Source organism: Budorcas taxicolor, chromosome 3 (genome assembly GCF_023091745.1).
Source record: "Budorcas taxicolor isolate Tak-1 chromosome 3, Takin1.1, whole genome shotgun sequence".
In the NCBI taxonomy this organism is placed as follows: domain Eukaryota; kingdom Metazoa; phylum Chordata; class Mammalia; order Artiodactyla; family Bovidae; genus Budorcas; species Budorcas taxicolor.
In genome coordinates this window covers 69,735,695-69,807,783 of record NC_068912.1, presented here as the reverse complement: position 1 = coordinate 69,807,783, position 72,089 = coordinate 69,735,695, and the positions used below count along the sequence as shown (strand labels likewise).

At 38.2% G+C, this 72,089-nt stretch overlaps 1 protein-coding gene across 1 annotated transcript; it reads left to right on the top strand.

Moving 5' to 3' along the window:
* Positions 1 to 43,913: 43,913 nt before the first annotated feature.
* Positions 43,914 to 68,891, top strand: LHX8 (LIM homeobox 8). The gene is made up of 9 exons (XM_052637620.1): positions 43,914 to 43,994; positions 45,960 to 46,046; positions 46,410 to 46,571; positions 50,401 to 50,522; positions 52,574 to 52,794; positions 53,310 to 53,413; positions 57,982 to 58,077; positions 64,291 to 64,474; positions 68,815 to 68,891. Exons 1-9 carry the CDS (start codon positions 43,914 to 43,916, stop codon positions 68,889 to 68,891), a joined length of 1,134 nt encoding a protein of 377 aa, XP_052493580.1.
* Positions 68,892 to 72,089: the final 3,198 nt, after the last annotated feature.

Here is a 72,089-nt window from a genome sequence, read left to right as displayed (position 1 = left end):
AGTATTTTAAACTTTCTAAGTGGAAGAAGACCTTAAAATGGTTAGCATAATTGTTATGCCCGTCGCGAAATCTGCCAATGACCACCAGGGAGCCAATATCCGATGCAAAAGCAAGAGAGTTTTTATTACCAAGCTCGAGCTGGGGCTCCCACTGTTACCAACGCAGTGGCTAAGGAGAGGAGCCCCGAGTTTTGGGTTACACTGCTTATATAGGGAATATTCAGGTGAAAGGGTAACAAAGGGGGTGTTCAGGCTGAAGGACTACTGATTGGTTACCCTCTTCTATAGGGTTGTGTGTGGATTTCTGATTGGTTTTTTTCCTTCCACGGTAGATCATTACTTCCAAGGTAAATCACAAAAGTAAATCATTACTTCCAAGGTAAATCACAAAGGTAAATCATTACTTTCAAGGTAAATCACAAAGGTAAATCATTACTTCCAAGGTAAATCACAAAGGTAAATCATTACTTCCAAGGTAAATCACAAATTCTTGAACTTAAAGTCAGGATGTTTAACCTAAGGGCTGATTGGCTCATGCACAGTGGGGCAAGTTTAGGCAATATCCAAAGTCTAAGTCTGTTTGCCTGGTACCTTTGCAAAATGGAGTTCTTTTACAAGATGGAGTAGCTCAGGCTCTTCATAAGCTAATCATCTATTTTCATAAAAACTAGAGAGATTATATAGTCCAGTATCCTTGCTAAATTTAAAATTCTAATTAATAATAATAATGATAGTAGCAATGATGGTGGTTATGGTAGTATCAGCAATTAACATTCATGGAACATTTATAATGTGTCAAGCCCCATGCTAACTGCCATATGCATATTATCTCCTTTAATCCTTATAACAACCCTGGTGGTTATCCTCACTTTACAGCCGAACATACAGGTACATTTCTGATTAGTAGCAGGCCAGTTTCTCCCGGAACATTTTTAGTGTGAAAGCTTATTACCTACTAAGGCAGCCTTTTCTATTTTAAAACAGTTGTGGTTGAAAACTATTTCCTCATATGGAGCCCAAGTTGCTTTCATGAAAACCCCAGTCACTCATCTTACTTCCCTTATGGAAATAAACGAGTCCAATATTTCTTCCAAATCATATTTCTTTGGTCCTTTTTTTCTTTTTTAACTGCCATCATAATGTCATTTGGGTTAACAAACCTGGTTGGATGTCACTGCAGCTAGACCTAGCACCAAAGCTTGACCAACCAACTTTAGTCCTCATTTGAAAACTCAGTCTTGAGTTCAATTCTGAGACAAAACTAGCCCTTAATCAGGAGAGCTATAGAGAGTCCTGCAACCCATACCCTTTATCACAGATAATTAAATATAACACTGGCATTTTTCCAAATTATGGCCCTTGTCCCTGTAACAAATATGTCTTAATTTTGTTCTACTCTGAGTGATTTCTAATACAAAATGCAAAGCATTAGGAAACTCTACTGGGCAGATAATTCGAGGTATCACTCTATACCCTTCAAATATTAATAGTATCTTGCTGGCAATGCTCATTGTATTTTAAAAGAATTAGACTGCTTACTATTCTGACCACTTTATATTAACTCAGTTCTGACAATAACCCTATAAGATGGGTATTGTTATTATCACCACTTTATAATGAGGAAAATGAGGCACAGAGAGAAGTTAGCTAACTAGTCTGAAGCCTTGTAGTCTTGCAGGAGCTAAAATGCAAATCCAGGAAATCTGACTTCAGTATTTTTAATCATTACATTATGCTGCCTTCTAGTAGATACTAAACTCTTCCTGAGCTGGGATCTGGGAATTGTTTCTGATAGTTTGGCATGTTTCAGAAATTTCCCAGAGAAAAAAGAGCTCTCTAGAGCAGCAAAATGCTTTTCCTGGGTCTTACCACTTCCTCTTTTGTGAACACATCTTTCTATTTATAAGGATGCCCATTGGGTGGGCTGGGAGCAAGGAGACTGTGAGTCAGCACTCAGGAAACAGAAATGCAGGCTGCCCATCAACAGACTCAGTCAGAACCAGGCCTTCATGAGAAGTCAAGAAAGAAGGATGTCACTGCTTCGTGTGGTACGGAAGATACAGTTTATAACGTATATTATTGAAGCCACCACTGCCACATGCAGCTGTTCTCTCAAATGAAAACTCATTGGTCGAGTATATCTGTGTTTGTTTCAATTGGTGTCTTTTCAGATCTATCTGATGTCAGTTATAGTCAGGAGATTAGGTCTGATTTCCAAACTTATTGTCCTGTACCTGAAAACAAAAAAGTCCGTTTTGCTTGTGATGGAACTCACTTGAGTTTTATAGCTGTGTTCCAAGTCCACAACTAGAGTTATATAAATGAGAGACATTTAACCTTATGGCCTTTCTTATCTAATCTGTGAGGGTACTATATAAGCAGATACACTCTGCTTTTCATGTTCAATACAATTATGGAAATTGAAGGAAAGAAGAATGACTCTTTACAAGGATTTTTCTGTTCCTTGCCAAAAAAAAAAAGTAAGTAAAAAAAATTCAGGCTACTTTTAAGATACCTCACTTTCTAGTCAAGTGCAATTTTATATCACACTCAATTGTACAAATGTAGTACCAACCTATCTGAATAGTTAGAACTCAAAGAAAGAACTTTATATATTTTGACCAACTTAATTATAACCGAATGAGTAGTTCAGTCATCTTAAGAGAGTATTTATAGTAAGCTATCCCACATACAGTCAATTTTAACATAAACCATTCTCTCAACTTAACTAAGCAGTAGAGATACTTATTTTGGAATGGAATGAATCTTCCAGATCTTGGCTCTGTCTTTCTTTCTTGGCTCTGTCCTAACTATCTGCAGCCTGCTGTTGGTTACTTTCTCCCCCTTCACATCTTTTCCTCCGCTCCCACTCAGCCCCATCCCTAAAATACGAATCTTTCTATATATCAGACTTCATTTGGCAAGCTAGATTAGTGATTCAGGCATTTTTTTTTTCTTTTTTGTTAAAAAGGATCATTTATCAGTTATTTTTCTGTCCCTAAATCCCTATTCTATGATAGAGAAAGATGAAGAAACTTTATTCTCCCATTATCTTTTTAAAGCAAAATATCTCCCACTATCTTTTTAAAGCAAAAGACATCTAATTACCATGTACACATGTGCACGTGCACACGCACACACACACACTTTCCCCCTAACACACACACACACCTTAAATCCCACAGTATTCTCAAGTTTTCCAATGGTTAATAATTTCCTGTTTTGAACAATGCAAATATTACCTTTACTTATGGAAAATACATGAACCATTTATCCACATGTACCTTTGCTACTGTTAAAAAGAAGACAGATTATACTGAGAATTCAAGAGGTTTCTTCACCCTTGTCATGCGATAATTTTGTGCAGTCCAAAAAGAGCAGTGTTTTCTCCATACACATCTGTGGTGTAGCTCTGGACACTTCTGTTCTTGTAATATTTTTCCATTCAATATATCATCCTCCCAAATAGTTTCTCATAGCCTATTAGCACCTCTCCACAAACTTTAGCAGTCCAGAGCCCACAGAATAATCCTCAGCATCACAGGAGTAGGTTTCTTCTCTAATTCATTGACGTTTTACCTTCTAGAAAACACAGAACATAACAAATTCTCTGGCCTGTGGGACAGAATGAAGTTCATGAAAAGCTGTCAAGATAAATCTACCAGCTTCTATGGGAGAAAGCATGCAGGAGCAGAAACTAGCAATATTCACCTTCTCAGTTTTTCCATTCATAGGTATATGCAACCTTATTTGGAAATGGAGCCTGCTCTATTCAGTCACCCTGAAACTTTTTTGTCTCTTTTTCAAAGTAAAAAAAAGTGCTGGAGGTACTGAGAAAACCATCTGCTATGGCTACATACCAATCTTCTTGAGACAAAGCCAGGGTTCTGCTGATAGCAGTACAGGTTGGGTACAAAAGTACCCAGCCAAGGGAGCAAGTGAGGCTAAACCCCAGCTTTATTTAGCTGGACAAATCCTGTATCCTCGCAGCTGTGACTGCGGAAAGGACCTTTTACTAATTTGTGCAAAAGCACTAATGGGCTAGAAGTGACTCTAAGAGACAAGGGTCCTCTCTGACCCTACCACCACTGTGTTCTCAGCATTCTGAGTCACCTGGCACCCAATAGAAACTTAAAAAAAATTCAGAGAATGAAGGCAAAAGGAAACAAAGAGTCTTTATGTGACATGTCTGTAAGTGCAAAAAGTCAAGCAGAGACCCTATTAATAGTTAAGTACTCCTTTTGTGACATAAGAATGGGAAGTCAAAGAGCAAAGAAACTAGGCATCATGTGCTGTCATTGTGTTTTTATTAACATATCAACAAATCATGACAAACAAATTGTGTTGAGGTAGACTACAACCTAATGTTTATCATTGTGATAAACATGTTTATCAGTGTAGCCAAATGTTTTTTTAAGCCAAGAGTATGTATGCATTCCTTATTAAAAAATGAAGGAAGATATGTTAATGTAGCAAAATATCATATAAACATGTAAGAAGTCCACAATGCATTTCATCAAAGGTACAACTAACTAACTGCTTTCCACCTGTATCTCACCACCAAAAATATTAGTATGATTTTTAAGTTAGAGAGGGAAACAAAACTTCTGCAAACCTACACCTACTGTATTATGTTCCCCTGACTGTTATCCCAATTTGCCACAAATTTGCTAACTTAAAACAACAGAAATTTATTCTCTTTGAGTTCTGGAGGTCAGAAGTCCAAAATCAAGGTTTCATAAAGCCCCACTATCTCTGCAGACAGAATTCATTCTTTGCCTCTTCCAGCTTGTTTTGTTGATCCTGTATGCCAGTTCTTCTGCTGTATCTCACTGTGCACACTGTTCATTGAATCCAGGGTGGGCAAGGCATGAGCTAAGAGGCTGGAAGAAGACTCAAGGAGTCGTAGGAACTGCAGACCTGTTTATTCTCTCCTGGCTGACACAGCAGCCATAGCAGCAGACATACTATATTCTCTCCTCTTGTGCCTGACCCAATGGATACAGCCGTGACACAGCGGTAATGCCACTAGACTTTTAGGTGGAGCTCTTACATGCATAAAGCACAAAGTAGCAAGTACCAAGCCAGTACTTCCTGAAGCCCATGTGCCCTGCTATAAATGATCTCAACTGTTACATAGTAATTACTTAAAAAAACACCAGATGAGAGAGCCTGAACAGGCCATCTTGGCTAATTTGCTCTCTCCCTACACTGCTTCTAGTGGCTATCAGCGTCCCTTGGCTTGTGGCCACATCGCTCTCTATTCTGCCTTCATACTGCCTTGTTCTCTGTGTATCTTCTCTTCTTCTGTCTGTTTAATCTCCCTCTGCCTCTCTCTTCTAAGAATATGTGATTGCATTTAGGGCCCACTAGATAATTCAGGATAAGTTCTTCCTCTCAGATCATTAATTTAATTATACCTTTTTATATTTAAATATTTATATTTAATAGCTTTTACTATATAAGGTAACGTTCAAGGATCTAGGAGTGATGGAGGGAATATATCTTTGGGGGTGCCATTTTTGCCTACCATACCCACATTATATTTTACCGTTATTATATTATCAATAAATATTTATATTCTTAGTTTTCATATTTCTATAAATAGATTATAGTAGTTCTTAGGAACTCTCTTGAAACAGCAAAAATTCCTTACTTAGGCTACCAGAATTTTTCATGTAAAATCTAGTAGTCCTACTTCTATTTCAATGCTTACATTTCATGCTTCACTCATAGAAAGTGAATCTCTTATACACATTCTGAACTAGATAATTGTTTACACTTCTGAAATATCCTTTACAGACATTATGATAACTATGCTGGTACATAGTTATTGTTGGGTGGATGTTGCCAAAATACCAGGCAAACATACAATCTGACAAGTCAGCCTTTATTACTGTCAAATTCAGCTCACATCTCAGAAAACTTTAATGAGCTAAGCCAATTAGTACTTTGCATACTGCTAAAATTATTTGCTAAAATTAGAATTTTAACAAATAATGATGATGGTGATATCTATTCACTATATTAATAACTACAGTGGAATTCTTTAGAATATTCAAAGTGAGAATTAGGGATAAAATAAAAGGAAAGAAAGGTGTTGGCTATCCATACAGATGTAAAAAGAGCTAATACTATAATACCCGTATCTTTTTGGTGTTCTCAGTGCACCTAGAGTTGAATAGGCTCCTAAATACTAATTTAGGTTAGCTAAATTCACCAGAGGCTGATTCATGGAGCAACAAATTCATTTATAATGAGGAATATTTTTTCCAGTAACCATGGACACGGGTCTATCTATTATTACTATTATTCAGGGAAGTAGACCTTCCAAATCAAAACATCTGGAAGACTGACTTACTAATCATAAAATAGTTTTATAAGTAAGAATCTGAGCAAACTGAGTTTGGAAGAGTATTTTATCTAAACCATGGACAACCTCAGGCACACATTAACAGTTTCTACAGATACCTAACTTCATATAAAACTTAATGATTTTTGTCTTACATTTTGAAAGTAGTCTTGTTTCTAAGTTTTAGGGGCACCTTACTTTGCTCCAACAAACTAACTACACCTTGATTAGTTGGGTGGCAATCGAGTAACTCAGTTGGTGCTTTCTAATGCAAGTGTTTTGGCAACTTTAACAGTAATTCTTGAATGACCAGAGCAAGTAAGTACATTCCACTTAAGGTTGACTTGAAAGCTAAAATCACCCCAGCTTATCTCAATAAACAGCTTCAATTTAAAGTAAGCCTCTTAACTTTGACTTTGATTCTGTCAGTTACTAAAAGTTTAATAAAACCAAGCTAGGTCTATACTGAAGATAAACAGCTTCAGTAAATTCAAGAAAATGTGTAGACAATGCAAATATGTAGATGACGAATAAGAGCTCTTTATTCTGAGCCAGATCTAAATCTAACAATTTCCAAATGCAAGAAAGAGATGCTTTGGTTTCCGGTTGTTTTTTTGTTTGGTTGTTTGTTGTTGTTGTTGTTGTTGTTATTTTCAAAAAGGCATTAGTACAAAATTCCATTGTTGAACTTATAAGAATAAAGAGGCTATCCTTGTTATGTGATATTATTTCAATTCACAGAATTGATCTTGTCCAACTTTCCTCTCCAACTGGGCATAATGTACTTGTCCTTTTCATGATTTAAAAAAAAAAAAAAAATGCTTTTAGGGCACTAGGGTAGTACTAGTGCAATGAAAAACAGACATCGTACAATAATATAGGGATGGTCCACTAATTTATCCACAAGAAATTTTGAAATGTTGAAATAAACTTTTAAAAAGTGCAAAATATTGTTGTTGTTGTTGTTGTTGTTTAGTCACTAAGTCACGTCTGATTCTTTTGCAACCCTACAGACTGTAGCTCACCAGGCTCCCCTGTCCATTGGATTTCACAGGCAAGAATACTGGAGTGGATTGCCATTTCCTTCTCCACAAAGTACCATCATCCACTAGTAAAGTAACCCTGAAATTTTAAGAAAGGAACAAATCTAGGAGCTAGCAAAAAGACACATATGCTAAGTTGAGCCTTATTCATTCATGATTTATTCAACAAATGTTTATTATGTGCTAGACAACTTGCTAAGCAGTAGGTATGTAATGAGTAAAAATATACAGTCCCTGCCTTCATGAGGTTTGTACTTCTAGTAAAGTATTAAATTCAAATTCTATCAGATCAATGTATATCTGTATTTTCTAGTCACATTTTGAGACTGCTTTTACAATGGCACAGTGAGGAAAATGAAGTCCTAAAGAAGTAGACAGTGACAATAAATGCTGCCTGTGAATAACCTAGATCTTGGTATATATGACATCAAAAAGCAAGATGAAGGAAGACACTCGAAGGCTGTCGTGGAGAAGCAGAAAAAACTATTTGCTATTCTAAAGACAGAAATACATAGATTATAACATGTTACATTTTGACTCAATATTTTAAAAATAAAATTTTAAAAATTACATTGCCCAACAGAGATATACAAGTATAAGAAATATATCTATCAATCAAAAAGCTATAGGAAGAAATTATTGTATTAAGGGAAAACTCTCTCACTGATTGCCGAAGTATCTTCCAGTTTTAGTCTACCAGGATATCATGAATCAGTTTTGGTTTTGTGGATAAAGCAACAAAGGAAAACTGTTACTTAAAAACATAACAATAACTCTTTGAAAATACCTGCACTTTCCAGATTGATTATCTACATTATAAACCAATTTTATCTATCAGAAAATATCTCAACTCTACTTCACTTTATGTAGTTTCATATTATGTACATTAACTCAGTGTTACTGCTTTTCAAAATAGTTTTAAGTTACTTTTCAGCTCAGCTTTCTGCATAACTTAATCTTCAACAGAGAATTTTTTTAACTCAATGGCAGAAGATTTTTCTTAATATATCATTTCACTAAAATACTGAAATCCAACTTAGTTTCTTAATCTCTTCAGTTATTAACCTATTCTTCACCATTGATGATTTTTAATTATAAATCAAATTTTTCTTCCAAACAGAACATATAAACCTTGTTTTGCATAGCTATACAATCCTCAAGTCCTAAGGTTATATTTCAATAAAACTATTTACATCCTATGTCCATTTTGGTTCAATATCTGTCAGATTTTTATTATAGTCAGTATATTTCTAATGGTCATTTATATCATTCTACATTTCAGCAAAGGTGATACATATATTACTGAATAGGGCTGACCAGAATGACTAAAATGATACTACAGAAGTAACAGTATGTAACTTCTGAGGCTAGTCATAAAAGGCACTGCAGGATTTCACTTTCAGTTCTTGGGTCACATGATGGGGGGGTGAGCCAGCCATCATGTCCTGAGAACACTCAATCATCCCTGTGGAGAGGGGGGAACTGAGGCGTCCAACCAACAACAGGGATAAACTTGTCAGTCTCTTGAGCAAGACATCTAGGAAGTAAATACTCCAGCCCTAGTAAAGAACTGTGAGAGACAAAAAAAAAAAGTTCATTGTTATTTTAAGCAATTGAGTTTGGGGATGATTTATTTCATAGCAATAGATAACTCCTTCCCCGGTGGCTCAGATGGCACAGAATCTGCCTGCAAATGCAGGAGACCTGGGATCTCTGGGTTGCGAAGATCCCCTGGAGGAGGGCATGGCAACCCATTCCAGTATTCTTACCTTGAGAGTCCCCATGGACAGAGGAGTCTGGTGTGCTAGAGTTCATGGGGTCACAAAGAGTTAGACACAACTGAGCAACTAAGCATAGCACAGGAAAGGCTTAAGGTGGCTGCTGCTGAGTCGCTTCAGCCGTGTCCGACTCTGCGCGACCCCAGAGACGGCAGCCCACCAGGCTCCCCCGTCCCTGGGATTCTCCAGGCAAGAACACTGGAGTGGGTTGCCATTCCCTTCTCCAATGCATGAAAGTGAAAAGTGAAAGTGAAGTCGCTCAGTCATGTCTGACCCTCAGCGACCCCATGGACTGCAGCCTTCCAGGCTCCTCCGTTCATGGGATTTTCCAGGCAAGAGTACTGGAGTGGGGTGCCATTGCCTTCTCCCTAACTTAGGCACAATCCTTTGAATGCAAAGCAATAAAAGACAAACTCTTATTTAATGAACAGTAAGAAAACAATAGTAAGATTTGATGAAACTTAAAAGATTGCTACATAACAAATTTCTAAAATATTTTGTTAATATAAAAATTATAAATATAACCAGCAAATTTCTACTCCTTTTTTTTTTCCTAAATAATAGAATTAACAGACCCATGACAAATGGCTTTGACAACAAAAAACATACCTACTCCACAGATTGCAGTGGCTACAATAACTGTACTAACTCCTGGAATAGTTGAGGAATTCATGAGTTGCCCTTTTTTCTTTTCTTTCCTAGGAGTGGGTCATACTTTTGCCAAGTAGCAGCAGTCCTGAAGTATAAATGTGACTTCAATAGCAGAAAGTCAGCATGGTAAACTTGAGCACACCAACCTCCAGTTTCTTTTAATTTATCCCACACCATTCTCCAACCTATTTCAAGATCAAGTCAGTCACAATAATACGATCAAGAAATCCTAGAAAAACTTTACATAAAAAATGAAGCATAAGAAGCTTATATTTTTTAAAATTATGAAATGTTATGAATTTAAAAGCTTAGAATAAAGCAGTCACTAGAACTGTTATAATAATTGTGGCCACTATTTACTGAACGCCTTTATGTATCAGTTGTCATTCTAGGCACTATAGCTACATTATCAGCAAGAATTCTGTGAGTAAGATATAATTACAACCTACTTATATATGAGTAAATTGTTTAAATGATTTGCCCAAGATCATCCTGGTTGTAAGTGGTAGTGTTGGGATTTTAGCCCAGGTTTGCCTGATGCCAAGAGAGTTCCCTTTCCACTTGTATTATACAATACCTTCTTAAGTGGGATAAATAAGTCTCTCAAATATTTACCCATTTCATACAAACTACTATTTTAGACATATGAATCAATCTGACATTCTAAATTATTTTACTGGTATCTTCCTGGTAGCTCAACTGGTGAAGAATCTGTCTGCAATGCAGGAGACCCCAGTTCAATTCCTGGGTTGGGAAGATCCACTAGAAAAAGGACAGGCTGCCCACTCCAGTATGCTTGGGTTTCCCTGGTGGCTCAGTTGGTAAAGAATCTGCCTGCAGTGTGGGAGACCTGGGTTCCATCCCTGGGTTGGGAAGATCCCCTGGATAAGGGAAAGGCTACCCACTCCAGTATTTTGGCCTAGAGAGTTCCACGGACTATACAGTCAACGGGGTCACAAAGAGTTGGACACAACTGAGTGACTTTCACTTTCACTTGAGCATATATAAACTGTTTTCATCATTCTGAGTTCTCTAGATTTCGGACAGATTACCAAAATATACATTATCTAAATGTCTTCTATTTGTTACCTCTTGGTCATCATCAATGTTGTCTGTATTATAATAACAGCTCCTCAAAGACAGAAGGTTCAACTGCAATTTATTGACTGAATGCATAAATTCTATCTTCAGCCTGTAAGTAAATATTATCAACTTAGAGTACCCTAATAAATAATAGTGATTGTAACAATTACTCTACTTAAAAGTATCAAAAGATCTAATGAAGTTTGGTGAGCTCCTAAAGGATCCATTTCATATCCAAAGATTTCTGAACACTTAACTTCAAGTGTGTTACAAATATTTTTGAGTTGCATATAACAGGGATTTATCTACTTAATTCTATCTTCATTCAGTATCTTTTTATTTAAACTATAGGTCTCATTTGATGTACAAGTACACTTAAAGTCCTTGGTCCATAATGTTTTTTTCTTATATTTAAACTATATCTTTTTCTTAAATTTCTTTACATTAATTATTTACATATTTTATTAACTGACTCTCAGAAATCGTGAGTTCATAAGATAAAGCTGCTAGAAATTACACTTAAAGCTACTAAAGCAGTGGTGAAGGAGTAACAACAAAGGCAAATTTTCAGGACATAGAATCTATTTGACCAAAATACTAGAGAAAATCTATTCCTAGTTGTCCAATTAATTAAATTTAAAGACTAATACTTGATATGTCAAGGGCAGGAAGAAAAAGAAAGAAAACTATCCTAGAGGGATTGAGTCCACTTCTTTTTCTAACCCCTTTTATTTCTTGGAATCCATTTCATCCTTAATTTTGTTTGAGTTTATCTCAGTTTTCTTCATTCAGTGTGTTTCCAAGCCTTTTCTTGATAATAATTTTATTCCCCTGTCTGCCTTCTCTTGGCAACAGCTGACCAGGATGCAAGTCCAAAACATAGTAAATGGACAAATCACTACCAGATGAGTCTGCAAGTTTTACACAGAGTGTTTCCTCCAGACTCAGAACACTTTGAGGCCCAATAAAATTACTGGTATGATTCAGGCTTACAGTGAGATTCTTCTTTTTCTTTTTTGGTGAAAATCCTCTGATTCTGCTAGACAATAAAGCACTAATGACTAATCCCATTAATCTTCAAAATCAGAAAATAGTAAGTTGTAATGGGACAGAAATATTATAATAATGACTAAAAAAATTATTAAATAAACAAATAATGACTAGAAAGAGAATTATTAAACAAAGGATACCAGCTTTTGAATTATTTTCCCAGTGTTGTTTTTATTTTTAAATTATTATAAAAATTATGCACCGTAATTTTATGAAAACATTAGAAACCAAACTCTTCAAAGAAAAAAAATTACATAATCTCACCACTATTTGACTAAATCCTTTTTTCCAGTTTGTTAGTTTTATTTTTAAACATTTGTGATCATAGAGTATTGGTATATAATATTCTAATCAACAAATAATAAAATTTTACTTTTTAAAGCTTCATTACTGGGTTTATGGGTAAGTTTTTAAGAGTATATATACAATAATTTTTCTAACCTCTAATGAATTAAAAAAATAAGTAAAAATAGAAGACTCAATCTATGACTGTATCTACGATAAAAACACACCTACCCATCTGAATCACAAAGAAAATAATTTTAGCAACTCTTTCAGATATTTATAATGTGCAATTTTTCATCTTTTAGGAGTCTTTAAGAATCTACTTTTCTCAGTCCCCAACCATAAATATCAAATTTTAAAACTTTATTTCATCCTACACTCCATGTCACTGGTTCTGAAAAATAGCTAGAAAACTATCTCCTAAAGATACGTGGTGTAATTTAGGGGGAATATTTTTGACATATTGAAGGGTAAAAATGTGTAAAAAGTCTGTCAACTTAAAACTGAACAGCTGTAAAATGCTTTGTAAAAGAATGTAAAAAGCATTCATATATTAATTTGTGGGTGTTTAAAACAATGCATATTTGCTCTGTACTTTAAAGATTTTACTTATTCTCCAGCTAAATGATGCTTGCAAAGGTTTAGCCTTTGGCAAATCTCAAGAAACCAAATTCTTCTATATTTCCCGTCTCACCAAGGAATCCTCATTAAATTTTGGTGTAGTGGCCAGATCTCACAATCAAAAGTCCTAGTTTTAATATTTTGTTCTTTATTAACTATACGAATTTAAGAAAGTTACTAAGCAAAAGCCTGTTTCCATATCTTGAAAAATGCAAATTTGAAAATGGCCATTTGATGATGGCCTATTTAAGAAGGAGTATTTTTAGGATCAAAATCAATGTGAGATGATACATAGGTAAAATGCTGTTTCAAACTATAGAGCACTCTGGAAGACTGCTCTCTCTGGCTTAGCAGTATTTATGCTGCAACCTCTCTTCCTTTCAACCTCCCTTTGATAGGAATCAATCCAAAACATCATCTTTCTAATTCTTAGGAATCAATTCAACTATGAGATACTAAGAGACCCAGATCACTACCTGAAAAATGTAAGAGCATTTCTCAGAGCTTTCTCAGAACCTGTTCCTACCATGTTGTCTAATTTATTAGTAAATTTCCCTACTGGAATTAAGGTCTTGGCACAGTAACTGTAAAGCCCTACTTACAAAAGGTTTTGGAAAACTGACCACTTCCACATTTTCCCTAAAACTGCAACTCGGACAAGACAGATGTAAATTAGAAGCAAATAAAACTTTTTCCTACAGCAGGAGGAACACAGGCAGGGAAGTTATTGATATTAAAACAAACAGAATAGGTACGTAATATGAAACAGTAAAGTTAATCCTTTTATCAGTAAAAGAAAAGTCTAGAATTTCCATGCTACCCCCATTCTACTCCTATCTCCCCCATCCCTCATAATAATTACTGTTCAGTTGCAAGACTGACTTCTAGAAGTTGTTATTCGTTTCCAGGTAAACGTCTAAAGGAGTCTTAGGGTTCATTAAGGTTACCATTTTTTAAATGTTTTACTAACAAATGAACAAGGAAGGCAAGGACTATGCTGAAGACTGTGCAACCCTTTAGGCACAATCTACTGTATCCATCAGAAATTGGGTACACTGTAGGAAATGAGCAATTTTTCCCTAAAGTGACAAAATTTTTGAAACTTTGTCCAATGTACTAGAATCAAGAGAATTTAACTATATTGCTTTATGGAAGTAATGTAAGGAGAAAAACAAACAAACAATGCAAGCTTTTAAAATTAGGTAAGAAATTGGCTGAAGCATCATTCTTTTCTGTAATTATTATTACCAGTTTTAAACTGTAAATTTTCAAGGAATGCTTTGTCCTCAGAAAAACAAAATGAACAAAAAATTACTATTGCATGACTGAGATGCCCTCCCTTGAACATTCCCAATTTGCAAAGTTCTCTTCCCAGCTTCTCCCTGTATTCTTCCCTGACCTGAAGCCACTGCCCAAGTAAGGATTAGCAAGGGTGATACTGAATGAATTCCAGGCAAATTCTACAGCTAGCCTCACTTTTTCTCTAGCACAGAGTACTACAGTAAATGGCTATAATAAATAAAGGAGCATCGTCCACAGATTCTGAGTGTTTAAGGCTGATGACCCTCCAAAATGAAACTGCAGTGAGCTGAAGATGGAAGTAAAAGAAACTTCAAAGGGTCACGTCTAGACCACACTTTCCTGTCTCAGGGAATTGCTTGCAACTTTCACTTAGATGCAGATGAGAGAGAAGGAAAGTCTGTCAAATCTTGTTGACCAAAGGTAATGCTACAGGGTAATTTCTTCTGATAATGTCACCCAAAAAGGAAATCCTACAGACTAAACCGATTAAGACCTCAAGGGAAATATCATATGAACAAAATTGGTTTTTTGTTTTTTGCTTTTGGTGAGTTACGGATGGGACTTTTTACATTGATTCAGGTCTTTCTTTTTTTTGCAGAAAGAAAGAAAATGGAACTAAATTTGAGAAACAAAAATGCTGTGATTCCTGTGACATGTAATAACAGGTATTTCTAAGTTCCCCCATTAGATATTTGTGAGGTCTCAAAAATCTTGGTTCCCCTCTATCAGAAACCATGTTTCAAGATCTGTTATTCCTTTAAAAAGAAATAAAGCTGATTTAGGTAACATGGGTAGTTTAAATCTTTTTTATGCTTCTGAAATGAGATAGGAAGGCTTGTGGTTAGCTAAAGTGAATCTATGTGAATATATATTTTAAATGAACACATGTTTATACCATACATTTATTCATCTATGAACAGAGTGACTAAGAAAGAAATAGTAGGGACATAGTATTTTCAAATTAAGATATTTTATGTGAGTAGATGCCTCTTGCTTATTAAAGTACTACATATTTTTATTTGAAATGGATTTTTAAAATGAAGCAAAATTATTTTATGTACTCCTTTTGCCCAAATTTCCCTTTTAAATCTTTTCAAAAAGACAAGTATTTGAGTTCTTAAATATGACCACTGACACATTCTGAAAATCATGTGTTTATTAATGTGCTTGATATTCCAAGATTATACTTCTGATAATTCTATCACCATAGAAATGTGAACAAGCTGTGAAAGGTTGATCTTGTCAGCCATCCCTGGCATGATAGATGGGTAGAAGAATTATTCTTTATTAAGAACATCTAAATTTTTCAGACTCTGTAACTAGCTGCAACCTATGGAAGCTATTAGGTAGGTCTATCTTCCTACCTATTTACCAGGGAAGGTCCAACATTATCCTGTATTGTTTGAAATAGAGTTTGCTATACTTTTAACACCACAGTAGACATCATTAATATCTCCATGTGTTATGGAGTTAAGACACTGAAACAGCCACCTTCTACACTTTCCCCCACAAGACTGCACTTTTATGCAAAATAAGACTCATCTCTGACAGTCATGACTATTTTAAAAAGTTATCCATGATATGGTGGAATTTTGATTTAGTGAGAAGGACGAAACCATACTGACAGGCACATTTGCTAGCCTTCTTTCTGCTGTTGTTGTTCCATTTTTTAAATTTATTTTTAATTGAAGGATAATTGCTTTATAGTATTATGTTGGTTTCTGCCAAACATCAACTTGAATCACTGACAGGATCATACTATATCATAAAATCTTCCCATTTGAAAACTTCTTCAGAAAAACAACTTTAATAACTATATAATATTCCATTATAGAAATAAATACCATATCTTAATTATCCATATATTCTGAATATTTCTTGCTTGACTCAAATAGCAATTATTAATAAACAGCAAAAAAAAAAAAGCTATACTGCTTTTGTACAAATCTGAGTCAATATTTAGGATTATTTCCTCAGAATAGACTTTTAGATATGACATAGACATAGCTGAGGCAAAGGATATGAGCTTTTTTAAGGTCCCTCCTCCCTAACTTAAAAATAAGATATTTCTCACTGGTTAGTAGTAGTAAATAAAAAAACAGTAGGGAAAAAACACCCATAATTTTTCTCCTTCTGCAATGATATTGTGTCAAATTTCCTTCCAGTCTTTTTTCTTTCATTATAACATAAATCATTTTGTATATTTACTTTTGCATCCAATTTCTCTCATCTAACATATCAGAAGTTTTTTATAAGACAATAAACTCATTTTTATTTATTGTTAATGACTACATTTCACTAATAAAATAAATTTTCAATGAATGTGACAAAGTATTGATAACTTGTTCAGTAAAGAGCTCATTGTGGTGAGCTTCATTCATTTGAATGAAGCAAAATTTACTTAACCATGTCCCTGAGAATTTAGTTTGTTTACAATTTTTCCTTTATATACAAAAGGCTGAGCTAAACATCCTAGAGTATAAGCCTTAGTGAAAATTTTTATATTATATCCTTTACACAGACTACAAAAAGGGAAAATACTTCATTATAAACATTTTATAAAGCTTGTTTGCTACATATTGTTAAAAGTAGAATCAAGTTTTACTTCTAGCAAGAGTACAATGACCTTCACATTTACTAGCATGACATATCTTTAGGATTTGCTAATCCCAGAGCCTTTGACTGTGTGGATCACAATAAACTGTGGAAAATTCTGAAAGAGATGGGAATAACAGACCACCTGACCTGCTTCTTGAGAAACCTATATGCAGGTCAGGAAGCAACAGTCAGAACTGGACATGGAACAACAGACTGGTTCCAAATAGGAAAAGGAGCACGTCAAGGCTGTATATTGTCACCCTGCTTATTTAACTTCTATGCAGAGTACATCATGAGAAACGCTGGGCTGGAAGAAGCACAAACTGGGATCAAGATTGCCGGGAGAAATATAAATCACCTCAGATATGCAGATGACACCACCCTTATGGCAGAAAGTGAAGAGGAACTAAAAAGCCTCTTGACGAAAGTGAAAGAGGAGAGTGAAAAAGTTGGCTTAAAGCTCAACATTCAGAAAACGAAGATCATGGTATCTGGTCCCATAAATTCATGGGAAATAGATGGGGAAACAGTGGAAACAGTGTCAGACTTTATTTTTTGGGGCTCCAAAATCACTGCAGATGGTGACTACAGCCATGAAATTAAAAGATGCTTACTCCTTGGAAGAAAAGTTATGACCAACCTAGACAGCATATTCAAAAGCAGAGACATTACTTTGCCAACAAAGGTCTGTCTAGTCAAGGCTATGGTTTTTCCAGTGGTCATGTATGGATGTGAGAGTTGAACTGTGAAGAAATTTGAGCACTGAAGAATTGATGCTTTTGAACTGTGGTGTTGGAGAAGACTCTTGAGAGTCCCTTGGACTGCAAGGAGATCCAACCAGCCCATTCTGAAGGAGATCAGCCCTGGGATTTCTTTGGAAGGAATGATGCTAAAGCTGAAACTCCAATACTCTGGCCACCTCATGCAAAGAGTTGGCTCATTGGAAAAGACTCTGATGCTGGGAGGGATTGGGGGCAGGTAGAGAAGAGGACGACAGAGGATGAGATGGCTGGATGGCATCACCTACTCGATGGACGTGAGTCTGAGTGAACTCCAGGAGTTGGTGATGGACAGGGAGGCCTGGCATGCTGCAATTCATGGGGTCACAAAGAGTTGGACACGACTGAGCGACTGAACTGAACTGAACTGAACTGAACTGAATCTTATTTGAGCAATAAATAATCTCATTACTCTGTTATTCATAATTTTCAGAGAAGTTTGAGGTTGAGGTTTTTTTTCATATGTTTCTTAACCATTTGTATTTCCTCTATTATGAAACAGTCATGTTTCTTGTTCATTTAAATTTTATGAGCTCTTTCAGTTCAGTTCAGTTCAGTAGCTCAGTTGTGTCCTATTCTTTGTGACCCCATGAACTGCAGCATGCCAGGCCTCCCTGTCCATCAGCAACTCCTGGAGTTCACCCAGACCCATGTCCATTGAGTCAGTGATGCCATCCAACCATCTCATCCCCTATCATCCCCTTCTCTTCCTGCCCTCAATCTTTCCCAGCATCAGGGTTTTTTCAAATAACTCAGCTCTTCGCATCAGGTGGCCAAAGTATGGGAGTTTCAGCTTCAACATCAGTCCTACCAATGAACACCCAGGACTGATCTTTAGGATGGACTGGTTGGATCTCCTTGCAGTCTGAGGAACTCTCAAGAGTCTTCTCCAACACCACAATGAGCTTTTACTGAACAAATTATCAATACTTTGTCACATTCATGGCAAATTTATTTAAACCTGTTAGAAAATTTATTGTTTAAAGAATACCTGAGACATTTTAACATATCATAGTCATAAAAAATTCACTGAACTATTTTAAATATTACTAAAATAATATTATATAAATTATTCATGAGTGTTCTCCCTTAAGAAATACTAACTTCCACTCACATGATTACCAACTGTAAATTTCAGAGTTTAAATTTAAAAGGTTTTTCTGAAAGTAGATTAAGTGCATTACCTATCTTTTGTTGCTTTAAAGACTAAGTATAACTATAAAATATAAAATAATAATGGTAATATACCTGGGGTTTCCATTTAAGAAAACCTGTGAAGGTACAGAGATACTGCTAGACTGGACACTAATATGAGAATTTCTTTTATGGCCTATTAAGAATAAAAGTATTTACAGAAGATAAGAAACAATGTATAGTATCAACTACAGGTCTCTATAGCATCCGTAATTATAGAAGAGCAAAAATAAGCAAACAAGTTTTCAAAAAATTATTTTTAATGGATAAAAATCTAAACAAATTTGGCAAAACTCTTCTATCCATTACATTAACAGTAGGAAGTAAATTTCACAAAAATGCTCAAGATTATAAAAGAAAGTTATTTTAATCAAAGATATGGATACTAGGTCAATATCTTACAATGATTAAACAAAAGTGTCAAATAACAGATTGTCTTTCTGGTTCCACAAAGTCTATTTTAATAATTTCATTTAATTATATTATATATTTTGACAATTATTTTGTAAATTATAAAAAGCTAACCAAATTGTTATTATTTATGCCCTCTCATTTTGATGCATTGGGGAGTTGAGCAAATTTTGAATAAAAATATATTTAAAATTTTATTTGGGAAAAGAATTTGATCATTCAAAATGTATTTCTTTCAATTTATTGGTAACCAAGCTGGCTAATGAAAAACAATTTCCACATAAGAAGCACCCTGCCTGTGTGCTAAGTGATTTCAGTCATCTCTGACTCTGTGCGAACCTATGGACTATAACCTGCCAGTCTCCTCTGTCCATGGGATTCTCCAGGCAAGAATTCTGGAGTGGGCTGCCATTCTCTCCTCCAGGGGATCTTCCAGACTCAGGAGATCTTCCCAACTCATATTTTTAGATCTCCTGCCTTGGCTGGCAGGTTCTTTACCACTAGCGCCACCTAGGAAGCACTAAGAAGCACCTCTACCCATAAATGTTCCTCTCATAAAAGTTTAACCGAGCATACATATTAGAATGCATTAGGTAAAATCTTGCCAAAACAATCCAGATTATTTCCAGAAATAAAGCAATTACAAATAATTTAGATCATTCTTTCTGGTTGAAAAAATGTGCTACAAATTAACTTAAATATTCTCTCTTAGTAATAAATTAGCAAAATTTCAGCACTCATTTATTGTAACTTCAACATATGGTGCTCCCTAATTTCTTTCATAAAAGACTGGAAAACTTCCATTGTTCCACAAAAATATGTTCACATATTAAATTTTACTGGGTGAAATCAGAGTCATTTTTCTCATTAATAGTGAAATCAACAATATACATTTTAAAAATCTACACTATTTCCATGAGATCTAACGAAGCGAAAAACAATCTTTTACCATTTTAAAATGAAACCCAGTCTGCCTATGAGATATTGTATTTTTTTATTTATATGGTTAATATTTTAACTTTATAGTGAGTATATATATCATACTTACAGTTAGAAAACAATAAAATAATTTTAACTAGTCTCAAAATATTTTTTCTGATTTATCTTCATTTTAAAAAGTCTGCTTAACATAGCACTACATACTTATATCTATTGTGCAAAATGGTTAATAGTCCTAAAAAAATGAAGTCATATCTACATATCTATTATAATTAGTCAAACAGTTCATAAACAACTATTCTGGCTCAAAGTTACACATTTTTATTACTATAATCAACCTTGAGTGAGGGCTCACTTCCAAAATTCTTATCAAAAATGGAGTGAAAATGTACTTGGAGCTAAGAGTCTATTAAAATCCACCTTATTTACACTGACTCCAAAGTAAGTCAAATACAAAACAAATCTACTCTGATTCACATACATCAAAGAATTTTGTGTACAAAGGACATCATGAAAATGCTGGAAACATGCCTTAGACAAAACAGATGGAATGCAGCTAAGAAAATAAAAAGTAAAGGTCCAACTCCAAATGCACTGTTACTTTGTCTAAACATAACTCATTATTTCAAATTATAAAATATAAAAATATATCCAGTGCTGGCATACCTTATGAAATGCAAAAGAAAACAAAATTGCAATGTCTTTGTAGCTTGATTGAAAATATCAATTAATTCAAACTGCCTATGTCAAGTTTCTCTCTTTTTTTTTTTTTTGGTTTAATATTGGCTTTGAACATTTTGGAACAGATTCATTTCTTTTTTTTTTTTCAATTTCATTTTGGTAACTATTTCAATGGTCTATACAGAAATCTATTCAAATAAATATATCATAATTCTTTAGAAGTACTTGTTTTAATATTATTTTTCCCAGAAAATATTTTACTTTGCTAGATCAGTAGTTAATCTTTGTGGCCTTAATATGTTTATCTTCCCTTCACCATAATAGTAGCTTAACATGGAAAATCAAGATATTAGTAAACCAACAAAAAAATACTGAAACTCCCTGCTATTCAACCTTGAGTGAAGGCTTACTTCCCAAATTCTTTATCAAAAATGGAGTAAAAATGTACTTGGAACCAAGAGTCTATTAAAATCTACCTTATTTATACCATAATTCTGATGATTTACTTTTATACATTCATAGATAATAAATTCAAAATATTACTGATCAATCTTCTAAAAGTACTATAATAACATTTTCTACAATGCAATTGGTGTGAATTTTTTTCCAAGTGGAAAAAGAATCAACTCATCATTTGTGTAATTTAAATGAAATTTTGGTTATTCCTATTATTTTAGTCATTCATAGATAACTACTTAGCATTTCTCTTTAATAATTTAAGATAAGATGTTTTACCAACATTAGCATTTTAAATATTTTCCTGTTCAAGTAAGAAAGAAATGCTCTAAAATTTGAGATGTTTTACTTATAATTTAAACTTGCTGAGACTTTGGCTTTGGTGTTCTCTTGAGAAACCAAAACAAAAAACAAATCAGTCATGTTGAGCAACAGATACAAAAGCTAGGCAGCCAAAATAGGTTAAACTTCAGTGTGACATTATCTTTAGTTTATTCTCCCTTCCCCCCAGATGCTTAGCTATACCTTCTAGAGACAAAACGCTGATTAAACTATAATATCCTCTGTAGACCTAACAGTAGTACTGGTAGGAAGACAAATAATGGTACTTTATCGATCAAATGTCATGGAACTTAAAAGATATGATATAGCTATTGTGAACGTTTTAAGTGAGTCAAATATAGTATTTACTTGCAAAGTGCCCAATTTGTAATAAAGCACTTTCCTATACTTAAAGTTTTACTGGATGCTAAGTTGCTTCAGCCGTGTCTGACTTTGTGATCCACCAGGCTTCTCTATCCATGGGATTCTCCAAGCAAGAATACTAGAGTGGGTTGCCATGCCCTCCTCCCAGGGATCTTCCTGACCCAGGGATCAAATCCACATATCTGATGTCTCTTGCATTGGCAGGTATGCTTTTTACCACTAGGGTCACCTGGGAATTTTTACTAGGAAGGAAAAGAAAAGCTACTAGAACCCTAACCTAAATGGGTCAGCAGTGAACATGCTTAAAACTGCACGTTCTGTATTCTAATAGCTTACTTTAAAAACCACCAATATTCTGGAAAGTTTTTATAAATACTAACACATATGCCTTTGGTCAATCACCTATTGCCACCACAACTGCTGACCATTAGACAGCCTAAGAGTTAGCCAATTGGTAGACATATGAGCAAATTGTAAAAAGAACCCAAACCAAAATACAAAGTACACCACTATTCCAGAAGAGGCTTCCACCCTAAATGTGTGCTCTGGAACTCAGTCCCCATGTTACAGAACTGCATGCTTTCCCACTTAATCTCACCATTAAAGACTGCAAGACCAGAGTCTAAGTGAAAGAGAGGCAAATGCTGAAGACAGAGACATTTATTATAAAGTTTTTGAAACCCCCCCCCACACACACACAATTGGTGGTTCAGATGGTAGAGCGCGTGTCTGCAATGCGGGAGACCCGGGTTTGATCCCTGAGTTGGGAAGATCCCCTGAAGAAAGAAATGGCAGTACACTCCAGTAGTCTTGCCTGGAAAACCCCATGAACAGAGGAGCCTGGTAGGCTACAGTCCATGGGGTCACTAAGAGTTGGACACCAGTGAACAACTTCACTTTCACTTTCCCCACAATTAAAACAGTGAGAAGGATCTAGATGAATGGAACACACTCATCTCGAAATTTTCAACCAGCAGAGTTTAAGCCTGACTCATTCTGAATATCTGGCTAACAAATATCAGTAATATAATATTTACCCCCTGAATTTCATCATTTTTAAAAGCTTTAAAGTTGTAGTTTTTAATTGCCTCTTGGTTCTATTTAAGGCAGATGGACATTTTAAGAGATGTGTACAAAAACAAGAGACTACTATGCTTTACTTTGAAATACAAACATACATAGTTTTTCTCTCTTTACAACATCAAAATTTAAATAACCTCAAAATTTATTTTATTATATTCTTTATTTATTAGGAAACAAGGAAAAGTAACCTATGAAGAATATCTGCCCCATATAAATCCACAAATTGGAAAGCAAAAAAACAAATGAACAGTAACTCAGTGTAAAGAAAAAAGGCAATACCCCAAATAAAATTCTCAAAAGCATTCAGGAGAGAAAAAAAAAAAAAACACCTAAATCCTTTATCAGATACTCTGAATTAATGACTGAGTTACATATCCAACAACTCAAAAATATTTTGTAAAGTAAAAATGGTGGAATTGGTGATTTGATGGTTACTCAGAAGTACACCAGAGAAGGCAATGGCACCCTACTCCAGTACTCTTGCCTGGAAAATCCCATGGACAGAGGAGCCTGGTAGGCTGCAGTCCATGGGGTCACTAAGAGTCGGACACGAATGAGCGACTTCACTTTCACTTTTCACTTTCATGCATTGGAGAAGGAAATGGCAACCCAGTCCAGTCCAGTGTTCTTGCCTGGAGAATCCCAGGGACGGGGGAGCCTGGTGGGCTGCCGTCTATGGGGTCACACAGAGTCGGACATGACTGAAGTGACTTAGCAGAAGTACAAAACACTTTCCTAAAAATGGAAGCTTCAGCTGAACCATGATAAACAAGCTAGTTTGATTTTCTCTGATCTAAACTGCCAGATTAGCTAGTAGCTATAAATAATTGACAGTTGTGGAAAACCTCTTTGAAATACGGTTTTGTAAGTAGCATGTTTGTGCTGAAAGTGAGATAGGTAGTAAATACTTAAGATTAGGCATTCTGGGACTTAAAACTAACTCTGAAGCCAGAAAATTCTAAACAGTGTTTATTTGCTTTCAAGATTTTTAAAAAAAAATTCTTCCTGCCACACAGATCATCAGGTTGTTTTTTTTTTTTAATTGTTGTTTGTTGGTTGTTGTTTTTCTTTTAATTAAAACTAGAGCCATCAGCTTCATAGGGTCATGGCCTGTAGGAGGGAAGCAATGTTTCTAGGTTTGTAACTTTCTAGTTCAAGCGCTGTCTGTTTCATCTGCCATTCCACAATGACTTCCCAAAGTGTCTTCTCTTAGTAGGAAGTCTTTTTGGATCTCGCCTTATAAACAAACACTTTAAAAAGCCCAGAGAAGTTCTAAACCACTAGGTTGCACACTACCTACCAAAATCAAGTCATCTGAGTTTAGATATGAATTACAATAGAAACCATTTTCAGATTTCCTCATTACATTCCTAAGTGTTAATAAGCCTTTATCATTTTTTGTTTGCATTTAGAATATGCTCCCACAGTTTATGCTTTAGAAACTCATAAGATTACCTAAGAGTTGTTTATTGCTTTACACTTTAATAGACATCTCTGATACACTATCTCATCTGATCATCACAATGACTCTCTAAGATAGTCCAAGAAGTCATTAGTATCTTAATTTTCTAAATAAAAAATGAAGCATAGAAATGTCCACAAGGCTAGGAAGTAGCACAGCTGCGTCTTCAACTCTAACTTCAGATTTTTTTTAAAGACCTGGTGCAGGTATCTCAAACTAGCAATCTTTGTAAGTGTCTTCACACTCAAAGTTTTATAACACCAAAATTAATCTGAATATGTATAAGCAAGGTATGACAAAGGCCTATATTTTCAGTTATGAATAGTCTGTCATATGGAATGAAAACTATAAACAGTTTCAACCATTACAGATTTGTGTTAAAAATTAGTAACTATGTTTCAGAGGAGAGCCTAAGGCTTCAATTAGACTATAGATGTAATAATTTTAAAAATAGATCTTAAATATATAACAAAAAGGTAGATAATGAGATGCTTTATTCCTGATATGTAAGCTATATTCTTTATTAGAGCTAGTTTAAAGCCACTTCAAATTTTTTATTCAGCACTATGTATATACCACTGTGTAAATACACGTGCTTTTCTTATACCAAAATCAGGGAAAAAGCCACAAAATAGAATTTATCTATATGGAACATATTCAGTTTTCTAGACATTACCACAGGACTGGAAAAGGTCAGTTTTTATTCCAAGTCCAAAGAAAGGCAATGCCAAGGAATGTTCAAACTATTGGACAATTGCACTCATCTCAGTTCAGTTCAGTCCAGTCACACAGTCGTGTCCGACTCTTTGTGACCCCATGAACTGCAGCATGCCAGGCCTCCCTGTCCATCACCAACTACCAGAGTCCACCCAAGCACATGTCCATTGAGTCGGTGATGCATCTAACCATCTCATCCTCTGTCGTCCCCTTCTCCTACTGCCCTCAATCTTTCCCAGCATCAGGGTCTTTTCGAATGAGCCAGCTCTTTGCATCAGGTGGCCAAAGTGCTGGAGTTTCAGCTTCAACATCAGTCCTTCCAATGAATACCCAGAACTGATCTCCTTTAGGATGGACTGGTTGGATTCCTTGCAGTCCAAGGAGAGTCTTGTCCAACACCACAGTTCAAAAGCATCAATTCTTCGGCACTCAGCTTTCTTTATAGTCGAACTCTTACATCCATAGTGACCACTGAAAAAACCATAGCGTTTACTAGATGGATCTTGGTTGACCAAGTAATGTCTCTGCTTTTTAATATGCTAAGTTGGTCATAACTTAGACATAACTGCACAATTGCACTCATCTCACATGCTAGTAAAGTAATGCTCAAAATTCTCCAAGTCAGGCTTAGGCAATACATGAACCGTGAAGTTCCAGATGTTCAAGCTGGTTTTAGAAAAGGCAGAGGAACCAGAGATCAAATTGCCAACATCCACTGCATCATGGAAAAAGCAAGAGAGTTCCAGAAAAAACATCTCTTTCTGCTTTATTGACTTTGCCAAAACCTTTGACTATGTGCATCACAACAAACTGTGGAAAATTCTAAAAGAGATGGGAATACCAGACCACCTGACTTGCCTGTTGAGAAACCTGTATGCAGATCAGGAAGCAACAGTTAGAACTGGACATGGAAAAACAGACTGGTTCCAAATAGGAAAAGGAGTATGTCAAGGCTGTATATTGTCACCCTGCTTATTTAACTTATATGCAGAGTACATCATGAGAAATGTTGGGCTGGATGGAGCATAAGGTGGAATCAAAATTGCCGGGAAAGATATTAACAACCTCAGAAATGCAGATGACACTACGCTTACGGCAGAAAGCGAAGAAGAGCTAAACAGTCTCTTAATGAAAGTGAAAAAATTGGCTTAAAACTCCACATTCAGAAAACTAAGACACCACCCTTATGGCAGAAAGTGAAGAAGAACTAAAGAACCTCTTGATGAAAGTGAAAGAGGAGAGTGAAAAAGTTGGCTTAAAACTCAACATTCAGAAAACTAAGATCATGGCATCCAGTCCCATCACTTCATGGCAAATAGATAGGGAAACAGTGGAAACGATGGCTGACTTTATTTTGGGGGGCTCCAAAATCACTGCAGATAGTGACCAAAGCCATGAAATTAAAAGATGCTTACTCCTTGGAAGGAAAGTTATGACCAACCTAGACAGCATATTAAGAAGCAGAAACATTGCTTTGCCAATGAAGGTCCGGCTAGTCAAGGCTATGGTTTTCCAGCAGTCATGTATGGATGTGAGAGTTGGACTATAAAGAAAGCTGAGCACTGAAAACTTAATGCTTTTGAACTGTGGTGTCGGACAAAACTTTTGAGAGTCCCTTGGACTGCAAGGAGATCCAACAAGTCCATCCTAAAGGAGATCAGTCCTGAGTGTTCATTGAAAGGACTGATGTTGAAGTTGAAACTCCAATACTTTGGCTACCTGATGTGAAGAACTAACTCACTGGAAAAGACCCTGATGCTGAGAAAGATTGAAGGTGGGAGGAGAAGGGGACGACAGAGGATGAGATGGTTGGAGGGCATCACCAACTCAGTAGACATGAGTTTGGGTAAACTCTGGGAGTTGGTGATGGACAGGTAGGCCTGGTGTGCTGCAGTCCATGGGGTTGCCAATCGTTGTATATGACTGAGTGACTGAATTGAACTGAATGCATTACTTAACACTCACTATACCTATGGATTTAGAAAAAATTCATTACACTTTAAAAAGTATTTGATTTTTTAAAGGCAGTCTGGCTCATCTAAAACATGAAAACTATTAAGATTTCACATGTCTTGATGTTTTTACAAAAAACTCTAATTCAGTCAAAGATTGATGGTGAACAGTTCAATGTATGGTGTCCTATACATACTGGGTTTTAAAAACTCAGTATTAGCTCAGGAAAAGAGCTAATCATTGTGCTAGTTATTCTTTGTTATATATCTTGAACTGTTCAAAATATATCATTTAGGATGCTCTTGGTCAAACTAAAAACATCTAATTCGAGGGAGTTTGAACCAGAGGTACAGGTTAACACAAAGGCTCTGCTTCTCACTCATTTTCTCAGCTTTGCCCTCCTCTCTCCTCCATATATTGCAGAAGGAAATGGCAACCCACTCCAGTGTTCTTGCTTGGAGAATCCCAGGGACAGGGGAGCCTGGTGGGTTGTCATCTCTGGGGTCACACAGAGTTGGACACGACTGAAGCGACTTAGCAGTATCGGCTCCTCCATATGATTGGAGAAGGAAATGGCAATCCACTCCAGTGTTCTTGCCTGGAGAATCCCAGGGATGCGGGAGCCTGGTGGGCTGCCATCTATGGGGTCGCACAGAGTCGGACACGACTGAAGTGACTTAGCAGCAGCAGTAGCTTCTCCATATGTCAGTTTCATCTTTGGGCATTTCTTTCCTGGCCCCAAAATATATACATTTGCTACAGACTTCCAAGATAATATATACGGAAAATAGGGACTCTCCCCAAATTCTGAGGATCAAACAAAATGCCCCAAAATCATTTTGATCAGACAACCTTGCTTCATTTTTTATTTCAGCAAATATTCACTGATCACCTACTGTATGTCAGGTACTATTCTCAGTGGATAAAGAATCCACCTGAAACAAAGGAGGCCTGGATTTGATCCCTAGGTCAGGAAGATCCCCTGGAAAAGGAAATGGCAACCCACTCCAGTATTCTTGCCTAGAGAATCCCATGGACAGAGAGGCCTGGCTACAGTCCATAGAGTCACAAAGAGTCAGACATGACTGAAGAGACTTAGCACTAGAAATACAGCTATGAGCAAAACAGATTACATATCTTCATGGAGTTTAATTTCCTGTAGCCATCCCTGAATTAATCACAGTCAAGCTGCACATTGGAAAGAAATATAATATTTTTGATTAATTATAATTCAATTTTTAAAAATCACAGTGACAATAGGTTTACCTCCATTAGTTTGCCATTCCTGGACCTAGGTTTAGAATCAATCCTGATTAAACTACATGCTACTACAGTGGTATAAAGAGTAGGACAGATGTTACTAAGGCAATTTTAATGTTTATCCCTCTCACTTTTTAATATTTGGCAACAGATATTGATAATCAATTAGATCAATCCATGCATAATACTATAGCATTTAAAATACATAGATGGAATTATTTTACATGGAAATAACCTATATCTTGGGGAGAATAGAAGTAATCCTCTGCAGCTGTCAAATGGGTTACAGATCTCAGCCAGTCAGGTCGATGAGACTTCTGTTCTACTCAGCTGCTACTGAGTTGTCCATCACCTCAATTAGCCATGCCAATGTTTTTATCACCATAATTAATGTTAGGAAATACACTGGACATTTTTTTTTTTAAACTTATATTTTGGAAAGTAAAACATCATCACACTCCAAACCAAGCCTACAGTGTCCTAGTTTTCTTTAGTCTCTTCCATGGCCACAGTCTTCATCCTTGACTTTATTCTGCTGCCCTACAAATATCAACTAAGGAGCCCTGAATTGAGGATGGCCATTTCACTCCAAATTCATTATGACCACCAGAAAACAAACCAAAAAGTACATGTCACACTCATGATGGGAGAGAAGTGTCCTAGAAATAAACGAGAGAAGTCAAATATGTTGAGCTAATTAACAAATGATCTATCAGATCACCTTACCAGTTCCTATCTCTGCCTTATCTGTGTCATTACCAGGGTTTATTTAACATCAAAGTTTAAGGCTGATTCACCAAAAACAGAATGCCAGAGCTATAGCACTAGGAGAATCACATTCAGCTGTGCCTACAGTGGACACCAATTATACTGCCAAGCAACCGACCGATTTGATGAATATGCAGCCCAAAGAAAAGAGAAATCACCTCCAACTTGAATGGAAATGCTCAATGAGAAGGCAGCATTTAAACTAAGTTTTAAAGGTTGAGTGAAAAGAAACAGAAGAATGAGGAAGCCTGTTTGGGGATTTCTGATTGTTACACTGGGATCCATACTCTGGGCTGGAGTCGAAGTTAACTTCTAAGATAATTTTATCTAGCTTTGTAGAAGGAACTGATGCAGGTTAGAAATTAGAGTTCAGTCTCAACTTGATTTCAGTAAATAACTATAACATGATGATACTCTTAAACAGGATTATAACCTGAAGAAAAATTTCATTTTGGAGAACTATCATAACAGATTTCAAAGCTGGTTTGAGAAAAATTCTTAAAAATCTGTAAACAGTGACTTACCTCTAAAAGCTAGAAAGATTTTCAATGATGACTTATTCTGAAGACCCTGATCTCCCCCACCCCAAACTATAGACACTAGGGCTTAGAAAGTTAAGTGATTTCAACAAGACACAACAGTAGTCATGTATGGATGTGAGTACTGGACCATAAAGAAGGCTGAGCGCTAAAGAATTGATGCTTTTGAACTGTGGTGATGGAGAAGACTCTTGAGAGTCCCTTGGACTGCAGGGAGATCCAACCAGTCAATCCTAAAGGAAATCAACCCTGAATATTCATTGGAAGGACTGATACTGAAGCTGAAGTCCCAATACCTTGGTCAACTGATGTGAATAGCTGACTTATTGGAAAAGACCCTGATGCTGGGAAAGATTGAAGGCAGGAAGAGAAGGGGACGATAGAGGACGAGATGGTTGGATGGCATTAACAACTCAATGGACATGAGTTTGAGCAAGCTCCAGGAGATGGTGAAGGACAGGGAAGCCTGGCATGCTGCAGTCCATGAGGTCACAAAGAGTTGGACTCAGCCGAGCAACAGAACAACGAATAACAACCACACATCTAACTAAAAAAGAACAGGAGCTAAAACTGAGATACAGGTCAGCAGACTCCAACTGTAAAAGCTTTTACATCAGTATTCTGTCTTCTTAAGAAGCAAGGAGTTAAGGAAAATAAAGAAAATCAGAAATGAAGTGTGTGACAACAGCCAGTAGGAATCAACCGATCACATAAATAGATCTATGAGTATTAGAGATGCAATATCCTCTAAAAGAAAAAAAACATAGTACAGACTTCAAAAACCATGATTAAACAAAAGAAAATTAAAAGGCAATGTTTCCTCAAGGGTAAAAGGCACTAAATTAATTCAATCAAATGATTGTTTCTTCTCTCCTGATATTTTTCATCAATGTATGTAAAAGAAGAAAAGTAAACTTTAATTTCTAAAAGTATTAGAGTAATTAAAATTAACAACTATAATTCTTTGACATACTAAGGAAGCTTTACCTCTTTTTACTCTATATTCCCAACAAAACTTTCTATAAACAAAAGCATTCAACTTTTTTTTTAAACAAAGGTCTGCTAAATACTTAATCCACAATTTGTTTGTATGAAGAATAAACTCTGCCATATAGTTTTGGAATAATTAATTCCCCAAATTAGCAAATATATGTCAGAAAAAATAGCAAATATTAACTTCAATCATCTGTTGCCTTAAATGATAGTCTTTGTAGAATCCTTCTCTCCCCTCCCAATCATCTGTAAAAGTTTTCAGTGATAAAATCTAAGATTATTTTGTAGGGGAGATGAAGAAAGTGTGAGGAAAGGAGCTGTTCCAGATTTTGGAACTGAACAAATCTAAAATTTTTCTCTAGCTCCAATATGGTGCCCTACTACTACTCTTTCAACAGATTCTACAACAGACTGAGGATTTATGATGCAAGACTCAAAATAATTGAGCAGATGTTTCAGGAACATTGCTAATTTTGTCCTCTTCCCACACCTGAAAAAGTACCAAAAGTACTGGTTATCTCAGAAGCCATATAGCCTTCTGGGGGGCAGTCTGCTTTCATTCCATATAAATTCATTCACTTTCATTCCATATAAATTCTATGAATGAATTTTAAAATTTAAAAACCTATACAAAGTATTATGATAAGATCATCTGATACTTTATCAATTAAAAGCCCAAGGAATAGGCAATAATAGAATTGAAGGAAGGAGCTAGTTCTATTTTTGTCAGTCTCAATGGATTGGAAATTTTTTGAGAGTAAGGATCACCCATGTCTTACTCTTCTTTGTATCCACAGCACCTGGTACCTTGTAGATACCTGATGCATTCAATTCACAAAGATGTACATAGTTTCCTTTCAATAATCAGTGACATAATTTTGAGACCATCTCACTTTTATACTGATTAAGCTGAAAAACAGTCTTCTAAGAAATTGCATATAGTTAATTTCTCTTCTAATCCCAGGTTTTACATGAGGATAACTATGGATTAAATATGTATAGGAAAAGGCATTAGACCTTAAAGAGTCACGTAGAATGTCAGTGCAGAACTCCAGATTGACAAAATTAGGTTTGTTATTTTATCCATTAAATAGTCTAAGCAGATTAATTGGAACCAGACATGTGAAGATTCATAAGGTTTGTTTTAACATCAGTTATTTAAAAAGGTTTACAGGTTACATTTGAGACATCTAAATAAACAGTTTAAAGAGAATGTAGATCTTGATAAAGTGTATATATAGGGAGAAATGCTATGAGGCTGGTTCCAGTTCTATAACCAGATATATCTCACAGTAAAACAGTACTAAATTCCAACTCTCTTGCTTAAAAATGTCAATTATTATGGATACATTTTATTTAGAAATTAAATATACCAAAACAAAGTTTGTTTTCCTAAAGAAACAAACATAAAGAGACTGTACACCCCTAAGCAGTTATCTAATGGACACATCTTTGCTCATAGCATCTGCCATAAAAACAGTCTGTCCAGGTAAAAAGCAAAAGGCTGTGACAATCTGTTTTTGGCAGAACTCAAATTAAAGGACATGTTTTTGTCAATTGAAGAATGCTGATTTTGGGGAATGAATGTCAGAAGTTTATTAACCCAAGTGTTATGGTTTCTATTTCTGTACTTTAATTTCACATAAAATCATGTGAAATTACCATTTTTAAAGCTTTACACTGGAGCATACACATACACATTGGATGTAAACAAAATAAATAAATATATCAATAGGAGTACGGTGTTCTAGAAAACAGCCAGTAATCACTTTTTTCAAGCCAATTCCAGTCTTATCATTATGCCACTATTAGATATATATGCCTAGCCAACAAATATAGATATTAGTACTTTAATATTTTTTGAATTGTCATAAACAGCTCTACTTCTTTCTTTTGACTGAACCTGGTTCCTCAGCAGTGAAAGCATGGAGTCCTAACTACCGAACCACCAGGGAATTCCCTAAATAACTCTACTTTTAAAGAGGCCTCAAGTGGGCAACATTGCCTATTACCTTTTGATGATACAATGAAAAACCTTTATGAGTGTACACATGATAAAATATATATATATAAGTACATATATATGTACACATATATATAATTTTAGTTCGGCTCAATTATAAAGTTTGTATGTGTTTAGTATAATTTAATATATATGTGATATAGTCACATTATAATGTTATTCTACATTATTGTTTCAAACCAGTTGTTACACCTTTGGGAATAATGTCAAAAATACAAACTGCCAAGTTTAATATCTATAATGGAGAAATACATAAATCATCAGAAATATACATGAACTCCCAATAGCCACATCCAAATTCTTTGTGTATGTGTGTGTGTGTGTGTGTGTGTAACAGTTATTTGGGTGATTATTTGATCTTAATAGTTTTGCTTCTTATTTTTTTCAACATTTTTACTATTTTAATATTGTTCCTCCTATTTAACATTTAGCTAAACTGCTGTTGACCTGGGCAAATGAGTTTCTGATGTCTATCAGCAAGTATGAAAGCATAATTTCATTAAACTGTATTATATATATGCTCAGGACTAAGAGAACATTATAAAATAAAGTTTGGCTAAAGTTCAACTGGGCATCAAATAGCACTGGCAAGAATTTTCTTAAACAGATGGTGTAAAATCTTACTAACACAATAGTGTGTGCTTAACACAGGAACAATATCAGAAACAGATGTGCTGTAAATGACCAAAGTATCAAACAGGAACAATAAACATGGGATATATATTTAAAATGATGCCTTTGCCAAATGAAAAAGAAAGGGTGGGGGGGAAGGGTGAGCAAACGTATTTCTTTGTCAAGTAAGAAACGCTACTGATATTTTTCCAGACCAAGGTTGGCATACAAATATTTTCCCTTTGGCTTCCTCTTATGCATTGGTATTAAACCTCTATCAGGGTGGCCAGAATTAAGAACATAAATTTTCATGCATGTTTTTAAAAAGTGATCACATAAAAAGGAAATAAGTTTTTGTATCAATCTCGAAAATTTAGATGGCATGCTGCGATTCATTGGGCTGCAAAGAGTCAGACACCACTTGGGGACTGAACAACAAAGAACCTCTACACATCACTTGGAACTGAAAATATTCTCATCAGCCCAGAAAAATCCCTCTCTCTCCCTCTCCCTCTCTCTCTTACACACACACACCTTTTATTAGAGCTGTATACAAGTGTTTGGTCAGTTATAAGTATTTGCTCATGCACTGCACAAGTCTTAAAAGTACCAAGGGCCTCTATGGCTGGCACAGAAACCAAAACCAAGTAGAAGAAATTCAAATCCCTAGAAACGCCTACCTAAAGCCAAACCCACCCCTCCCAAGTGTGGGTGAGTTCCAGGGCCTTGACCTGCCTGCCTAGACGCCAGTCCCAGAGAAAGAGCAGTACAGGACATAACACTCTGGTCGACATCTGTCTGGAGCCAGCCTGCACTCCCGACTTGGGCATTTCGAGCCTGACCACTTTACTGATCACTTCAGGCACACGTTGTTCTGACCTAGTCAGGCCCCCATGGACTGGTGTACAGTAGGCTTGGCTTTTAGGTTTTCTCTCTTCTGTTAACAGCTTTCCGTGAGATACCAAGATGTGCACTCTGGGGACTGGCAGGGTTGAACAGGAATTACTTGTTTATGGGCAGAGACAGTTGATGGGCAGAAGGGCTTGGGCCTTGAGTCTCCTCGGGCACTGATAATTTTTATCCCCCGGGAAAGAAAAGCCTTAACATCCTCTGGAATCCGGATCTGATTCCAGGAGACCAATGTTTCACGTTTGAAACCCCAGGTTTCCGCCCACGGAAAAGGGCGCAAGGAGGGCGGTGGTCAAACCCACCAGGGAGACCAGCCTAACTCAGAGCCTGGCCTGGGGTAGGCATTTCGCTGCTCGGAGCCGGGGCCACCCTCCTCCCACCTTCTCCAGGAGACTGGATTAATGATGTGGGGGTTCACGCTGGATGCCCGGCTGCTTTGGGACGAGGATACGTCGCTAGGGCGTTCGGCCTCGCTCTCCTTCGCGGCGCATCGCTTCGGCGCCTCCCAGGATGCACCGCGCCGCAGGGAATTGCGCGGCAAGAAACTTCCCAGCCTGCCCTGTGGCCGCCGACCCGAAGCGACCAAAGCCAAGGGGCTAGGAACCTTGCCCCGACCGCCGCGAGGACAAGCGGGGCTCCAAGGGCCGTTCCGGAGAGGTCACCTCCGAAGGCAGGCGCCGGCCGAACCAACCCAGGCTGCTGCTGGAGGGGAAGGGCTTCAGCCCCTAGGGGCGTAGGGGCTTGGAGTTTCCAAGGAAATGCAACAATATTTATGACCTGGCGATGAAAAAGTGTTCTCCCAGCACGCGATCTATCTCCTCTCCCTCCCCGCTCCCCCGCAGCTTCCTACCCCTCTAGCCCTGCTCGCCTTCCCACCCTGGCTCTGCTTCTGGGCCCTAACAGACAGCATCAGTCAGGTCCTTCAAGCCTCTCCTGCTGTCCCCCATTCCCGCAGCTCTTAAGAGAACTTAGGCTTCTAGGACTCCAGAGCAAGGGTGGAGCCACATGTCCAACCGGCCAGGAGGGAGGCCTTCATACCCAGCCAGGCTCAGTCAATATCCTCTATATATGGTACAGTGGTTAACACCTTTGAACTGGTTTGCGTCTAGAATCCGTTGCAAATATGTCTTGAGAATTTGAGTCTCCTCTAAACTTCAGGTTTCTCACCTGTGAGATGGACATAATATCTACCTCCTTGATGACTGAGGAATATGCGTGACAACATATGTTAAATATAGGTGATGCTAAAAAATAAACGCTATTCTTTATTATGAGTGTCTACACACATGCACATATTTCTCTCTAAAAATACGAAGCATTTTTAGGAAAAAAGATATTTCAGCCTGGGTGGTGGTGGGGGCACAATATAAAGAATGGGGAATTATGGCTTAATTTATTAACTGTAATTTTTTTCCTACACTGACCTTTAAAAGACAGATATTCTTGGGCTGATCTAGATGTTTTGTATTGCGAGAGGTTTTCTCCACAATATCGCTAAAATTACTTATTGAAGCAGCGCAAAAGTATTTTGAAAGGAGGAAGACACCTTGAAAAGGCATTTATTTATAAAGCTCCACAAGAAATTGTGCCTGCTGCTTTTGGTGACTGTGAAACCTCCCAAAATAATAAAGGCACACTAAGCGCTGAGCAAGTCAAGGAGTTATTTCTGAAAGGTAGTAGATGTGTAGACACCCTTTAAAAAAACAAAACACGCTGCTCTGAGTCCCTCCCGAGGGTTGGGTGGCTATTCGAAGGAAATAAGAGAAATTATCCTCTTCTAAAGGAAGAAACTGTTCTCTGTGTTTCTTTGCCTGCAGCGGCTGTGGCTAAATTTGCAAATCTTCTTGGTGCATCTGTCAAAAGACCCCAGTTTTCAAGATAAAACCCTAGGGCTTTTCTCTTAGTGTTGGTGTAAATTCCCAGTGCAGTAATCCCAGGCCAACAGATCTCTTCCAGGCCTTCAGGACCCTAGTCAAACAGTCCCCTGGGGCTACAGTTTCTGCTCCATAGCTATCCTGGCTTGAGAGAGGTTGGGTCCGGGAAGAGAGGGAGCTGAGGCACCCAGGGCACACAATTATGACCTGGCAGGGTGGTGGGGTAGGGCGGGGGGTGGGGGGTGCGGAACATGGATCTACCTAGCTTAAGATTATACACCATCCCCTGTGCCTCCCCTCCATGTTCTTCAGTAGTTTTGCAGGCTGTAAACAGGGGTGCATCTCCTTCCCAAGCTGGGGAGGCCTGACAGCACCACCATCTTGCTCTGAGTGACCTCAGCTGCCATCCTGACTGTCCATCCCAGGCTCCCTTTTTGCCCTGGGGCAAGCCAAAACATAGATCAATTCAGGTCAGGCAAAGACAGCATTTCCATGTGTGCTGTCAAGAGTGGGCCCATGGAGGCTTCTCTGGGCTTCTGGGGTCCAATATGTTTGAATTATTTGTCCCATTAGTGTCCTCACCTATAACTGAGGCTCAGACCTTGACGGTCTCTGAAGAACCCACAGTAGGTTTTCAGTTGCAAACACTGAGGGCTGAAGGGTGATCCAGAGGGGTCCAAATGAGCCATTGTAAGTCCCTCACCCTAGAAGAAAAGTGGAGCCTGGCAAGTCCCTCAAATTAAATAGTCAGAATATCTATGCCCTTCCTTACCTCGTTCTTCTAAGGGATTAAAAAATTTGGGTCCTGGGCAAGAAGGTGCCACTGTAAAGAAACAGGAAGCTGGAACTAAGAATACATAGAAAGGCATGAAACCCTCTGTACCTGCCAACACACATATTTATATTTTTTCATTAAAAAAGCCATCCTTTATTGCCCAGTGCCAACATACTGAACTAGGTTCCAGAGAGTCAGAACAGCACATGGTTCCTGCCTCCAGAGTGACAGAAGCCTGGAGCTGTCAAAGATCTGCTGGAGTCAACTTTATTCACCTGTTTCTCTAGGGGGGAAACTACTTCTAAAGACTTCTCTGGAGTAATGGTGTTACAGGGAGCAGCGAGATGACTCTGCACAGCTGGAGCTGGGCAGCGAGGCTTCTGCAGACTCCGGAGACTCAGTGACCCGAACTTTGGTCAAAGTGTCCAGAAGAAAGTTCAGGAAGACCTTTACACTGCAGGAGGTTCGGAGAGCACTGGTCACTTATTCAATCCAGGTTTCGACCCACTCGCTGATGATTAGTCATCGGATTCTGTAATTTGCAAAGGAAAGGAGAAAAATTTTACCACCGACTTAAAAGCTCAACTCTTTTCCCCCTGTGGTCAGCTTACTTGACACTCCAAACTATTCATTCTGTGCTTTTAAACCTCGCAAGGAAGGGGGCGCTCTTTCCCACTGGATACCGGATTCCCGGCGGAGGCAACTCCACAGGAAGCCGGCGGGGGCAAAGCGCTGACAGCTGGACCACCTGTGCTGGAGCCGCAACCCAGATCAACTGAACTATGTAAAAAACCGTCTCGTCTCGAGTTGGGGTAAATGAATCTACTGATTAAACGCGTCCTTTTCTGAGCTCACCTCAAAGAAGACAACACCGGGAATGGTTAAGAGGAGGGCTTTTAAAAAAGAAGGAAAGTCGGCCTCAGCGTTCTGTGTCTGGGTTCGAATTCTGACTCAACCTGGTAAAATGGCCTTTGGCAAGTTATTGAAGAATGGTTATGTTCCTCAGCTCCTTTTGATAAAAAGCAACAGCTATGAATATTGCTGCTGCTGCTGCTAAGTCACTCAGTCGTGTCCGACTCTGTGTGACCCCATGGACTGCAGCCCACCAGGCTCCTCCGTCCATGGGATTTTCCAGGCAAGAACTGGAGTGGAGTATAGCTACTTTAACAATATTCAGAAGTTCCCGCAAACTGACAGAAGGCAAGGTGTCAATTATTTATATGCGCCAAATTAACCCCCAAATAAAGCAGTGGGAGGAAAAGTTGTTGGCGTGCCTACTCGGGCTGAGATGCCCTGATTAGAGGTGGCTGGCAGCTGTGAGTTCTTCTTCAGCGCCCCAGCAGCACTGGGAGGCACCTCCAGCACTAGAATCCCAGCAGGTGAACTACTGGAAATGGCCAACTGGAATCACAATCAGTTGTTTAGGAGTATGGTCCTTCACCTGGGAATTAAGCTGTTGGTGACACCTTGCATCTAGACAGCTCTTGGGTGGCAAAGGAGGAGGAGGGAGGAGTGAAAGAAGATTACATTCATTGAGAAGCTACTATGTATGTGTTGGTGAAAATATTTCAACGTCATTAGCGCTGTCGTCCCCATTTTACTGATGAGAAAAACAAACTAAGTTGTTAAATACATTACTCGAAAATCCATTACAGGTTTGACTAACTTCAAAACCTGTGCTCTTAGTATAACATATAGCTCTGAAACCCTGATCTCCCATGAAGGCAGGCAGGCAAGCAGACAGGAGAGGAAGGGAGCAAGGAAGAAAGGGACGAGGGAGAAAGCACTGCCATAGCTACCAGAGCCAGTCTCCTCTAGCAGAAATCCTTATAGAAGGTTATTTAACATGAAAAATTATGGTTGAAGATTATTCTGCAGACTTCTTTCAAATTATCATTTCACAAGTTACATCGGATAAGCAACAATGGGACATGGAAATGTTGGGAGGGGGGCTAGAAACCTCAACACTGAGGTTGCAGGGTGAGACTTCATGGACTTGTTGGGTGCACCTACACTAACAATGGGGCTGCAAGTTCTTATCAAAACAGGATCGAAGCCTGCAAATGGGAGGCTCACACAGATCCCTGCCACAACCCCTACTCGACCCAGGAAATGCCGTCAGCTACCCAGGATTTTGCACTCGGATCAAGTTTGGCTCTCTTGCCTCCCTTGCTGGGTTTTTGTTAACTCTCAGGGATCCCTGAAGAACAGGGGGTGAGGGGAGTGGATGAGGGGAAGCCTGCGTCCTCTTTCTAGATGAGTGAGCTACAAGCTAGATCAGCTCGGTGGCCTCGGATGTGTAATAAAAAGCTGGGGAGAAAGGACTTAGTTGTTATTTCTCTCAAACTCCTAGTTTGGCTTTTACAGAGCTGTGTGGGCAGAGGTCTGTAGAAATAGGTTAGAATCGGGTTTCCACTGGTCCTGCCCTATTGCTCGTTCTGAACGATAAAATGCATATAAAATCAGCAGCTCCAAGCCACAAGCGTGCTTAAGGCGAGATTGTCGGTTTGGAAATGTCACAACGAGTAAAAGATGTAGTGGACTTCTGCGCTTTGTGCAGTAGCATTTAGCCCAGCCCGCGAGCGTCCCAGACAGGGCCCGGCCTAATTTCGTGCTGCATACGACTTCTAATTCTTTCCTCTCTTACCAGCGGTCCCATCTGGGAGAAACGGTACTGCTATCTCCTGTCGCAGCCGACCGCGCAAGTTTACTTGAGCTCAGGAGGGAAAGCTCGAGGAGGGGATGAGCGCACCGCCTGGAAAGGAACATGGAATCTACACAAACAATCCTTTCGGTCGCAGAACTCGGTTTTTAGCTGGTGGGTTTCTAGACCCACTGGTGACAAGTGGCCCCAGCCGGCTCACCCGACAGCAGTTGGCGTAACAGACTGGTCCGGAGAGGAGGCCGGGTCTGCGCGCCGTGGTTCCCAGCTGTCCAGTGCACACCAAGCTAGCCTCCCGGGGAAGACCCTTCAGCCTCAGCCTTGGCCCGTAGTGGGGGAGAGATCCGTGGGTCTCAGACGGAGGCTCTCGCCACCATTGGGCGACCTCCGCTGGCATGAATAAACGCGCCCTTCCCTTTCCCTCGGAAACTGGGTGACAAGGTCTGGAAAGGAGCCTGGGACCGGTAAGTCCCAAGGTGAGAGCATTTCCCGCTCCGCTCTCTCTGAGGGGTCACGGGGCTTCCTGGGCAATTTTGGGGCGGGGGCAAGGCAAAACAACAAAAATCTCTGGAAGCTATTTCCATCAGTCCTTTTGCAGATCAATATTAATAATGGTCAGACGAAGTGGTCAAAAATCAAAGGATACCCTGAGTCAAGTGTGACCTCCGCAGTTTCAGAGGGCTGAGCACTAGGAGTAAAGAGGTCACTACACGAATCACCCAGAAGCAGTGCCTTCTTACCGCTCAGAGGTCTTCCGCCCTCCACCCTTCGACCGTCCTCTTGCCGACCCCTGGCGCGGATACCTGGGGGTAGGGGTGTGGTCAGCGAAAATCGCCGGGCCCGGGAAGATGCAGGGCCACAATCGCTGATACTGGCCCTGTGCCTTCGAGCCCGGGAGTCCTGGACGCATCTCCTTTGACTTTGTTTTCGTCCGTGTCCCAGCAGTGTCTCCCCCATGTCTACACAAGTCTGACTCGAGCGCGTCGAAGGCTGGTGGGAGGGCTAAGAGCCGGGGCGGTCGCGGATTCAGGAAGCGAGATTCCGAAGATTGCCTGAGTACCGGGAAAACTCCAGGTTAAGTTTTCTCAAACATGTGGTTACTCACCGCGAGGAGCTCAAAAGCAAAAGGTTCAATAGTGAAGTTGGTGGGGACTTTCCTTACTTAAAGTAATAATTTGCTAATTCGGATCTATTGCTTTTAAATATCGACTTCCAGAGACCTCTGTCAATGCAGGCTTAATTTCATCCCACTGATGAAGGATGTTTATAAACGGCTCCTGTGGTGCAAGCCGAGTGTGAAAATATCAGTTTTATGCCTTTTGATAAGAATTACCGAGGTGGAAGGCTTATTAGGCGATTACAAATTTCGCAGCTGCTCGGAGCCCAATTAGGCAGCTCTTCCCGGTGAGTGGAAGCTGTGGGGGTCAGGGCGGGTTGGTGTTCCCGCTCTCCAGCCATGGACCTCCAATCAAGGCCTGGCCCAACCCAGACCCCTGCCCTGAACCCCTAGAGCTTTAGGGGGACACACCCTGCACCTCCCAACTAGCTGAGCGCCACAAAGCCTGGGGCAGGAGGCACTCCCAAGTCTCTGGCTTTCTTTCTCCCAACCTTGCAAAGAGCCCTATCCATCAGGGCTGTTGGTTGGGTGTTTGTTGCCCCCTAGGTGGGCTTAGGTACCCAGTTTTCATTTCAGGAGAGGTGGGCATGCCAGAAATTTCAAGTTAGTAGGTAGGAATCGCTCCAACCGGCAATTCCTTACCCACCTGAAGATACACAAGATGATGTTTTTTTTGGTCTATCCTTATTCGCGACCAAAATTGGTCTCAGTTGGAGTCGGAGCTAAATTCCCTCATTCCACAGACAAAAAGAGTCCTGACTTTTAGCACAAACACCTAAGGTAGGAAGGGGTACTCTGCGAAGCATCAGGTGAACTCTTCCATTGTCGGAGCCGAGGAGAAGCCTGGGTAAGAGGTGTGACGCGAGCTCCAAGAAGTTGGGGCCACTGTGCAGGAAAGACCCCTCGGTATGCTCGCCCTCCACTGGGGGTCACAAGGTGGTTGGCCCCTGGATGAGAAGGACGCTCAGCCCTGACATTCACAGCAAACACCTGAGCATCACTCGCCTCCTCCCTTCTCCAAGCACGACCCCCGACCGAAGGCCTATACCACCTGGGATACAGAAATAACTCACCACCCGGAGGCCTACTGAGCAAGGCTGGGTGCGAGCAAATTACCCCTTGGGAAAGGTAGGTGTCCTGCCGGGCTCCAGGAGTAAAGCGGACGCCAGACCAGTCTTTTAGGTCTTCTTATGTCTGACGATTATTCTTCTTGTCCAAACCCAGAAGCCTCTGAAAACGAATCATTTCCTCCACTTATGCAGAGATAGGAGCTCTTAGATCAAGATTAGTATTTTGAAAACCTGATTGAGAGCCCCCTGATTAGGCGAGGGTGGGTGGAAAGATCGCATGAACGCCCGCGCCCCCGCCCTAACTTCCCAAGACAGCTCCAGCGCTCCCCGAATCTCCAAATGATCCGCACGATTTATTCTCCCGGATGGTAGCCAAACAGTACCCCAGATTCATTTTTCAGACCCTTAACAAATAGAGACTGTAGCTAAATCGCCGAATTGGGTCTTTATTTTTAATTCCACTTTCAGTTCTGCTCTATACATGGCCTGATAGTCAACATTCTGCAGGACTCTCTCCATTTAGAAGAGCTATCTCGAGACTGATGCTATTTCATGGAAAATGCATTATGTGGATTTTTCCAAAAACACTAATTTTGGCACTTGATGAAAAACACAAGTTTTTCTGTTCTCCAAGCACAAGTTAGCTTTTCGAGCAGTCGGTCCACCCCAAGCCTTCAATTCTGTCCCCTTCCCCCACACCTCCGTAAATTTAAACGAGAGCTCCCAGAGAGGACTGGCAGGGGAATAGCTAATATTAACGTGGGCGCAGCTTCACGTAAAGAAAACAATGGCGTTAGGAAAACGCTCTAGAGACCCTCGTGTTTAGGGGAGAAAAATGTAATGGAGGAAAAACTAAATTTGCAGTCGATGCTCGGTCTCAGGCTATTACATGGGCTCATTTTATCACCGGCAAGTCTATCTCTGCCCATTGTCCTCCCTCTAGCCTGCTGGTGACGAGTCTGGGTGGGAACGCCTCAATCTTCCTCTTCTAGACAATAAGGCAAGGAGATAATATTATAAATATATATCTTATTGAAGCAACATTATATGATTTTGTTAAAGGCCTTTAAGAAACAGAGACTCCTAGATAGTCTTATATTACTGTTTCAGAGGCTTGCTTTGTTTCTTAAAAAGGGGAAATTCGAAATAAAAATTGTTAGTCTTATCAAATTCCTCTTTATACACTACATAATGAAGTAAAATTTATACCATAAAGAAGTCATTTAAACAAACACACCCTCCAATTCTAATCAAAATTACCAGTATTCTGAGGACCACCCCTCAAATCCGCAGCCAAAATTTGAGCCAGAAGCTGGCCTTTTCCAGGGCTTCAGTGTTGCCTAGGATGAGATGAAACAGCAATACTATTAGCAACATACTTTTTTTGGTCTTTCCTGTAGCCTTGATTTCAAATCTAGTAGCAAAGGTTTTGGGCTGCTCAGATGTTACGTCTTTATCTTAATGAGAAAACTTTTCGCAAAGGGAGTGCGAACCTCTAGATAACTAAGCCTCCAGGCAGCCAGAGAGCCGGCGCGGTCCAGGGCTAGACAGGAGAGCGGCTCGTTTCAGGAGAATGACTAAAACATTCGAGTCACCCAGACCTCCGCTTCCCTTTTCAGCTTGCTGCAGAAAGAGATGTAACCTGAATCTTTGTTTAGGTTTTGGTTAGGGAGTGAGAATTAAAAAGCCACGGCAGATGCAGAGAGCAGATTTTTTTCTTTAAGTCAAAAGTTAACTGGCCATTCTCATTTTTTTTCCTTCTTTAATACTAAATCTGGAGTAAGTTGGCTTGTCCTGATAACGATCTTAACTTGTAGGGAAGGCGGGTTTTTCTGAAGGAGGTGAGGCTATTCCTCCTGGAAAAGACTTTCACCCCACACCCTCTTCCCTCCTTCCATGTGAGGTTCCACCCTCTGGAAAACAAAACTTTTTTTCCCTTTTCCTAGAGGGCAGAGCTCAATGAAGTTGGGGAAAGAATCTTAGAACAGTCCATCGGAGTGGCTACAGTCACAGCGGCCTCTTTGGACGAAGACTTGTAGCCTTCTTACTCTTCTTGGTGTGTCAGCTTTCATTAGCGCACTGGGGCGGGGGAGGGGGGCCAGATCTGCAGACACGGACAGCCTCTGACCCTCTGGAGTTGGTATGTGATAAGCAGCCCTAGCAGTGCCATGTATTGGAAAAGCGATCAGATGTTTGTGTGTAAACTAGAAGAAAAGGACGTGCCTGAGCTGGCAGTTCCCCTTGAGAAGGTGAGCGACCCGACGCCCGGCCAGACCAGCTGAATCGCAGTTTCCTTGAAACGCGAGCTGTTTGGGTTCCTAAACGAGGTTCAGAAATTACCTGTAACAGTCTCATCTTCAAACCCGGCAATTTTTTTTTTTTTATTACGTAGTGGCGTTAGTCAGTAATCATTGCCTCCCCTCCCCACAAGCTCACTTAACCTGAGGCATGGAGACCGTAATTTGGGAGACGAAGCCTCGAGCCTAAGGCGATGTGAGTCGTGCTTTTGTTGTGTTTGCAGCGGTGATCGGGAGGTCGGGAGAGTGAGTCGGGAGGTTCGGGTGGCTGGGGGCTGGGGCGGGGGGCTGGACTTTGGGGAGGGACGGAGCCGAGGCGAGGCTTCTCTGTTCGGCAGCTGGCGGACGCTTGCCGGCCCTAAAGAGCTCCTCCGGCCGCAGGGCGATCCTCGCTGTCGCGGTCGTACAGCGAAACAGAAGCAGACGAAGCTCCAGGAAGACTTTTGCGATCGCAGGGAGGGCTTTGAGGGCCATTTTACTTTAGAAAAAAAAAAAAAATCGAAAGAAACAAACCCTAGGGCTCTGTAGTTGCATCGTTCCTCAGAGTAGATAGCGGGGAACTGACAAACTCTCACCTCGCTCTGGAGGCAGGAGCGTTTACTCACAAAGGCGGGGTATGTCGCGTTTTAGGTTTGAAAATCATCTGCAGCCTGTTTGAGCGCCTCTGCGGCCCCTCACTGGGCACCACTGACTTTGTCTTCGCCCGAATGCTTGCGGGGAACGCACGGGAACTCCGGGGGCTCCTGCCTAAACTCTGTGTCTACGAGGACGCGGCCTCCGTGCTGCGGCGCTGAGTCCCGGCAGAGAGCCCGGGGGTGGGGTTCGGGGGACTCCGGGGTTCGGACAGCATCTCGCTTGACGCTGTCAGAGGGAAGAGGGAGGCGAAGAGAGAACTACAGAAGTGTGGGCCGCTCGAGTTCCGTGACACCACCCCTCGCCCCCCAAGCTAGCGTTTCCGTGAACGGAGGCAGAAAAAGCCCAGAGCGGCTGCGTTTTCGTTTAAGAACAAAACTCCTGCAAAGGCTTGGAAACACTTGAGTAAAGCGCGTTGTTGCTTTAAAACATTTTGACCGAGGTTGTGTGAGTTGTTTTTTTAATGACACAAATTAAATTCAGCTGGATATTTTCCATTATTCGACCCGCTTTTTGCGCTGGTTAAAAATAATCCTTTGGTAACTCAAATGTTGACTTACCGAGCAATAAGTGGCAATTTACACCTTAAAGAAACGAGTATAAATCACTCGCAGCTCTAATTGCTGTAAGTTTACGAAAGAGCTGCTGGCTCGGTTTAATCTGAAGCATTTTCATTCAAATTGTCATCGGAACAAACACCAGGCTTCTTAAATCCCGCTGTAATTAGCTTTCAAGTATCCTATTAAACCTCTTCACCTTTCGGGCTATCCAACTCAAAAAGCTCCCATTTAAAAATATATATGTCTCGGTCTTTTAATTGAGGCTATTAAAGAAATCAAGTTTCTACCCCCACCCCCTCCTCAAATCCTCTTTTCTTTTCTCCTACTCCACCCCACCCCCCATGCACCCCCTTTAGCCCAGTGATCCCCGCTCCGCAGTGATTGACGTCTAGAGAGAAAATGCTTTGTGCGGGGATGATTGTTATTAACTCGTTACCCCTGGCAGGGGGCGGGGAACCGGCGTGCTCCGGTGAGCGCTGGGGACCCGTAGCCCGGAGACCGCGGCGGCGCGCCGGGCGAGCCCCGGAGCTCCCGTGGCCTCCTCGCTGCGCGCTAGGGCTGCGCCGCCGTCCGCTCGCCCGCAGCCGCGCGGGCCCAGGCGCCCAGACGGCTGCCTGCGCGGCCCAGCGCGCCGGGGCCTTCATTAGTTCGCCCCGCGTGCCGAGAAGCTGAAGCTCCGGGCTGCACGTGCCGACTCTGAACTTCTCGTCTCTCACCTCCTCAGTGCCAGGGTCTCATGTCGGAGGAGTGCGGGCGGACTGCAGCCCTGGCGGCCGGGAGGACTCGGAAAGGCGCCGGGGAAGAGGGGCTGGTGAGTGGGTAGGGCCCCGGGTGCTGGCTCTGGAGAGGCGGCCCAGAACGGAGGGCTGCTGTCCCAGTTCCTTCCAGGGCTCAACTGTGGGCCCTCGAGGAGCCGGTGGAGGGGGCGGGATCTGGGACGGGCTGGGCAGAGCCGCCAGGCACCCCAGGACTTTGAGGTCGGGGGTCTGCAGCCCCGGCGACTGCGCCGTGGGAGCTTGGACCCCGGGGAGGGCGAGGAGCGGGACATCAGGAACTGGGGGTGGCTTGGGGGAAGGGAGGGGAGGCGGTGAGGGAGCCCCCGCGGGTCTGTGGGATGGGGAGAGGAGGAGGGGTCTAGAACCCGCCTGAGACCGCGCCTGGTGGCTTCCTGCAGGTGAGCCCCGAGGGAGTGGGGGACGAGGACTCGTGCTCCTCTTCGGCCCCGCTGTCCCCGTCGTCCTCGCCCCGGTCCATGGCCTCGGGCTCCGTCTGCCCTCCTGGCAAGTGTGTGTGCAGCAGCTGCGGCCTGGAGATCGTGGACAAGTACCTTCTCAAGGTAGGGCGGAGCCGCGAGGCCCAAGGCAAGCTCGGTTCCCCGGGGAGCTCTGGGGAAGGAGAAAAGTTTATTTTCCCCTTCTTTTCCACTCAAGTTCTCGGTCGAGGTTGTAGACTTTCTTAGCACAACCGCCCAGTCAAGAGCAACTCATAAGGTGGGAAAAAACAGGAGAAGAAATTTTAGAATACCCGCTGTTGTTGCAAAACTGCTTGTGTGTGTGGTCTAGGGGTGCCGATACCCGGGTGAATGTACTGGAGTCATCCACCTACTTGTAGAGGAATGGAAGTGGGGAAATCCTTACCCATTCTGGAAACAAGGTCCGGCCTCATTATTTTTATCGAGCCTCGGGTTATAACCAGCAGTAACACCCAGGCGTCTGCCTGCTTATGAGGGTTCCAAGTCTGTATATGTTGACCGATTTTCCCTTTTCAGTGTCTCTTTTGGTGAGAACCACTGTGAAGTGCCTTAAAGAGTCTTTTCTAGACAGATATTTTTTACATAGTCTTGTGTTTATTTACACTAACCTGAGGCTTTTCCAAAATAAAATTCATACTATCATTTAAATAAAAACCATCTTCAATATCTTCCTCCTCTTACTAAGGTTTAATACTTCAAGGCCACGCAGTGATTTTTTTTTTTTTTAAACGTCATCTCCAGTGCTTAGGAGGGCAATGGAAATTGATGTGAAGTTAGACAAAACAAAAAGAAAAATGCCTGGGATGAAGTGCTTCAAGTGGTGGTTTGAGAGTTGTCTGTCTTAATTTGTTTTACTTCTCTCAAGATATTGTGGGGGAGTTTTGAAATACAAATTCTGGCAGGCCAGTTATCCATGTCATTGCATGAAGGATCATAGTCCCCCGTGTTTTAATCCTAATATCATGGAATTTCAACTTCAATAGTTTTTTTAAACCACTATTTAAAATAATGATCTCTCCTACACTAAATTAGTAGCAAACCAGTTCACTTTCTATTCTCCCCACCACCACCATCCCCCACCTAGTTTCTCAAAAGAATTCATTATGTAGAATATGAATTCAAAAAGCAAGTTTGTGAGTTTCTTTAAATTTCTGCCTCAGCGTACAAAACTGCTTCATCTGGGAAGCTAGAATGATACCCTGTAGATACAACTAAGATAAAGAACCAAAAAGAGTTTTGGTGAAAACTGTTTAAAAAGTAACTAAGTTACTTAATTAGTGGTTGATTCTTAAGGCTGGCAAGTTAGCATAGCTTTCTCTTTAAATCTGTATTCTTAGATTCCCATTTCAGTGTTCCTAGACCTGAGCCTCTTTGAATATTTCAAAACCATCTTTTGAATCAAAACTAGCTTCTTCCTTTCTTGAGCCCTCTCAGGAATTAGCTTTATCTTTCAGAATATTTCTGAATGGATGTATAATGGATCCACTTCATATTAGAGAGGAAAAAGAAAAAAGCTTGAAGTGACTCTTAACATATCCTCTGAAATAGATAATCATTTCTAGCATTCATCTTTTAAATGTTAACATATGTTTATATATCAGATATATATTTGTATAAAACAATCTAAATTATCTAAATGAGGTTTTTTAAAGCTTTCTTTTGTAATAGGACTGGAGTCCTCTCAATGAAGTCTTCTACATACAGTCTTAGTTTACTCTTTAGTATATGTACAAGTATGCATAAGTACATATTAGTAGACGTGCAAGAAAACTGTCTTCCTATCATATAGGAAACTAACAAAAGTTTGACACTTTATGATTATATAAAAACTCTTTGAGTTCTCAACTCCCCCACCACCACCATTTTGAGTACATTTTCTTCCAGATAAGTCTGAATTCAGTTCAAGTCACTGGTGAAAAAATAATTATTAAATAGAATATTTGAGGATGTAACTGTTTAATATAGAAAAACACCATATCATGAGGCAAGTAAAATGGAGTTAGAACAAAAATGTGAGAGGAGTTAGATGCGTCTATTGCCCATGTGATACTTCAGTGCCCTGTCGTTTGAGTGATTTTTTTTCTGGATTGATCCTATATATGTATACATACAGAGATTGGATGAATGTTAGCCATCAGGAAAGGTTTATAGTCTCCAGAATTTTTTCTGTTCACCCTATTTTCCTCTCTGGAAAAGAAAAAGAAGATGAAGGAAGGTTTTGTTTTGTTTTGTTTTAGTAAACTTTGAGGAAAGGTGGCACACTAGGAATTACATCTGGCTTTAGGGAACTAGAGGATGACTTATGACTCTGCCCTGAAGACTGCATCTATCCTGGCTTAAAAAAAAAAGCCTGGATAAGATCAAAATGCAGAAGGCCTTAAACAGTGGAATACTAATGGAAGCCTATACTTCTCAACTTTAATTTAATTGGACCCATTTGAGGGGGGAAAAAAAAAGAAAATGCATCTCTATATCCAGGACAGCGATAACCATTGTTAATTTTTAAAATTTTGGTTTCCTCAGATTTTTTTTCCAGTTGTTTTCCAATGCTGTTGTCCCTGTTTACTTGTATAGTGAGCATGTTTTTTAATAGGAAAATCAAAGCTTAAATTTCACTAAAATCATCAGTGCTTTGGAAAGAGGGACATAACTAATTAGAAGCCAGTGAAACTTTCTTCTTCAGCTTCACAGTACCTTTTATATTTCATGTCACAGTAAAACATGTTGAACAGTAGTGCTAACATGATAGAATCATTGGACAAGATTGTCTTTATTATGAAATAGTGTAGCAAAAGCTATATTTCAAAATTTCCCATTTTTTCCAATTTCCTAATTCCTATGTTAGGCATTAGATCCATTTGTACAATGTAACTGCTGCTTTCGCATTATTGCTGTTCTTTTAAATGAAATTTAATTAAGCTAAACCATGTTCTTGTGCCCACAAGGGCAAACTTTAGGAGCTTGCATTATAGGCAAATTAGTTCAGTACACATCTTCATTCCCGAAGGCCAAAGGTATGCAACTTATAGTATGATGGCAACAGTTTAAGGTGAGCATTTGTACGATTTGTCCACTGACCTGACAGTATTTCATGCCCCTATTTACAATGTAAAGTGCTATGATTTATTAATGCATTTTATAAAATAAAATGTCTTACTAAGTATAAATGACAAACAATACTTGGGTGCCTTTTTAGAACCACTTATAAGAGATTTATTTTTTTCCTTCAATGACGAAATCATTAAAGTAGGGTTACCAGTGCTTTATGTTTTGGTTACTTAATGTTAGGTGGGAGCCAGGGCTTCTGCCATATCAATATCTAAATCTACCTTAGCAGTGTCTGTTTTGTAAGAGAAATGAATTGCCTGGCTTCTTTATAAGGGTAAGTATTTATCTTACAAAGCTTTTTGTCCATTTTCTTTTTCACTGTAACTAGTGAACAGTTTATAATTATTTGGCTAAAAAGTAGATTGAGAAGGTATGTGGCTCGAATTCTTTAGTTGCCATGTGTTATGGTGGGAAGAATTTGGTCAAGGAAAAATTATAAAACCGATATGTAGGACTTAAAGTGACCAAAATTTTCCCTATGTTCATAGATGTTGATTTAAAAAAAAAACAGAATGGACATTTGATTTATTTAAAAAAAGATACTTGAATTTTTCAAAATTATTTTTAAAAAATAAACACGAAGTATATAATATGCTGTTGTGATTTTTCTGGCTGAAATCTAAAAGAGAGTATATCTAGATGCGTATGTATGTAAATATGACACCTCTTAGATGGCAACATTCAGAGCATGTGTTAGAATATTAAGGGGCTAGCTTTTAAAATTGCCTGATAGAGAAAACCAATGAAGGATACTCTTAAGCATGGTATTAGAATGGCTTCTCATTTGGCCCCTTTTTCTTCACAGGTGAACGACCTGTGCTGGCATGTCCGGTGTCTCTCCTGCAGCGTCTGCAGGACCTCCTTAGGAAGGCACACCAGCTGTTATATTAAAGACAAAGACATTTTCTGCAAACTTGATTATTTCAGGTACACTGAAACTTCTTTTGTTTTTTTAGTAAGTAGATACACCAAGAAATTATTTACACAAAGATAATTTTATAAATAGGCTTTCTGGTCCTGTTTTATTTACTGAAGCCCACTTTTTCTTATACAACAGATTTCAAAATGAGAATGCTTTATATTTTTGAGGTAAATTGGATTAAAACAAATAAAATTAGCATATTTATATGTTTTAGGAACCCAGTATATAAAAATTAACTTTGAATAATTTTTTCTACCTTGGCAAATGAAAGTTTTAGGTATTATAGATAGGGAAGCTTCTTTGCTGTACAGGGATATAAAGTATGAAATATAAGGTGACTTATTGTAGCAATGCTCTTTGTTCAGGTAGAGTAGTAAGACAAAATGAAGTAATTATAGGGGGAAAAAAATCAAAGTGTTATTGAGCTTTTACCAGTTTATTATAGAATGACCCCCTGTAATATACCTATAAAATGCCAGCAGTTTGAAAACTGTGATAAACCATATTATTCAGAAGAATTGACCATTCCAGTATCAGAAATACACCAAGTCTAATTACATAACCTGACTAAAAATTCTGTTTCTTTTGTCTGTTCTTTGATATTTGTGCGATTATATTTGCCTAGGGTATTAAATGTAACATTTTCTCTGCCTGGTCTCTTTATAATCATTTAAATGGAAAATTTCCTCATGGATAGAATTCAATTCTTAATGGATAGCTATCTCAAAACTGAAATCATCCTTAAGCATGACTTTTTAAAATTATCACCTTTTTCCTTTATTTGCATTTCCAAAGGAAGAAGAATTTTCATTGTGAAATTGGGAAGTTAATACTACATAATGAAGTTTGTAATACTAATTATGTTGTTTATACTCAATTTCAAAAACTGATTTAGGAGTTTAGTGATTGATTTGAATAAAATTGCTAGGCAAGTTAAAGCACTTCACGAAACCCAGAGTCCTTTATTTTTACAAAATCATAGGATTTTATAATTACCCCAATCATATATTTTTCATCAGGTTTGCTTTCTATTTTCTCAAAAACAGTAGCAATTTGCCTCCTCTTTCACATAGGGTATGCTAATCTTAATTTTTTTTTTTTTTTTTTTGTAATTTAAAGCTGCTTGAAATGTTTGTTTTCAGAGACTTTTTACAAGTCTAGTTCTTCAGGATTTTTTAAATTCCGTGTATTTTACTATATTCAAAAATTGATTTTATGATTCAGATTAACTTAAAAACTAGCAACACCTCTAAAGATATGTTAATGAATAGACACAGACACATATACTTTTCTAGTTTAATGGGGATGTGCCAGGCTATGACTGCGGTTGTGGTAGGAGATATGACAGAGTGTCACAAGGACTGAGAGATAAAGGAGATCTTTACATCTGGCATTTTGTTAAGATTAACTTGCATTTAATGTCCAGAATTGTGTCTAAAAGTTTTAGGTAATATTTCCCCGCCTCTTGTGGATGGTAATGCAAGAGCTTGTTTACCAAAGGAAGCATCTCTGAGTTTTCCTTCCTCACGCACCAGAGTGAACAATTTCTGTTCTATTCATTCTTTGATAATATCAATTTTAAATGCTTTAACTTTTAAAAAAAAGTTTAAAGTATTTTCTAATTGTCTCAACTTGGCTTTAAGATATCACTATTTATATCTTCAGTGGTATCGCTTTGTACTTTTAGTTTTTTCAGTTTGGAGTGTGTGTGTGTTGTGTTGAGTCTCTAGATAATTTATAAATGTCCTGATATTTGTTACAAGAAGGATATTGAAACTCAAATTTCATTTATTTTAAGAGAAAAAATCGTATCCTCTAGAGTAACAATGAGAAGTTTTTGTTTTATAAACAGTTTTGAATTATGATCCCATCTCAAGTCTTGCTGCTGCTTACCATATTGACTTTTAAAAAATAATTTATTCCTGTTTCATTTTCAAAAGATTTAAATACTTGGATTAATCCAGTGAGTAATATAATGTGTTAGTTTAATCCTAGACTGATGAATATCTCACCAAGCATTAACTCTTCACCCTTCCCCCACCCCCCATTTATGTAGAAGGTATGGAACTCGATGCTCTCGCTGTGGGAGGCATATCCATTCTACTGACTGGGTCCGGAGGGCCAAGGGGAATGTCTATCATTTGGCGTGCTTTGCCTGCTTTTCTTGCAAAAGACAACTTTCTACGGGAGAGGAGTTTGCTTTAGTGGAAGAGAAAGTTCTCTGCAGAGTGCATTATGACTGCATGCTGGATAATTTAAAAAGAGAAGTGGAAAATGGTAAATATATACTTAAAATACTTTTGAATCTTTTGGGACAGTGAACACAGGGATAAAAATAATTTTTTCCTAAGGTCGTCTTAAAGCATTATTTTGTGCAGTGTAATTGTGGTGAAACTCATTAAGCCCTCTACTGTTAGTGATGGTCTCCATCTGTTTATTTATGAGAAAAGCCATGGCATATGTATTTGCCTTGTGCCATATTCTCAGGAAGCAGCCTTGAGTTTAGGGTTCTGTTTTGCTTTTTGTAACCAGTTGTTTCCTTGTGTTTGCCTTTTTAAGGATGAGCCTTAGATGTGCACTTTCAACTTGGTGCACTTTTGACTAAATATATAAGCCTACAAATGGAATGTTGCTTCTACATTATGCTTCTAGGATGTTCTAAATCTTAAGGGATTTGGCGAACTAGAAGATGTATACAGTTTCATACCACGCCAAGAGATGCAAGAAACCTGTTATTGTATGACTGCCCCCATTTGACTTACCAGCACATTTGGTGTGTTTTTTATATGCAGGTAATGGGATTAGTGTTGAAGGCGCCCTCCTTACAGAGCAAGATGTTAATCATCCAAAACCAGCAAAAAGAGCTCGGACCAGCTTTACAGCAGATCAGCTCCAGGTAGACATCACAATGAATTTGAGTTTTTGAAGCCCTTTTCCACCACAAAAAAGAGAAAAAAAACCCAATAAACAAAAAACACCGAAACTGACAAAAGCCAAACAAAAACCAATGTCTGTGCTGTCTTAAAACATTTTTATTTTTTCAAAAAAGTTATTCTGTGCTTTTTGTGCAAACTGACTTGTTAAGTGTATGAAAACATTGCCCTAAATATTGTTTATCAATATTCCAAGAGTTGTGGTATGATGTGAACTTATGCAAGTTTGTCTCCCTGATGTTTGTTAACATTAACATCAAGGTGCAAACAAAATGTTGCTCTGTCCTGACTTTCTGAGAAAATTACTTTAACCGAGGTATTTATGTTACTACATGTGATTTTAATAGAAGACAGAACATTTTGGGACACTTAACAGAAAGAGACGTTCAGTATGTGGGTCTGTGGGACTCTTATGTGTTCATCTTTTTAACAAACTGCATTGAGTCTTTTAATAGACAAGATTGTAGATTTTCTGAGTAGGAAGGAATTGAAAATGCCTTACCATAAATAGAAATCTACTGATTGACTGCAATCAAGTAGACCTTTCCTTGTTTTTAAAGGGGGTAGAGGGAGTAATTCTATAATTTGATGCTAAAGTTTGATTATATTCCCTGAAAATGGAGGGGTTATTTTCAACTTAGTTGCCCTAAATATAATTGTCATAACTTCTATTTTTATAGTCAGGAAAATAATGAAATAATTACTCTTTGCTTTATATTTAAGTCTGTACACACAGTGATTTTTTTCTGGCATTTTTTTTTTTTTTCAGATAAATCATTTTCTAAAAGATTAGTGTGACTGAAGTATTTGCTTTATGTTAAGGTGAGGTAACATTTATTGAGCACCTACCATGTATGTATGGCTAGGTGCTTTACACATATTATCCATCTTAGCTCAGACTTTAGAGAGTTTTTATACAATGTTAATAAATGAATGAAAGTAATTTTTTGAAAAATCACTGATAGTATTCTAATACTTGTCAGTATGTAAGATGAATGCAGTATGAGAGAATATTTATTTTGACAGTGATTAAGAAAGAAGCCTTGATATGACATAAATATCCCAAAGGACCTTAATGTCACTGAAAAGCAATCCAGCTTTAAAATCTAGATCCATTCTTAAAAAAAATTCCAGAAAATTATTTCTGATTCATTAATTCAGGCATCGACTACTATAGTAAGTAGAAAATGGAAGGTAAGGCAGCTGAAAGAAATATCTGAAGCTTGTTTTTCTGGGTGCCTCATGTGGTTATCATGAAAATCATGGAAAGCCCCAGGTAGGGGATACGTGTACCTGTGGGAGACCTGGTAGCAAAATACCCAGTAGCTAAAAGGTGTCTGAGTTAAAATAGAATCTCTAATATAAATATGTTCTGTGTATAAAGTGGGCTGTTTCCGTGAAAGACTGCCACAATTTTAATAGTCATAAGACTGATAACTTTAATTCGATATAAAAATTTATTAGTAAAAGGGTACCTGAAAATTTGAAGCAACTTTTAGGTAGATATGTACAATCTCATCTGGAAAGTGTAGATACTAATTAAATAGAGAGGGAATAATATTTGTGGAGGTCTTTGTTTACTAAGTTCTATGCCAGATAATTTCCTGTACGTTATCTTTTTTCATCTCTTACAATTCAAGAACTGCAGAGACTCCCCCAAGGCAGACAGTCAAGGGAATGGCAGAGAAGAGATTTGTACCCTACTTCCCAAACTTCTGGTCTTTTAATTTTCCTTAGCCTCCCAGGAGACCATGAGTAGAACTGTGCCTTACTAGGACTCCATTTCATGGCTGTGGCAGCTAAAACAAGAGTGAGATTCTGAATCTTGAAGATGGCTTTATAGTTTTAAATTGCAAATGTGCATAAAAACTACTTAAGCCATGCGTTAGTATATGAAAATGTTATCTGAATCATGAGTTTTTAAAAATTTATATCAAAATCATAGGTTTTTAAAAATGAAAGCAGAAATTATATTCTTTCTAAGCATATTCTCGCTTATTCAGTGTTGATTAGCATCTGTCTATGCCAGGAATGACTGAAACGATGAGGCATAATCTTGTCCTCAAGTGTTCTTTGTTGCTTAGGTATCTAGGATAAATTGAATCATTATACTTTACCAGAAGCTTTAATAAATCAGGCCATGTACCTCATTGTTAAATTGTCTTACTCCTCAAAAAGCTAATTATTTAAGTAGTGCTTAAATTTAGCAAAACAATAAAATATAGGTGGTCAGTAAGTCAAGACTATTCATACAGTACCTTGCCTGGACTTAGAGTTAAAGTATGAGGAACAAACAAACTTCGAAATTCTTTAGAAAATTACGAGAAGAAAAAAATAGTTTAACACAAAATAGACTATTCTGTGTTGGCAAAAATATTTCAAATATTGTCTCATTTGTATAAATTGTATTTTTAAAGTTCCTGCCAATATTATGGTTTGCTTATTGTAGTTGGAAGTACTTGCTCAATGATTATTAATGTTAAACATGCCAGGGTTGGCACCTACTTTAATCTACTTTCAGATTAAGTTGGTCAGCTGCTACTATGCAGACTCTTGACATTTTTGGTAGACTTTCTGGCTTGAAAATGATGTGTCTACAGAGGCTAGTTCCTTGACCATTTTAAATAGCTCAGAGGAGGAATAGGGTAGATTTTTGGCATCATTAGTGACTGGAGAGCAATGAAACCAAGTCGAAATTAAAAGGATTCTTTTGTGAGACTAAACACTGATGAATACATCTTACTTTTCCATTAGCATATTCCAGTTTTAAACCATCAGTGTTGATTTAAGTTTTCCTTTATTCCTTAATGAGAAATTGCTTCAGTAAATGTAATTTGGTTCCATTATTAAACTTGTGAATTTGAAATGCATTTGTGAAGAGCATATGTTTTTTGTTTTATAAATTATCTATAATAACATTACAAATAAATATCTGTTCAGCTTTCCTCCTTGAAAAATTAAAAAAACAAAGACATTAATTTGTTCATTCTTTTTTTCTCTTTTGGATGTTACATGCTCAACTACGTATAAACACAACTATTTGCACATGAAGATATTAAAGTAACACATTTGGAGTAGGAGAGGAAGGATTACATGAACTGGGCATGATAATAAACTTTTAGGCTGTTTCTGCCCATTTTTAAAAGCAAAAGTAAAAGTGGCTAGTTTACAGCAAGTATGTGGACAAGTATATTGGACTGGAAGCCAGGAATGCCTTATTCTGGAAGAGTCCTATCAGTGAGAACCTAAGTGAAAAAAATGCATAATTTTTAAACCTCATAAGGCTTCCCGGAACAACACTGATCTTTTTCTCCACACTATCTTCGGATTTTCTGCATATTGTGGAGGTTCATTCAGTTAATCTGGGCATTATCTCCAGATATAATGGATAAGACATTCCCTTTACCCTCCAGAAACTCACCTTCTGCTATGAAGAGCTCTACTTGCTAGCAAATTAGCTAGCTATTTGGTGACAAGTGCAGTGGCAGAAGATGGTATTATTTGAGGAACATAGTAAAGAATGCAGTTAATCTTGACTGTTGGAAATGGTGTCAGGGTCAGCAGAACTTTAGATTAGTTAGATTACCCCCATCCCATGCCCAGGACATGGACAATCATTTGGATGCTAGGCTCTATTCTCTCATTATAATACTTTCTTTATATTTTATATTTCCCTCTATTCACTTTTAAGTAATAAAATTCAAATATCTTGCTTGATTCCCAATACTTCTTTTCTGAAGGAATCCAAAGCCCTTTGCTTGTGCTTTTATTCTGGAGCTCCTTTTCCTCCTCCTTAACTCCATGCATCTCACTTTAACTTGTGTTGTTGTTAATTATTGGCATGCATATATCTTTCTCCCAGGAAGCTGAGGCCAGGTTCCAATCCAAAGGTTCACATCAGAATCATCTGGGAGCTTTTTGATCTATGAATGTTTAGATCTCAGGGAAATTCTTATACAATAGACTGATGAGTATCTCTCTTTTAAGGTCCCAGATGTTCCTTTGCATAGAACAAGTGTCGAAACAAAGAATGATGGAGTCATTGCAATTAAGTGGAGTGCAATCTGTTGCACTGTCTACTATTTTCATACTAATAAAAATTGATGTAGGTGCCTTGAAGCTATTTAGTTGAGTAGAGGTCAAAGATATGATTTTTATATTTTTAAAAATTGCTTAATGCTAGTAATTTTTAACAAAATGGAAAAAATAGTAAATAGACTTATGCATTTTTTGTGGGTTGTAAGAATGGAAGAAAAGGTGAGCTTATTTTTAACAGCATAGTTGAGAGACAAGTTTTTTATGTTGAAATTTATTTTTTTTAAGATTTGAGCATAGCAAATTGTGCATAATTTTACATAATATGCATTCTTTTTATTGATATACACTTCTCTGTATTGGTTTTCAAGTAGTAAAATACAAGTACTTCATTTTCTTGTGCATGCCTTATCTCTCCTGTCATCAAAGTTCAGAAGATTGAGCTTCTTATTTTTAGCTATTTACTATTTACTACCTACATTTTTTAAAAAAACAGGTTATGCAAGCACAGTTTGCTCAGGACAACAACCCAGATGCACAGACTCTCCAGAAACTGGCAGAAAGGACAGGCTTGAGCAGACGTGTGATACAGGTGACTATTTTAAAGGTTAATCAAGAGATACTAAAAGTTCTATTCTAGGTTTTTATAAGTGTACATTGTGTGTGTGTGTGTGTGTGTGTGTGTGTGTAGAAATGTCAAAGCATTAGCTTCTCATTTTAGATCTCTCCACATTTTAAATCAGTTTTTTAAAAAGCCTGGTAATTATTAGCCTGCATGATCCAGGCTACCATTTGTTAGACAGCTCTTTGCAGAAGTTACTTCGTTCATTGCTCAGAGCAAGCCTAAGATCCTAAGGCTAAAAAGACAGCTACTGTTTGGAGCTAGATTTGTTTTTGAAGCCAGAATTGTTTCTACTTTTCTATGATTGTGTATGTGGATGTGTGTGTGTGCAGGGGGTGGGCAATGTTGATGACCTTTATTCAAGATCCGGGTAGAAGGAATGATGTAAACAAAAGTAGGGAAGGATAAGTTAGAGCAAATTTGTTGGAAGATAAAATTTATGTTTGCACATTGTGGGAAATAGAGTTGTTTAAGCTGAACTTGGAGAGGCCTGTGAATATCAAGTTTGCTTCTGAGTAGGAGAAAACCATGATATGTATTTTTAGGAAGAAAGGACTGGTGACAGTACATAGGAAGACTTAGAGTTGGGAGAGGCTACATGGAGATTGACAGTTGAGGTGTGACGCCCAGCAAAATAATGATTTTTCAAAAAGAGACTTAGCTGGTGGCCTCAAATTCATTCTGAAACATTTTATCTACTGAAGACTAATGGCAGCCACTGGATGCAAGAGAGACGAGGAAAAAGACCTGGACACTGTAATGGTGAAGCAGAGAGACATCAAAGATGACTTATATTTGAAGTCAAAGTATACATGGAAATGGTGTTACTGACAGCACTATTAAAGGTTTTTTAAAATTTGGGTTTGGCAGTTGGGAGGGAGATGAATTCCTTTTCCAGCTTTAATTATCAGGCAATGATGGTGGCAGTTGAGCATGTAAACCAGTATTTTAAAGAATGAAGCATTATTTCCATGGATACATTTCCCTGGTGGCTTAGAAAGTAAAGAATCTGCCTGCAGTGCGGGAGACCTGGGTTTGATGCCTGGGTTGGGAAGATCCCCTGGAGAAGGGAATGCCTACCCACTCCAGTATTCTGGCCTGGAGAATTCCATGAACAGAGCCTGGCAGCCTACAGTCCATGGGATCACAAAGAGTGCAACATGACAGCAACTTTTACAAAGGATGAACCAGACTCATGAAACTAGCTCCTTTATAGAGAGACTGTGGGCAGTAAAAACTGAGGCATGAACTTTATGGAGCGAGCTGTGTGAACTAGACCATCACAGCCAGAACCAAGGAATGAGTCTAGGGTAGAAGCATCATGGAAGCCTGAGGACTGAGGTAGATTCAAGATGGAGGTGGTCAACTGTATCAGGATCTTATATTTCCCTTCGACTAGGGAAATGGAAAACAATTTTAAATAATATTTAAGGTTAAAAAGGTATAACAGAGTAATGATGCAAGTGACAGACTGTAAGATGAAGTCCAGTGGGGGGAAACAGTTGCGTCTAACACTGCACTATAATGTTTTATTTCTTAAATTGGCTGGTGGGTAAACAGGTGTGTGTTCTTCAGTTTATTTCTATTAGGCCTGAAGTATTTCATAATTAAAAGATCATTTATTCCAAGAAGTCAGTGGGAGAGACCTGATGATACCTCAGCTTCTATGAAGACCTAGATTTGCCGTGGATTTGGTTAAGTGCAGTGTAATGAGGCTGTCTGAGGTGGCAAGTCCCATAACCTCAGTACTTTCAGATGTCCAGGGTATTGTGTTTGTCTCAGAGTGCCAGATTCTAGAAAGGGGCTAACAAGTGTGAAAAGAGTGCTCCCTTTAGAGGAAGATTAAGGTCAAAAAAAGTCTGGAAATCGTGTGCTATTATTAACAGCAACAGGGATATTTATCTGGAGAAAAGATCCAGAGATGGTAAGGGAAGGAAGAGTATAAACAGAGGTGTCTTTAAATGGTTATGAAAGGCAGCAGGATCATGTCTCTGCAAAGGAAAGTAGGAGAAAAACAGATTTCACTCACAGTGAAGAATTTTCTCAGTGTGTAAGTCTACAAAATTGGCATCGGCTACCATTGAGCACTACTGGTAAAGAAACTGCCTGCCAGTGCAGGAGACATGGGTTCAGTCCCTGGGGCAGGAAGATCCTCTAAAGGAGGCATGGCAGCCCACTTCAGTATTCTTGCCTGGAGAATCCTATGGACAGAGGAGCCTGGCGGGCTACAGTCCATGGAGTCATTGAGTCGGGCATGACTGAACAACTTAGCACACACCATTGAGGTTTTGAGTTTCCTTTACCTGGAAGTGAGACTTCCTTTGTTGAGGTAATTCCAACTCAATGGTCTGAGGGGTTCCTCATAATCTAAGACTCTATACATTCAGTGACAGTGATTGCTGTAGCTAAGTCAGATTCATGGTTATTACGTTTTAGATTACTTTGAAGTTGGAAGCAAAGGAAAATGGAAGATTTTCTGAGAGCTTTCTTTATTATTTAAAGAAGTAAGAACCCCAGACAGATATCTCTCATATAATTTCCAGGTATTTAGGTCACCAGTATTATGAGCAAGTTAGCTACATTGCAAGCCCTAGAACCTGGAGAATATATTGTTGGGTGGTGGCTTTAATATGTAAGAGTTAAATATTTTGATAAGATGGCACAGGAGTACTAACAACTCAAATATATAGTCCTTTACAGTATTTTTGAAGGATTAATTACTGTGAACTCAAATAGTAGTCAGAACCTCTTTGCCCAGCTACTTCCTAGCATTGAGCACACATTAGAAATGTTAAAGAAAAGAGATTTACTAGGCCTTGATTCTTATATACAAACTAGGTTACCCAAATATTAAGTGGAAATACTGGTCCTATACAGGATATTATTACAGATCTCACCTTTACTAGCTAAAGTCTGCATGAAAGTGAAAATTGTTAGTCACTCAGTCGTGTGTGACTCTGCGACCCCATGGACTGTAGCCCGCCAGGTTCTTCTGTCCATGGAGTTCTCCAGGCAAGAATACTGGAGTGGGTAGCTATTTCCTTCTCCAGGGGATCTTCCCAATCCAGATAACAAATCTGGGTCTCCTGCATTGCAGGCAGATTCTTTACCATCTGAGCCTCCAGGGAAGCCCTGAAAGTCTGCCTAGTGAGACATTGTAACAGAGCAGATCACCACTGAGCTGAAATCACAGAACAAAGATGGGTGATTTTACTTTCAACAGTCTACATCCAGATATAATCACTGCTCACATATCCTTTCACAAAGTTGAATTATGAATTGTATATCTTACAGAAACATGATAAAACATTGCTATTTCTCCCAGTGTGCTTGGAGTTCCCTTTCCATATTAAAATATACATCCTTTGTGTTACTATATAATTTATTTAGTTTATTTTGAAATCTTTTACATCATAAAAATGCTACAATGAAGAACATTGTGTATATACTTTGTGCATTTGTTCAGTGGTGTCTATAGGATAAATTTCTAGAAGTGAGATTATTGAGTCAAAAGATAAAAACATTATAAGAGCTTTTGACTGATAGTACAAAATTCACCTTGCAGAAAGTTCATAATCAATTTATTCTCCCAGAACCTACATATGAAATTTCTCTTTCCTAAAAGTGGATAAATCCTAAAAACTATCATTCTTTTACATCCTTTCCAATTGCCAGTAAGAAAATATCGTTGTTTTTATTTATCTTTCTTTTATTATCAATAAACCTTAATATGTTTACTTATATTGTGATTAAAAATGTATTTTTTAGCTGATTTTTATATTGGGTTATTTCTTTTCTCTTTATCTTACTGATTTTTATTTATCATGTTAAACTTTCATAGTTCATCAATTGCCTTTTCATTTATTTTTACCATATAGAAATTTTACATTGTTTTGTATTCAAATCTCTTCATATTTTTTTTCTGATAGCTTTGGCCTTTTTCTTCACCTAGAGAAGTATATCAACATTGGCTTTTGTTTCGATAAACATTTATGGTCCCAATTATTTATATCTAAATCCTTATTTATTTGTAGTGGACTTTTGGTTACGTGTTGTAAAGTTGGGATTTTTCTTTTTTCCCCCCAAATGATTAGGTAGCTTTCTCTAATCAATTCTATGCCAACTCTAGTTTCTCAGTCATTTAAAATTACATCTTTTTCATACATTAAATTCTTTTATTTGACCCTTTGGGTTTTCTGAGAGATTGATCTAATGTACTAGTCTTCTTTTACAGAATGTCTCCATGGCCTGCTTTCAGCTTATGTATTTTACAATTTACAACTTAGATTTTTTAAACGTATGTTACTTAGAAGAAATTTTAACTCTCTTAGTGGTTTGCAAAACAAGAAGAGATTTTAAGTCAGTAAGGAGAATCAAAAGGACTTGTATTTCATTCCTCAAGCTAGACAGTCCTCATGTCAGAAGTTTTCTGATGCCTGAAATCTTTATTTAAATGTGCAGGTTACATGATTCTTTGTGTTTTCAAACGTCTCTTTGCTTAATTACCTGTTGATTTTTTTCTAGGAGGTATTTGAATTACGTTAAGGTAGTTATTCTACTGTTAACATCAGGCTATCTTCATATTTATTTCCAAAGTCTGAAATTAAAAAAAAAAAATAAGTGTTTTCCATCTAATATATAATTTATTGGAGACATAAGATACTTTGAAGAAACTCTGGGAATCATAGTGCCATGTGTTTTAGGTTAATGTCGTCCTGTGGGGTGCCTATCTTCTGGGCAGTGTCAGGGGAAAAGGCAGGTGGCAGCTCTCCTTGGTTAAAAGTTGGAGAATCTGTGAGTGTGTCTTCTTGGCTGGCTGGGTGACGGCAGTGGCGCCCGTTGTTCAGTAGCCTGTAAAGGGAACTGTGACTGAAGACTTTGGATGAAATCTCTGTATAGATACCCGAGTCTCGCTGCTGCTCCAGAACATGGATGATAAGGCTGGGACTACATCATTTTCCTTGATACATGCCTAAGCTTGTTCCGAAATACTCCTTAGATGCTACCCCTCAGCCACCTACTCAGACCTGTTTTCCTTTAGTTTTAACCCCGTGAGTTTATACCTCTGTTTATGAGTCCCAAGGATAGCAAGGTATGCCTTTTGAAGTCAGGCCAACTTTTTAATAAATCTTTTTTTTTGTTCAGCCCTCTGTTCCACGTTGTTCAGCCCTGATTCCCTTGAGCCGTCAACTGCCTGCCTGCAAAGCCCTGGGCAGAGACTTAGCCCCTGGCCTTCTCCCTTGATCCCCAAATGTTCTTATCCTAATTTCCTTATAAAGTTTTAATCCCTCCACTTCTCTATCTTCTTATGACAGAGTTGTTTGGAGTGATAGCAAATAAATGCTATAATATTTTAATAGAGGAACACTCTGTAGGCAGGTTATATCTAAGAGCAGGAAGTTCACATGCAGGTAGCTTAGTTACTGGAAGCATTCTGAGTGGTCTAGACTTGTTTACCCTGACCTGCACATAAAATTCTGCTTAACCCAGAACTTCCTTTATTTCTGTGATGGAGTGGACACAAGGTGGTTAGCTCTTTACATTTGGTGAACTGTTTCACCAGTGGATATGTTTGCATTTTTTTCTACTTAAATATTGCTAGTTGTTTCTTACTGTAAGCCTGACTTTAACCTGCTTCTTAGAGAATAGCCTATGCATTTACTAAGAGAAATTGAACTCAGCAGGTTACCAAGAGACTGGAATAACTGAATCAAGAGGTTTGTAGAAAGCCTTAAGTTCTCAGTGGGGATTTTAATCATTTGAAAATGGATTTCAAATAAGTCCAGCAGGTGTCTGAGAATACAGTGAGTAGTGTATTTTTTAAAAATTTCTGATGAAGGGTTTTTTTCCATTTTACTTTTTGTCCCAAATGTCAGTAGGAGAACCAAGGAAACTTTTCTGAAATTTTGAATCCCCTCCCCCATTTTTATTTTGGAAGATGCTGGCTTATTATAGAACCTGTTTTAAATTAAATCATCAGATAATTATTATTTGGGCAAAGAAAATGACTGTTGATAACTGTGCAAAATGATTTCTCTTGTGTCTACAGAACTCTTTTTTAAAGAAAGCTGCTTTAGATTTATGCTGTGCTTACATGGTAGAGTGGCATCCTTTGTAGTATTGAACTGGTATTGTACTCAGCTGCTATGTGACATAGCTACTGTTGCTTTTCTGCTCTCTCAGGTATGGTTTCAGAACTGTAGAGCACGCCACAAGAAACACGTCAGTCCTAATCACTCCTCCTCTGCCCCAGTCACAGCAGTGCCACCCTCCAGACTGTCTCCACCTATGTTAGAAGAAATGGCTTATTCTGCATATGTGCCCCAAGATGGGACGATGTTAACTGCACTGCATAGTTATATGGATGGTAGGTATCCTAACATTTAACAGCTGCCTTTCAAACAATCACTCATACCTTCTAATATTATATTATTAATAGGATTCACATTTTGAAATATTACCTCAGTAGTAGCTGAAAAATACTGTGGGAGAGGGATGCAGTAGGGAGAAGAACTATCCAATCTTCTTACTTCTGTGACAGCCTTTTAAGGGGCATGCAAAGCACTCACTTTACAGCTAAAATACAGATATTCATAGTGACTCATAGATAGTGCTTGATTTTTACTTAGGTCAAAACAAAAAGAATGTTTTTTCTGATAAATATTTGAATAATTTATTTTCCTATGGTCAGACACAAGTATTCACCCTCAGATTTTTAGATTGCGGTTTACTGAATTTTGTTAAAAAAAACTTTTTTATTGAAGCAAAACGTACGTATGGAAAAGTACACACATAAGTATTCAACTTGATGAATTAATAAAATCAACATATCCATGTAAATACTACCCAGAGGAAGTAGTAGGATATAATTAGCACCTCAGAAGCTTCTCTTATGTCCCCTCCCAGTCATTAGCCTCTTCCTCCAAAGTAGCATTGCCTTGACTCCTAAAATCATGTTCTGGTTTTGCCTGTTGTTGAGCTTTATATAAATCAAACCTTGCAGAATGTATTCTGTGTCTCACTTCTTTCAACTATAATGTTTGTGAGATTCCTTTGTATTGTTGCAAGAATCAGTGATTTGTTTCATTGTTATACAAAATTCCACTGTAGGATACCATTATCCACTTAGGGTTGGTAGGCACTCATTTTATTTCCGGTTTGGGCTTTTATGTATATGATGCTATGGGCCTCATTGTACACACCTTTTGGTGCACATTAATTCACAGTTTTATCTAGTACATATATGCTAAGAGTAGCATATAGGGTACTGGCTACACATGTGTTCAATCTTAGTTGATTCTGCCAAAAAGTTTCTGATACTGGTTGAACCAATATACACTCTGACCAGCAGCACATGAGAGGTCAAGGTGCTCTACATCCTCTCCAGCACTTGATGTGGTGTGACCTCTTAATTTAGCCAGCTTAGTGGTTGTATAGTGCTATCTCATTATTTCCATTTGCTTTTCCCTCATCTCTGAAGAGCCTGAGTATTTTTTCTTTGGGCATTTGTATATTGTTTTTTTGGTGTGTGAAGTACCTGTTCATGTCCTTTGCTTGTTGGTCTGTTGGCTTGTCTGTTTTGTTTTTCCTTGATTTGTGCTAATTTTGGCTGTGTATTGCATATAGATAAGTTTTTTCATGATCATATGTATTGCTGTCTTAAGGGTATGTTTCATGGAGCACAAGTTCCTAATTTTAATATAGTTCCATCAGTTTTTTTCCTTCATGAGGAATGCTTTTTTATGACCTGTTCAAGAAATTGTTCCTACTCAAAGGTAATGAAGATATTCCTCCTATCAGTTCAGTTCAGCTGCTCAGTCGTGTCTGACTCTTAGCGACCTCATGGCCTGCAGCACTCCAGGCCTCCCTATCCATCAACAACTCCCAAAGCTTGCTCAAACTCATGTCCATTGAGTCAGTGATACCATCCAACCATCTCATCCTCTGTCGTCCCCTTCTCTTCCCGCCTTCAATCTTTCCCAGTATCAGGGTCTTTTCCAGTGAGTCAGTTCTTTGCATCAGGTAGCCAAAGTATTGGAGCTTCAGCTTCAGTGTCAGTCCTTCTAATGAATATTCAGGACTGACTTCCTTTAGGAGTGACTGGTTTGATCTCCTTGCTGTCCAAGGGACTCTCAAGAGTCTTCTCTAATACCACAGTTAGAAAGCATCAATTCTTTGGTGTTCAGCTTTCTTTATGGTCCAGTTCTCACATACATACATGACTACTGGAAAAACCATAGTTTTGACCAAATGGACCTTTGTCATATATTCCTCCTATGATATCACTAACCATGTTTTAGCTTGACATTTAGATTTACAGTCCATCTAGAATTGAATTTTCTATGTAGTGTAAAATAAGGACAAAGTCTTTGTTATGTTTATGAAAGTACCAATTTCCCAGCTGATTTTCTGTGCTACATTGTCATAAACCAAGTGTCCATATAATTTATATGTCAACTTCTGTATCCTTAGAAGAGCCTAGAGGGCTACTGTCCATGGGTCACAAAGAGTTGGGCATGACTGAAGGGACTTAGAACATACTATTCTGTTTCATTGGTCTATTTATTTCTGTATCCATACCTAATTGTTTTACTAATGCTGGACATATAATTATTGATATCCAGTAATACATGTTATCCTATTTTGTTGTTTGTTTGTATTGCCTCTTCTTGACCCTTTACATTCCCATAATTTTTTCCAACAAAAAGAAAATAATTGAGATTTTGGTATAATTTGTTAAATAATTTGGTAGGAAATTAATAATCTTAATAATAATGTCTTCCAAACCATGATCCTAGTCTGTCTTTCTGTTTATTTAGGTCACCTTCAAATGCTCTCTTATATTCTGGAGTTTTCTGTTTAGGAACCTTACGCATCTCTTGTTAGTTTTTTTTTTTTATAGGTTTTTGTTTTGATGCAGTTAATTGTAAATGGTTTTTCCTTTATATATGGAAATCTAGGTTTACAGCTATTTTCTTTCAGCACTTTGACAATATGAATAAAATAGTTTTCTTCCATTGTTTCTGTTATTTAGAATATAGTTAATTGACTTGATACCACTCATTGTCGAAGTCAGCTATGGGTCTTATTCTTGTTCCTTTAAAAGTGAATGTCCTTTTCCCCCCAGCTTTTCTCTTTGTGCTTGGTTTTAAGTTTTGTAGAATGTGCCTAGATATGCTTCTTGAATATGAAAGTTTGATGTATTTGCTTATATAAACTTTCTGTATCTTCAAATATTATTTCTGCTATTACTGAAAAAGTCCATATTTTCTAGCCTTTTGATCTTCCATGTTCTGGACTAGATATTTTCTTATCTGTATTCCAGTTCACTAATTCTCTCTCTGTATATGCTGTAAAACTCACTTGCTGAGGTCTTAATTTCAGTTATTGTTTTCAGTTTTTAGAATTTCCATTTCATTCTTTTATATAGTTTTTATTTCTATACCAGAATTATCTATCTTATCACTTTATTCCTTAATACAATTGTTATACTAATTATAGTTATTTTAAAGTTCATACCAGACAACTCCAATATCTGGATATTTTTGCAATCTATTCGATTGTTTTTTCCTCTTTGTTTTTAGTCAAGTCATGTCTTATTTGCCTTGTTACTTTTTTATTGCACTTCAGATGTGAGGTGTGAAAACTAGAAATAATTTGAAGCTCTGGATGGGATATTTTCCACCAGAGAGAATTTAGTTTTGACATTGGCAGGGAGTTAGGTCAGGGGAAGACCAACTTAATCCAATCAGACATCAGTTCTCACAAAGGCTGGCATATTTCTGGGTCACCACTTCTTGGCAGTAGCCTTTTGGGATACCCCCCCAAAGCTTGTGTTTTGTTTTGTGTCTATTGTTTTTAATGAGGGCTTCTCTTCAGTGTTACCTGGTCCTTCATATTTGTTCCCCAGTACCTAAAGTCTAACTCCTGAAAACTCTGCTAAACTTCTCAGCCTCTTAGACATTCATTTTCTTTTAAAATTGTTATTACACTTGTGGAGGAAAAGTAGCCTCATTTTATTTCCTTCCTTCTCTAGGACTTGGCTTTGCGAACTCTCACTGCCTTGGTATCTTTCAGATGCCTTCAAACAGCTTTTTAAAAATTTTGTCCAGCTTTCTTAGTTGCTCTTAGGAGGATATTTGGTTTGAAGCAGCATAATCTTTGCTGAGAGTGAAAAGTTCATTTTAAGGTTTGGTTAAAGTAAAATTCAGAGCCTGTATCATTGTTGCCATTTATCCTAGTGTACTAGGATTAAAATTGTGTGTGTTCACATGAATGACTGTAGTGTTGCCTCAATCAAATGTGTTTTCATGTCTGCTTAGGAAAGAGTCAGTTAAACATCCATAAATGGGAATTTGGGGCAGGAGTCACCCTATAGAGGAAACTTCGTGTGAAATTTAGCAACATCTCTGTAGACAAAGGTGGTGTGTTTCTGGCTGCAGGATAAAGTACAGTGAATGGGGTATGGATGGCAAAAGCTTGGGGCCCAAAATAAAGATTTTGGAGTAAACCATTCCTGGATTCTCATAATACTATACTCACTATGCTGAATAAGTTAATGCTTCTGCTGAGGTCAGTGGAATAGCTTGGTGCCCTTACCTATAATCAGTAGTGAGAGGACTTTGCCTTGGATTGTTTTTTGTTTGTTTTTAAGTCAGTTTTATTTACCATACAAAACTGATCCACAAATTTCTTTCTATTTTGTAGCTCATTCACCAACAACTCTTGGACTCCAGCCCTTGTTACCCCATTCAATGACACAACTGCCAATAAGTCATACCTAATTCCTTCTTTCAGGGATAGAAATGATTAAGGATATAAACTTGTCATTTGTTATGTATAAAATACCATTGAAAATATATTAATGTTAATTTTTTATTTAACACCCAAAGCATTTCCAACATCACTTTGCTGCCCAGGTATGTATCTCTAGTTGGCCTGCAAGACACTTTTATTGATTCTTCATTTTTTGTAAAACTTATGTTTACAAGAAGAAAATAAATCAAAACTTTTTTTTGTATTGTATGAAAATAGTTCACTCGAGTGTGTATCTGTTAATTTATTTGTCATCAAAAGAGCACTTTGCCTAAAAGAAAGGACTGACAAGTGTGCAAAATGTTTACAATCCTTTGTGAAATTGTAGTTTATCATTAGTTTGTATCTGTAAGTTATTGTTATAAATATTACCTGTACTTTTTGTTATATACAACTTTATACTTTGAAGCTTGTATCTGTGAATTTGCAATTGAAATTTATTTTGCCAATGTTTTCTGAATGAACTGAATAAAGCTTCTGTTGTAGCATGCCATGCAAACACATTATTGTGTTTGTGGTTGATGAACTATGGCTGTAAATAACACTATAGTTTAATAAGCCCACCATTCTAAGTTTATTAAACATTTTTCATTCTTGTGAAAGTTTCAACCAATTTATCCTTTTTGTGTGTGTATTTTCAGCAGTAAGTTGACTTTAGACTCTTACACGTATAATAACTTTTAATTTTAAAAGTCATTTTGGTTTGAGCTCTGTTGTGAGTACATTTTAATAGGAAACTTATTTGTAGATGATTGCACTTAAGAACACATGAAAATATCTCATTTGGCAAATTGTCTCTTTTGAACTAGCTAATAAAATTAATGTGAAAGAAAAGGCAGAGTGCTTTTCAAAATCACCTTTTGGGGGGTCCCAAGCCAGAAACGAAATGTGGGCCATCAGAATGTATTTCTTAAGGGTTGAAAAAGGAGGACAAGAAATATTTGGAGTTTTTGGTCAGTGCTTCTAGAGCAGAGACTCTTTACTTTTTCTTCCTAGTGAACCCTCTTTAGGGACTGTGATTGAGAGCTGAAATCTAAACCTCAGGACTTTATCCTATGTAGCAGTGGACACTTGTCTCGGAATTACAAAAGTAAGTAGTGCCACCCTCACTAATTTTTGGATTTAAAGAATTTAATCAGTACTTCTTGTCTTTTATATACCAATCAGGAAAAAAAGGTAGTGAGAAAGAAATCTTAAGTTTAAGTCGTTGTTTAACTTGGCAGGTTCACATCTGGCTGAGGACTGGAAGTAATAGTGGAGTATTTGTAATTCTATTCTAGTAATCATAAATGCAACCAGAAAGCAATCACATGGATGTCGGTAACTTACTATCTGCCTCAAACCAGAAGCAGCAAACCTAAGTTTCACTGTGGGAGAAAGGGGGAAAAAAAGTGTTTTGTTTTTTTAAACTCGCTACTCCAGTTACAATCCTTTTGGCCAGAAACAAAGAACATAGCCAGTAGTCACCATATCTGATCTTGTGAAATCGATGCTAATCTCCTGGGCTCTTGTCTACCTGTCCCAGGCACCATGTGGTGAGGTCAGCTTTCTTTTACCAGATGTGGAAGAAAGCTCTTGTAGTCTAGCCAACCTCTGTGCTTGTAAGCGGCTTCTTCCACTTCCCAGCTGCATGTAATTGGCACCATTTAGCTTGGAAGGTGCTTGATTGTGAGTGTTTCTTCTCTGGCTCTTTTGCCTTTCTTTCTGTGCTCACAATGCTCAGAGAAATTTTATGAACCACATCACTACCATTTTTAGTTCCAACGATGAATGCCCAAAGTTGAAGTAAAATTTCCATAACAGAGAAGTTCAAAGTTGTCAAGATAATGAGACATAGATCCAGCATATGAAGTTGCTAATAATAAAAATGGGATAGATAAGAAAGTACTAAAACATTTTTTGCATGTGATACAAACATTATGACTATGTTTTTGTTTCTGTTAATGGAAGTTGGAGGTGCTATTTTTATAACTTTAAACTAGGGAAGAATTGAAGTATCTCCATGTTAGTAATACTCAGTGTGAGCATGTAGGCACAATATGTATTTGCTTGAAATTAGAGGGTGATCAAGCGACTTTTGTGAGGCTTGGAGGAAGACTTTTTATTGTTGGACTAACAAAAACCTGGGTAACAAATAGGTTATCTCTTCAATATTCAGAGATTCATGAGCTGTAAGAGGGTAAAGATAACTTTTTGCTCTGCAAATCAATTGAATCACCAATTCAAACATGAAAACTGAAGTCACACTAAGTCATACTCCTTTAAGTGATTGTGAGTAAGACAGTATAGCTTTAACAGTAATTATCCATTATGCAAATAGCATTCTTAAAATTCCACATTACTTTAAGTTGTAAGTACATGTGTTTTGAGTATCTCATAATAAGTATTGTTAGGATTACAGTTCATGCTTTTAAAATTGTTATAACGTTTGAAATCTTATAGCTGTAGTATTTCTTGACTTGGTAAATTATATATATAATTACTCCAGTAGCATTGTGAGACTAAATGAGATCTTAGGACTGTGTTATGGCTTGAAGGACTTTACCTGTTATGAAAGAAATGATTCTATTATTTAGAAGTCATTTGGATTGCAATACACTAAATACCAAAAGTATATTGGCCCAGGAACATTTCTCAATGGTCTCTATTCCAGGAGATAAAGGAACTAAAATTAGTGGTATTTGATTTTGCTCTTTTGAAACACAACCAAATTTTTAGAGAAGGAATGGATCTGAGTTCAAAAGAAGTACACTGGATACTGTCTAATACGTATCTGCTTGGATTCAATCGTGCAGTGAAAACAATTTTATAGCCTGTTTTCCCCTTTTAATATGATAATCATATTTCAAAGTACCATACTCATCCACAACATCATTATAATTGATACACAGCACACCATATTGGTTGAGCTTGGCAAGCGGTAAAGCATCTGTCTGCCAATGAAGGAGATGCGGGTTTGATCCCTGGGTCAGGAAGATCCCCTGGAGAAGGAAATGGCAGCCCACTCCAGTATTCTTGCCTGGAGAATCCCATGGACATAGGAGCCTGGGGGCTACAGTCCGTGGTGTCTTAGAGGTCGACCGGACATGACTGAGTAGCTGAGCACCAGCCCCAGCTCCAGATGTGCATGAATAGTTTTAAGACTCCTGAAATTCATCAATTGTTCC

Bases quoted from the DNA above. Each gene is read 5' to 3' on its own strand.
- LHX8 (XM_052637620.1), top strand. From the start codon at position 43,914: ATGTATTGGAAAAGCGATCAGATGTTTGTGTGTAAACTAGAAGAAAAG. The intron at 50,523-52,573 runs GTACACTGAAAC...CCATTTATGTAG, and splicing joins TGCAAACTTGATTATTTCAG to AAGGTATGGAACTCGATGCT. The intron at 52,795-53,309 runs GTAAATATATAC...TTTTATATGCAG, and splicing joins AAAAAGAGAAGTGGAAAATG to GTAATGGGATTAGTGTTGAA.